At 32.2% G+C, this 58,978-nt stretch overlaps 3 protein-coding genes and 1 non-coding gene across 5 annotated transcripts; 2 read left to right on the forward strand and 2 right to left on the reverse strand.

Annotated features, from left to right (window-relative positions):
• Window positions 1-6,665: 6,665 nt before the first annotated feature.
• LOC100264354 (uncharacterized) lies at window positions 6,666-13,091 on the reverse strand. The gene is made up of 6 exons (XM_002271130.4): window positions 13,000-13,091; window positions 11,350-11,621; window positions 10,614-11,265; window positions 10,304-10,503; window positions 9,057-9,301; window positions 6,666-8,599 (listed from the first exon to the last, which is right to left on the reverse strand). Exons 2-6 carry the CDS (start codon window positions 11,619-11,621, stop codon window positions 7,071-7,073), a joined length of 2,898 nt encoding a protein of 965 aa, XP_002271166.1. The 5' UTR covers window positions 13,000-13,091; the 3' UTR covers window positions 6,666-7,070.
• Window positions 13,092-15,385: 2,294 nt separating this feature from the next.
• LOC100259177 (NADH--cytochrome b5 reductase 1) lies at window positions 15,386-30,440 on the reverse strand. The gene is made up of 9 exons (XM_002271166.4): window positions 29,944-30,440; window positions 28,709-28,850; window positions 28,429-28,519; window positions 28,233-28,310; window positions 26,998-27,078; window positions 26,787-26,876; window positions 16,184-16,249; window positions 15,771-15,857; window positions 15,386-15,667 (listed from the first exon to the last, which is right to left on the reverse strand). The coding sequence occupies exons 1-9, from the start codon at window positions 30,092-30,094 to the stop codon at window positions 15,575-15,577; spliced, it is 879 nt and encodes a 292-aa protein (XP_002271202.1). The 5' UTR covers window positions 30,095-30,440; the 3' UTR covers window positions 15,386-15,574.
• Window positions 30,441-32,321: 1,881 nt separating this feature from the next.
• On the forward strand, window positions 32,322-43,481 carry LOC100252340 (sterol 14-demethylase). Of its 2 annotated transcripts, none has more exons than XM_002274092.5 (3): window positions 32,322-32,428; window positions 34,750-35,246; window positions 42,246-43,481. In XM_002274092.5, exons 2-3 carry the CDS (start codon window positions 34,785-34,787, stop codon window positions 43,242-43,244), a joined length of 1,461 nt encoding a protein of 486 aa, XP_002274128.1. In that variant the 5' UTR covers window positions 32,322-32,428; window positions 34,750-34,784; the 3' UTR covers window positions 43,245-43,481. The 2 variants fall into 2 exon arrangements, with proteins under 2 accessions (XP_002274128.1, XP_059597618.1); XM_059741635.1 differs by having other exon boundaries at window positions 32,420-32,971.
• Window positions 32,656-32,837, forward strand: MIR3629A (microRNA MIR3629a). The gene has a single exon (NR_127875.1). It is a non-coding gene; the product is annotated as a microRNA MIR3629a (primary transcript).
• Window positions 43,482-58,978: the final 15,497 nt, after the last annotated feature.

Consider the following 58,978-nt stretch of genomic DNA (forward strand, 5'->3'; position numbering starts at 1 on the left):
TGTTTCTGCTGTTATAGTTGAGTTATGTAGCTTTTTCCAACAATTATGCCCCAAAGTGTTAAAAACTAATCAATTAAAGCACCTCAAGAATGACATAATAATCACACTTTGCAAATTAGAAAAAATATTTCTTCCATCATTTTTTGATGTTATGGTGCATTTACTTGTCTATATTGCAAGTGAGGCAAGGGTCGCTAAACCAGTGCAATATCAATGGATGTATCCTATCAAGAGGTATGTTATCATTTAATTAATCTTATATCTATTTGGTTTTAAATAGTTTATGACACATATCTATCATGGTGGGAAAAAACAAGTGTTTACGCACATTGAAGCCTTATGTGTGTAATAAGAATCGTCCATAAGGTTCTATTGCTAAAAGGTGCATAGTAGAATAATGTGCAACATTTTGTTTAAGATATTTGCATGATGTTGAAACAAAGCATAATTGTGAAGAAATGAATTACATCATTGCAAATAACATAACAAATGGAGGGTTAACCTTTTTCAAATGCATGAGACATACAATAGAAAATCCAACATCTCATGTTCTTAGCACTTAATGGGTTTAGATTCTACACAAAAGAACAAGAGAAAAAAAAATTCAAAATATTGGAGTTATTGTAACCATAGAGGTATTAAGATTTGCAAGTGCAAGAGATATGAACACAATCTCTAGTCGTGTTTCCTACTAGGGTGTGCTAACTGACATGGTCGAGCTATATTATCTCAATGGAAATAAAGTTATTTTATTCAAGTGTGATTGATATGATGTAATCAATATTGGAAAGGGGATAAAAATTATTAATATGGATTCATGTGTTTGATTTTTGAACGAACCATATACACAAATGAACAATTTGTGCTTGTATCTCAAGCAAAACAAGTCTTCTATGTTCAAAATTCAAATGACACAAAATAGCACACCGTTGTAGAGATACAAACTTGAGGGGTTTATGATATAAATTGGGAAGCATCTACTGATGATCATATTAAGGGTCTCCAACGGGTGGGCCGGGCCGTAAATAGGAGGCCCGCGGCCCGGCCTATGAGCCCGCGGGCTAGCGAGCTGGCGGGCTGGGGGGCGGGCCCGCGGGCCCGCGGGCCGGGCCGACGGGCTGGGCCGCGGGCTTTTTTAAATAAGCCAAAATGGCTTTTAAATAAAGGAAGGAAGAGGGGGGGATTCGAACCCCTCCCCTCAAGCTTAAATTTCAAGGCTCTAACCAACTGAGCTACATTTCTTTTGTGCTTATTAAATGAATTAGTTATATATATATAAAAATATAGTATATTATTTTTTAAAAAAAAATTAAAGGCGGGCCTACGGGCCGGGCCGGGCCTAAAGCGGGCCGCGGGCCGCGGGCTTTTTGGAGACCCCTAGATCATATCAACAACCTATAACACTTCATAGCCAACATTATGTACATGACTTGGTCGAGAATGATTTAATCAATTGAGATAGAAATGATATTGTAGGAGAAACTATCTACACAAATGTTCTACTATCACCATAAGGAAACATTGTTGAAAGAGAATGAATTTATTAATGATGATGATATACATGATGTATAGCTAATAATATTATTGGTAAGCACATGATATATATTTATTTGGTCTATAAGTTGTAATTTATTCCACACTATTTGTATGATTTATTTTATTTTATAATTTATTTTATTATGTAGGAAATGTCACATCGAAGGGGAAGAGTACAGATAGTGGCTCCAAAAGATGAGTTGAAGAATTTACAACAACTCTCATACATGCAACCACCTATGACTACTACTCCTAGTAGTTCTAGTCCTTCTGATTCTTCATATCCTTCTACTATTGGTATGATTAAGAGAATTTTGTTTCGCTTTATATATGATAAATATGTTTACATATATTTAATTTTTTAAATAAAAAAAATTAATGTTTATAACTTTATATAAGATAAATAAATTTTGTTTCTTATAATCTCATTATTACTTTTAACAAGTTCCTCCTCTAGCAAAAAAAAGACATGTGGGCTAACATGCAACTTAGATTTACTGAGTATAAAACCAAAGGAAAAGAAATTTGTAAGATTTAATAACAAAGGGCAAATTGTTTATGATAGAAAAAGGGAAAAACTTTCAAGTTATATGGGGACATTGGTTCGATCTCAACATAATGTACCCATCCAAGTTCAAGATTGGAATCATGTTAGTGACAACGCAAATGAAAAGATTTGGGTTTTAGTATTGGTATATATCAAGTATTATTCATCTAAATTTTAATGTTATTGTTTAAAATTGATAAGTTTTATTTATACATGATATTTTAATAAAACATAGGAGAAATATGAAGTAGATGAAGCATGTAAGAACTATATTATTAGTTGCTAAGGAAATTTATTCAGAAGTCATAGGAACAAAATGAAGGCCAAATATTATGCCTCTTATGATATAGATGAGGAAAGATTGTGCCATCGACTTCCACACTTATCAGACGATGAGTAGAGGTGGCTCATTCATTTTTGGGGTACCCCTGAGGCAAAGGTAAACATAATGATGTTTTCTTGATAATGTATGTTGTGATACACACCTTGACATAAGATAATGTTTATTAGTTATATTAACCTACTACTTCATATATAGTAACTTTTATTAAGTTTCTAGTATCTATATAAGTGACATGTTATTTTTTATTTGATGTAAGATATATCAGAAAAAAAAAAAACAAAAAAACAAAGCAAACAGAGCAAAGTAAGTGATAAAACATACATCAAGATAAAAAAGTTATGCTCAAATTCAATATGAATAGGTTGAAAATTTATTATTGTAAGATCTGTTTGTATATAGATAGTTCATAAAAAAAAAAAAAAACTAAATTGTTTCACTTATAAGAATAGACATAAAAAAGGAAGGATTAGATCGAGCCTAATAGAATTGAGTTGTTTGTATTGACACATACAAAAAAATGATGTGATGCTTGTTGATGATTGTTCTAAGGAAATTATGCTAATGAAGTAAATAAATTTTATATAGTTGTATTTCAATCATAGCCACATACAAAATTATTTTATAAGTTTAACAATTATTTTTGTTTTTTATAATTTCATGATCAATTTCAGCAGCTACTATCCCAACCTGAGAGGATATTTTCTTTTACTTCTACATCATCTATTACATCTACATTTGTAACCAAGATATATACCCAAGTGATAGGTCCAAAGAGGCATGGATGTGTTCGAGGGTATGGATTTGGTCCTACTACAATCTTTGGTTCTACTAGTAGAAGACGATTAGTAAGCACTCTTGCAACACAACTTGAAAATGCTCAAGAGTTGCTGGTAGTTGCGGAACAAAAGTTTACAAATGCAATTGAAGAACTCTCACATGTAAAAGAAACATTTAAAGAGCGGTTGATAAAAGTTCAAAGAAAGACACAAGAAAAAGTGAAAGAAAAGTTTGAAGGAAAAATGATAGAAATGTAGAGACAAATGCAAACACAACTCCAAGAACAAATGATGCAAATGATACAAAAATTTCAACCAAGGCAATAGAATTTTGGAGATTATGAAGGTTTGGAAAATGTGAATCTATAAAAGACTAACTGTTTAAATATAACAAATTTTAGTCATAGTCATAGTCATTAAATACATGACCATAAGTCTATATTTCATCACGATAAACTATATGATCATGACCATAAGTTTATATGTAGTCAAGTTTACGTTGACAATAAGTCTACATTTAGCTACGGTCATTTAGTTGATCATGACCAAAAGTCTACATTTGGTGACGGTCACTTAATAATTCTACATTTAGTCATGGTCACTTACTTGACCATGACCAAATCATCTGGAAAACAATAAAGTGTCCCTCTCTTTTTGTTATGGTTTTTACGATCGTCACAAAAAACAAACCATAAGGTTACGACCACGTAAAAAAACCATGACCAATACATTTACCTGCATCTACTATTGTGATGCTTGATCACGATTTCCTAAGACTGTGACACTTGGTTTGACTTAAGGATAAAAATATTAGCAATTACGGATATATCGGTACTTCGATTTTACAAATATATCGGAGATATATTGACGGATATTTTGACAAAAAATATCGATTAATCTAAAATTGATCAAAAAATATAATATATATATATATATATATATATATATATATATATATATATATATATATAACTCTTAAATTAAAAGTATAATAGACTTTTTAAAGTTGTTTTGTTGAAGAAATTGATATATATAAGTGTATATTGATTATTAAATTAAATAAAATATTATTCAATAATAATATTATGATATTTGATTATAATATGTCTAATTTTAAAATATATTTAATATTAAAATTATGATAAATTTAATTCAATTGTATTAAATGATAAAAAATAAATGATGATAAATGTATAATTTTTTAATATTAAAAACACTATGAAGAAAATTATCATGATAATTTTTATATTTTTGCTAATCTACTAAATGAAAAAAATTTCATTTAATTATAAAATAATTATAATTTATTTTTTGTTTAAAGTATTTTTTAATATTTTATTGATACGATACTTTTAATATATATATTAAAGGGCAAACTCGCCTTGGTGGTATGCTACTTTTTGGTGAGGGTTCAAGTCCCTTGTCGATATATCCGCCCTAAATATCATTTCCAACTCCATCGATACATGATATTTCGGCGATATTTCGTCGAAATATCGTGATATTTTAATCACTAGTTTTATTCATGGGGTTGTAACATATGGTGACAATTATTGACTGTGATTGAAATGCAATTTCTTATGGTGATTGGAAAATTCAACAACTTGATATCAACAATGCTTTTCTAAATGGAAATCTACAGGAAGAAATTTATATAGAACAACCTAAAGGTTTTATTGAAAAGTCCACCTCTTATTTGGTATGCAAACTCCACAAGTCTCGCTATGATCTCAAAAAGACACCACGTGCTTGGTTTGAGAAACTCTATGCAACACTTCTAGGTTTTGGTTTTACATCTACTAAATCTTATCAGTCTTTGTTCGCAAGGTTCACTACACATCACACTACTTTTTTCTTAGTACATATTGATGATATGGTGGTTACTAGCAACTATCCTTATGTACTTCAACAGTTATTTTCATAGTTAAACAAGAGTTTTCCTCTTAAGGATCTTGGTAAGATAGACTATTTTTTAGGCATATAGGTGAAATACACTACTAAAGGTCTACACTTGTCTCAGACTAAATATGTGTATGATCTCTTATTCAAAGGCAAAATGCACAATGCAAATGGCTATAATACTCCTATGATTAGTGGTCAACAACTTGCAACCTCTATAAGTGGTATAGTGAAGGATGTTCAACTCTATAGGAATGTTGTAGGTGTACTTCAATATGTCACTATCACTAGCTAGACATTTCCTTTTATGTCAATTGAGTTTGTCAATGTCTGAAGGATCCACAAAAAGAACATTTCCTTTTATGTCAATTGAGTTTGTCAATATCTGAAGGATCCACAAGAAGAACATTGGGAAGCAATAAAGAGGATTCTTGGATACTTGAAAGGCACTATTCAGTATGGACTTCATTTGATTGGTTCAACCACTTTAGATTTGATGGGATTTTGTGACGTTGATCGAAAATCAAGTCTAGATGATACGAGATCTACCACTAAGTATTGTGTTTATCTTAGGAACAATCTAGTTTCTTAGTACTCAATGAAACAACATATTATTTCTAGGTCATCTATAGAAGCAGAATATAGAAGCTTAGTTAGACTAATGATTAAGATCACATGGCTAGCTGCCTTATTAAGCGGGTTGAGGATCAAATTACTAAGAGCTCCAGTAGTGTGGTGTGATAATCTGAGTATAGTATTGTTATCTGCAAATCCAGTTTTACATGCTAGATCTAAGTATATTGAGCTTGATTTGTATTTTGTGCATGAGAAAGTTATTCAAAAGGTTATTGATGTAAGGCATGTTCCTTCGAGTGATCAAACAACATATATTTTTACCAAAGTTGTACCCAATACCAAGTTTCCTTTGTTTACTCTGAATTTAAGGGGGGATGTTAGGATTATAAAATAAGAAGTTAGTTTGTCATATGGTGTTTTACACATGTAAGAAAGTTAGTGGCACGCTCAATCCTTCAAAAGATCCATATGTCTCCACTAAACCTTTGAGTTTCCATTTGCGTCAAACTAGAGAACCCAATCCTTCAAGACCCCTCATCAGCCCTATCACCACATGTTCTAGTCTCAACAAACACTAAGATCACCCAGTCATGCATAGAGATGAGGTCTCTAATCACCCTAAGAAAATCCTCATTTCCCTCTATATATATATTAATCTTGTAATACTAAACAGTGGAATCAATAAAATCATGGAAATTTCCTTAAGATTCTTCCTTTTCATTCTCTTAGTTCTAATAAATAACAATAATCATAAATAAATAAATAAAATAAAATAAAGTCGACCGCCACTCAAATCCAAAAAGTCGAATATTAATAATAATATATATAATGTAGTTGAGAAAACTAGAAACATTTTACCCAACTGGATCATGTATTAAACCCCGCTACAGCAAAAATGACATAATATAAATGGTAACATACAATAACCAACATAATCAAAATCAAATAATCTTCGCTCCCTCACCTCCACAGATTCAACACACACACAAACTGAACTCATTTTAACTCATCCTTTTGGTGGGGTAGGACCATAACAAGCTGTATAAGAAATCAAACTAACAAGGCACTGTGTTTTCCAATATTCAAATTAATAGGCACCTGAAAATTTCCACACTAAATATAATTTATCCATTCCCTAACACCTTAACCTCTTTTGGGGTTAAGGCTTTTCAGATGCTTCAAAATGAGAAAAAAAAAAAAGGTGTATATACATCAAAGAAACAATTCTAAGCCTTCAGACAGTCACCATGGTAGCATCTAGTTGGTGCAGACGACTCTCCTGTGATGCTTCTTTCCACCCCCTGATTTCCTTACCTTGTCAATCACCATCTTCAGTGCTCTTTAGAGATTCACTCCTAACCATAAAAGATTCAGCAGTAGATGATGGGTTCTCTCAAGAAACTGTTTCACTAGCTACAGGCAGTGTCTCTTGTTTTTGTTCCCCATCACCTGACTTTGACAAGTAGTTTTGTGATGATTCTGGGCATTCAGATATTTTGCTGCCAACTTTATCTGCATCATTTGCTAAGATATCTTGAACCCCATTTAATGGAACAGCATTATCAGTCAAGGGTAGGTTCTTACTCAGGCTTCTCTCGATTTCCAGATCTGTCCTTTCTTTGTCCTCTGTGACACCTGAAGTTTCAACCATATCAACTGGATGTACCTCAACAGGTGAAGGCTTGGATATTGAGGGTGGGAAGGTCTCACTGAATTGAGGATTGCCATCCACTGTGTTAGAAACAATCAATGGCCCTGCATTCTCGCTGCAATCACCATTTTGATGGATCATGTTGCATTCCTCTGGAGACTCCACCATTTGCGAATGGATATGTGGCTCCATATCCATCATGTTTAGCAGAGGGGTGTCCGAATCATCATCTTCAAACCCATTTCGAATTGTAAAAGCATCACCTTCAGAAGGATGGTTCTCAGGCATATCTAGCTCTGCATCAACCAAACATCTCTCTCCATTCTCTGAGAAAATATCACTAGACACCAGTCCATCAAGAGAAAATAATCCAGACGGCGGGTTACAGATGGATGACGGATCAACATCCATATCCGAACAAGGAATTTCATCTCCAGCAGTCTCACCACAATAGCCTTCTCCACTAGCTACCTTATCAATCAAATCACCACCCAAAACACCTCCAATACCACCAGGACCCTCATGTCCAACACTATCACCACTCTCCCTAGAAGATGATACATTCTCCTTAGGACAATTGCTTTCTTGTACTATATCCCTCTGTTGATCAGCAGATGCTACCCCATTGTGTTGTTGCTTATTGACATCTACAATAGTCTGGCTACTTTCTGGATCAACTAACGTATTTAACTGTATCTGCACATGAACTGCTAAAGAAACAGCATGATCACGAATCAAAGAATCATTGGGTGGGCAGTTTAGCATATTGATTAAAGCTTGCTTGTACTGAAATAGGCTGATAGATGACATAGAAGACCCATTATTGCGACATACGCTAATAACTTTGAACACATGTTCACACAGGTTTCCCATTTCTGCCCAACCGCAGTCACAAATTGCATACTCAGAACCAGGGTTCCATACAATATGCGCTCTATCCTGATCCTGCTGATCAATAACCTTTGCAAATCTCCTTTCCAAGACAACATCAGAATCTGGAATCTTCAATGCTTTGCGCCAAGATGTTAAACCACTCACCCACTCATCTCTCCAATATCGTGAGAAATCATCCTTTCCTGAATATTCATCAAGCCAGAAGTAGGAATGCACTTTCGTACCCAACTTATCAATCAACCAATCAGCTCGCTGATAAACACTAGGTTCCTTCTCATTTAACAACCTGAGCTTCAGTTGGTTGTGGTAGAACTCCATTGCTGCACACGTCTCCTGGCTGGCAAGTGGAAGAGTTTGCAGTGCAGAGATCCACACCCCTGAATCAAAGCAAACATTTTTTTGTTCAATTTTATTTTAAAAGAGAACAGGATTTCACATAGAAAAAAGAAATAACTCGATGCTATAACTGCTAGCTTCTGTATCTTTCATCCACACAACCAAGTTTAACTTCTCTGTAATTAATCTCATCCACCACACAATTGGAAGACCAACTCCAGGGACAGATCTATATTCCTATTTATGTATGTATGCATGCATGTACGAATACAAACCAAGATCAACATTATTCACATGATCAGAATACTCTATCTTGTATGTTGGAGGTTATGATCCATCCAAAGAATAATTCGCAGATTCAATGGTCTCAAATGATTGATTTCTGGTAAACTTGATGAGTTGGGATGAAAAATACAAGTGCTATGGAATTAGTTAAAGGGTAAGAAAGAATTTGTCTGTCCAAAAATATTCATCTATCCAAAAAGAGAAGCATCTAACCCATTCTAGGATACCAGATCGCCTTGAAATAATCCATGAAATCAGAGCTATCAACAAGATCTTCCATGATATCCTCAAACACACCCACTGTCGCATGTCCTCTGCAGACTTTGGAAACTGCCTGCCCAAGCTGTCTCGATATCTCAGCACGCATCTCAATTCCTGAACACTTCTTTACCAAGTTTTTATGCCATGCATGACGAACCCTCCAAAAGCATATCAATACAGAGCACTGAAACACTTCTCTGAGTAAAAAATGCAGAAAAAGAACCATCATTTCAATTCAAGCGAGTATGATATGTTAAAAAAATATAAATATAAATGATATGACATCCCTGCATCATCCTACCATTCTTCCATTTGAATAATTTTTTTGCAGGTTCATTGATTTTTTTTTATTTTTTTTTATGAGAACAGGTTCATTGATTCAAACTACCAACTTCACCTTTTAAGTTGGATTTAGACCAAATAGATCAACTGCCTACTTTTTAACCAAAATCTATTCCTATTCGAATTAAAATGCAATACTTCAGATGGTAAGAATTATATTACTGAGGTGAGTCATAGTCCGTATTATATAAAAGACATGATGCATTAATTGGATATCCAAACATCTAAACATATGCTCCATGCTTAGCAAATAATAAAGGACCATTGTGGGCAGTAGGGGAGTCAAGGGCTAAGGTTAAGAATAAGCCTCAATGTAATAAAAACCCAAACAACAATTTTTTTATTTTTTTTATTTTTGTATTTATTTATTTATTTCTTTTTTTTAACCGAGGTACCTTCCATGGCCAAGCCCTTAGGACTCTTCATGAGGACTCAAACCTTAGGGTGCTGACTGCCCCGCAACAACCAGCACCGGGTAAATTCAGAGTATCATCAGTGGTAGGATTCAAACCCAGGACCATGTGTCATTTATTGAGACCACACTTCCTAGTGTTCGCCCTGACCAACTGGGCTGCCCTGGTGTTAGACAACAATTGTCATTTGTTAATGTATACATATTCAAATCAATGCCTAACAGTTAAAAGTTCAGTCAGCAGTACCCAACCTGCTGATTTAAACCAGTTGAAGATGTCGAACACAAGCCCAACCGATCATATCCGGGTTAATTAAATAATACAATAGCTAGATGCCCATTGCTCACCCTAGGAATAATCCTTGAGTATCTTTTCTAGAAAAATTGATCCTAGTATTATCTGACTGATATTTAATTGGTGCAGATGAAAGATTTAGCAGCCAACCTGATTGTGAGGACATCAGCTAAAGGATCATCCACTATGAATCCAGCCAGCTTCCATGTTGGATCTTTTGTATGAACTCTATTGTAAAGAGCCCTCATCCATTTGTGTGCATCCCCACTGGAAAATATTGGTGATATTATCCAAGCAACTGGGATGGCCTTCTTGTCTGAGTTGAACACGATAAGACTGTGAATTGGATACTACATGAACTTGCAGAACAGAACAAGTTAGCTTCTGGAGTATGCACTACACATCATTAAATTGACAATGACAGGTAATAGGAGCAGATGATATAACTAAACAAGAATACCTTCAATTTGTTTGATCCAAATCTAGAATCAGAAGCAACTAGGCTGCGATTACCAAAACGAATCATCTGTTGCAACTGCCACTCTGTTTGAATACCCAAAGTAAAAGGTTCAGAATCAGAGAAATCCTGATAGAAGAAAACATGACTCTGGTGGCTTTCAACCCACATTCTGATGCTGATTGCATCATCTGTGTCCAATTCGTAAGTAGAACGTCTGATGCTCCTCTCCTGTCTTCTAACATATCTGTGGGTTAGAAGGTCATCACGGTTGCACGGCCCTCCCTGTCTCTTCACTGATTCACTGTGTCTTTGCATTATGGTTTCCACAGAAACCCCGACATGTAGCAGAGACAAGACACGGAGACGGAGATCCTCAGAGATGTATGGGGCAAACATAGCACGTGTTCCAGCAGCCTTCTTGTCCTGTGGGCCATGGCATGGCAACCCTTTCTTATCCACATGCTTATCTTGATTATATATTATAAGTGCCACTGATGGCTCAGCAATTAATCGTTTCACAATAAAGTGGCAGGTGCACCCTCTCTTTGTATTTGGTCGACCAGCAGATTTCTTCTTTGGGACATAAGTACTCCTACTGGGTCGTACAATACCACCTTTCCGGTGGTCATCTGGGCCAAAGGAACACCAATACCTACAGATTCAATAGATTCACTTAAACTAAGAAGATGGAGAACTAATTACCAGGAAACTGTAGAAGAACAAATATATGACTTACAGAATGTATTCCAAAATGCCATCAACTTTTGGCTTGTAAGGCATCTCTGGAGGCCGCCTCCTCCTTGCTTCAACATGAAATCTTGTTGGACAGTCTTTATTTGCAGATTCACCCCTCACAAAATCATCCACTCTGGCAAAGGGTATTAGAGCCACTCTATCTATATTGTCCCGCCAACCTTCCACCTTAGACCACACAATTTCAGCAGAAGAGAACTCCAAGGTTGGAGGATTCTGCACAGGGAGGGATAAAATCTCATCCCATCTGGCCATCTGCAATGGATGAATAGAAATTAATAGAGGATCACAAAATGATCCTAAATGTTGATTTAACCTCTGAATTTTTAAGGGAAAAGAAAGTCATAATTTCCCCATATTTTTTAATCCTTCTTAACCATGGCAAGGGCAACAAGAAATAGACAAAAAACAGGGCCACAACTAAAATATAAAAACAATTAATTGTTATATACGCCTAACTCATCATCGTAAATTGTCATTAACTGTGCAGGATTATATCAATCATATTAGATAAATAGAACAATTAGTAAGATCAAATATGCAGCTAGAATAACAAAATATTATATGAAAGCATCTAAATATATAATACATCCAACCTATAAAAAAACACAACATAATATATTTTGAATAACGTTCCCATTGGAAGAAGCAGCATCACAATTTATTTAACAAAAAAAATAAATAAATAAATAAACCTGTGAAATTAAAAATATTGTAGAAAAAGGAACCCACAAAAATAAAGTACAAAGGCAGAACAGATCACAATAAAAGGCATGAGACGTTTTTCAGTGTAGAAAGCAAACACTGTTGTTCTTCCAAATGAAGGAATATGACTTCGTTTTATAAGGGAAGACTTCCAGACATATATGAGAAATAATGCCTCATTCAACTCATTTTATGCATTGCACAGGAAGATAATAAAAAGGTAAACATTTTTTTTCCTGATAGGGAAATTTTTGTTCCCATTACCTCCCACAAACCCTCCCCAACCCCTGACCACTTGAGCCAAGCCTCAGGGGCTATTCCAAGAGTATCATAATAACACTCCTTTTCCTGACTTTGTCTTAATTTTTGCACTGGAACGCGTTTCAACTGTATGGATAGGAAAATTTATGAATTACTTGCAATACCCTTCTACAAAAAAATAGCATTAAAAAACTCCTATACTTCAAAATCATGGTAATTTCCTAATCTTCCAAGAACAGGGTTCCATGTACAAATTAGTGAATTACAGACTTGGATTTCCTGCAGGGAAACAAACTGTATAAAAGTGAAACCCATATGGGCAAGTCTAGTTCTGGAATATTATCAACAATTTATGCATTTCATAACTACATATCGAGATGCTTGTGGTTCCTTGAAGTAGTGGTGTTGTTGGACCCAAAACCCCATTGTGTTGCATGATTGAAAGCCAATTATCTTAACCACAACTGGGGTTTGATGATTTTTTCTGAATGGGGCACCAAATCAGACTTGCTTCATCTGATTTTTGCCAAATTTTTAGCGTAATTTCCATTAATGGAGGCTGGAATGGATTGAAAAATGACGGAAAAGACAAGCTTTGAATGGATTTGAGGAATAAAAAATGGTCGGTAACAGCAGGAAAAGTGGGGAAATGAGAGAGAAAGCGTACCTGAGCAGATTGAAGAAGCGACGAGAGAGAGCAGCTTCGGCTGAGGTTTGTGGTTCTGCTAATCTTTTTCTTCTCAGTTTTGAGTAGAGGCGGTTTCACAATTTTCCCTATTTATCAAGGGCTTTTTAGGTATAACATCTTTTATTTTTATTTTTATTTTTTTAACCCTAAAAAGAAAAAAAAAATCATTAAAAAATAAAAACAATTTAAAATTTATTATTTAATTCTTAAGGCCTATATTGAAAACTACAAAGTGACAAATAAAATAAAATTTTCTTAAAAAAATAATTTTCTTTTGTTGGATAATCTTAAAAGGACAATTTATTGGAAAGCTTGATAGAAAAATAAAAAATAAAAATAAAAGGAATTAAAAATATAAGAAAAAAATATATATAAAGGGCTTGTTTAGTAACAATTTTTGAAGAAAAATCTCAAAATTAATTTTTAAGAACAGTTATTGAAAACTATTATTTAATATTTTATAAAATAAAAGTTTGTTTTTAAACTTAAAATGGTTTTAACCTATTTTTAATATTTTAAAAACAATTTTTATATCTATTATTTTAGTTTTAATCATTCTATATATCTTTGTATAATTATTTTGTAAAACAAAAACAAGTAAAAACAATTAAAAGATACTCTCTCAAAGAACATCTTATTTCTGTTCTTTAAGAACAGAAAACGAAAAAAAAAATGATTGTCAAAACATATTTTCTTATTTTTTTTAATTTTCAAAAAGTTGTTCTAAAAAAAAGTTACCAAACAGACTTAAAAGTTTTTCTTTTATTTCATTGCTCTTAACAAAATGTAAACTTATTAAGAAATGCACCTTTCAAAATTTCATTAACAATTTTTTGGAGGAATATGTGGAGCAAGAATTTTAGACATTTTCCCCTTTTTATTCCATGGGTTGTCTTTAGGTCTGAAAAGTTTTAGGGAAAGAATATAGAAAATAAAAATTGTAAACTTTTTTTCTTATTTGATTGTCCATACAAAAATTTAAGGAAAATAAAATTAAATATTAAAAAAAAAATTCTATTTTTCTTGTTGAAGAAAATTGGGAAAATCTTTTAATATTTTCCCTCTTTCTTTTCTAATTTTTTTTCTTACTTTTTTCATCACATCCAAATAAAAAATAATCATTTATCTTAAACTATGTTTGGTTTCCAAAGCAAGTATTGAGAAAAGAAAATTAATAATAAGTAAATTGATTTTCTTATGTTAGATTTTCACTATTAAAAATTAAAAAATATATATATAATTAAAATTAGTTAAAAATTTATAAGTCTTAAAACTATTTATAAAAATAATTTATTAACTTAATCTATTTCTTTTCCTTTACTTTTTCTTTTTTTCTCATTTTCTTTAATTATTAACTTTACTTATTACCTAAAGTTAAGCAACAATGAAGGTTGTAGAGTAACAAAAGAGATCGTTGAGGTAATTATGATAAATAAGGATAAAAATGTAAAATGATGATGTAGATTTAAGAATAAGTTAATTGTTTTTACTTATTACCTAAAGTTGTTTTTTATTTTACGTCATATCATTAAGTTATTTTACCAAACATACTTAATTTACTTAATAACTTAAGTTAAGTTATTAATTTAATTTAAATTATTAAATTGGTTTACCAGAGACCCATTAAGTGATGAACTTTTGAGAAAGAGACCAAAATATTTTATGTGAGTTATTTTATATTGTAATTATTGTTGTAATTTTAGTTAATTAGGAGAAAAAATGGCTTTGACAGATGGTATTGATTGGTTGGATATTAGGTGTAAAGCCATTATAAAATACTTGGATAGTGGAGAATTGTTTTCATTTATATAAATTTTGAACATATTTGCCAACTTTTTTTAAATAATTAAAAAAAATTAATTTTCAAAATAATTCTTAAAAACAGTTCTCAATAGATTCTAGTAGTATAATTCTAATTAGAAACTCAAACAAGGAAGACATTTTATCGACTTAACAAAAATTCTTAAAATATTTTCAATATATTCAATTATTGTTTAAAGCACTATAAAAAATAAGAGAAAACATTTTTAAAATATCAACTTAATTTTTTTTTAGAAAATAAATTTCAATTAAAAATTTGTCTAATGTGTATTTTAAGTTAGAAATTATATTATAAAAAATAGAAAACTATTTTCAAAATAATTTTGAAAACTCTAAGGGCAATTTTTTCATTATAACGCTGCTAACAATCACACCTAAAGTAAAATAGAAGTATCTGACAAGAATCTCATAGTGACATTTATGTCATGTCGTATCGACATGGATACATTGGGATTGAAGGATCCGGTATTATAGCTTAAAATATTATCATTAATCAACTTAAACAAGCATCCTTACACTAATCATAACACAAATCCAAAACAGGTTGAAAGCCAAACCCAAATCCCATCTGCTTTTGAATCATTGCAATAAAAGGGAAATGAACTAGTTAATCCCACAATGCCAATTTTCAGAGTTTCTCAAACCAGCAAATACTGCTGCCTACCAGGGACATTATGCAAATAATGAAGTATTCTATACCATAATCAAGAAGGAGAAAAAATTACACAATTGATCAGAACTCAAACTGCATTTGGGGAGTGTATCCAAGGGCCACAAGATGACCAGCCATTGCCTTGTTCATGCCCGGTGGACCGCACCTCAATATCTGAAACAAGACCGCTTATTAACTCAGTACAGTACAAGTAGAAGAGACAGAAGTATGGTGTTGTGTTGTGCTCAAGGGAGATATGAAGAGTTTGGAGATGGACCTGAATATCAGGTGCTGGGGCTGGGCAGTGCTTTTCAATCATTTCTTTGGATATATGTCCAATGCCACCATTCCATGCTTCAGGAGGCTGCAGATTTATTCAAGTAGACTATTTCAAGAGAGAACGGGAGATTAAGGCAATTAATTCTGTTTAAATGGCAGATCTTTGGTTAGCCTATAGGAGTGCACATCTCAAATGTATGGTTAGCATCAAGGTGTGCTCCATCTACTCATCTATGGCTCCCAGTCCAGGAAGGCTTAAATTTAAGCCTCATGGTTGTGGCTTGAGGCTTTTACCTTGAGCTTCCTTTGGGGGAAAGCCACAAAGAGAGGGCTTATAAGGCTTAAAGAACTGTGGTGTAATTCAGCCACAAAAAGTAGGATGAAGGATGTTGATGAGGACAGAGAGCTCACCTGACTAAGAACATAAAAAACCTTGAAACGATTAGGGAATTTGCGAGCAAAGCCATCTAATTCATCCTGCACATAACAAGAGTAAATTCCATCAGTTCCCATCGAAGAGACATCCAGATTCTAGCATAATTCTTTTCTTCCCCTTCTATTTTGTATTTTCTATTTCATAGTAATGCTGCAGTCCAAGACAAGTTTTCTCCGTGTAAATCATTGTAACTTCCAATTTCCACAAGCCGAGTTCATATAGTTTCTTTGATGATGAAATGTTTAAAAGTCCAAATTCTAAGAATGAAAGAAATAAGAAACAATAAAGAAACTTTAAAGGGGTGAGAGAAAGTTCTTTAGTGTGGGAATCTATCATACACTCATATCTAGCCGAAATTCATTCTATTGATCATATTAAGTATTTAAAGAAGAAATTTCTGCTTATTATTAGGAAAAAAAAGTTTAAATTTTTTAAACTCTTCTAGAAGGTTCTTGTATAAAAGCACCTCACCTTTTAATTTAGTTCTTAATTAGAAATATCCTTTAATTCAAAGTGCTTTAGTTATAACTCTTTCAGCAACCAAAAAGACTAATAACCTTGGGAAAAAGGGCATCTCTTCACCGAGGGGGTTGCAGTGACTAGGCATACTGATTTTTTACCGAAAACAAAGGTCTCCACAAAGTCAAAATATGATATATGAGGGTTGATGTCTGCCTAGTGGAAAGTTTAAGCAAGTTGGTGACTTGATGAGTGGCCAGGTGAAATAAACACAACACTGAAGATGCTGATTGTAACCTTGGAGAGTGGCTAGGTGAAATAGACACATCAATGAAGATTCAAGCTATGCCAGGACAGAAAAACCACACGAGGCTTCAATTTTCTCTGGAATTGTCTATGGGCCTTCCCTGCACAACTTAGGTAGAAGTTGAAGAAGGCCTCCTTCCCAGGGGAGGGATGGTGGTTGGGGGGTGTGAGCCATCAGTGAGATATCACTCTAGAAGAGATATAATTCTAACCTTGTTTTAGGAGCTGTGGACCAAGGAATAACCGTTTCTATAGGGCGTACACCTCCCACAAGATAAGGAAGATGTGCAACTTAACTTAAGTCTATATAGCACTTATTATTGTTAAGTATTAAAATTGTTTTTTTTTTTTGCTTATCACTTTTTCTAAGATAATTTTGTTTTTATGGAAAAAGTAATTTTTTTTTTTACTTTTATCTTAAATCTTAAAGCAACTTGCTTTAAGACTTAGGTTTAAAAAAAAAAAAAACAATCTCTTGATAAAATTTTGAATTAGCAGGTTATGATATCTTTAAAGTTTAAAAATGTAAAACTTAATCATTAATAACTTAAGAACTAACTTTTGTCTTTAAGGGAATGACACGACAATTTAGTACAAATTCTTGCTTCTATAGTGTTGTGTTGAGGTATACTGAAATTTCAAGGAATTATTGAAAACAAACAAATCAGCATTGCTACTACAGGCTAAGTCACTAGTTAAATGAAATTATGCTTGTCTGAATAAGAGACATGTTTAACTATGTGTCTTACATGCTTGTTCCAAATTGGAAATGGCCCTAGGAGAACCCTAGAAAGAAGGGCATTGACTGTTAAAGGGGAAAGACTTGGGCTTGTCCTCAAAATGATCCCATTGGATATAAATTTGTGCGTAGACATACATTCTAGGGTGAAACCTCTACAATACTTATCAATTATTGCATGTGTGCAATGATACAGTGTACATGATTGTTAAACACATTTGGTTTACCCATGTTGGTGAAATTCCAAGGAATATCAATATACATTGAGCAAGAATTTATGGCATTTTTTTTGGGGTACTAAGCTTGATATATCAACCCTATTAATCCAAACTGAAAGGAATTGCATAGATAAGATCAAGATGTTTTATATGTGCTTTGGAACCTTTCTGTTCTTTCCAATTTGTAATTATAAATGGTTTGGTAGTCTAAATTGTACTTGAAAGTTACATTATATGTGACAATAGCTCATAAACATGTGTTCATAGATACTTCATGAGGGACTTGTTAAGAATGATGTTCCTAAACATTTTGATTTATGGAAACTATGCTAAAAGATGATAAATGAGGATGTGTTGGCCTCGGTGAGAACAAACATGAATTAGTTTCTTCCATATTGTAATTTTAAACAAGGGCATTGTTGGCCTATATTAAACCTAACGACTCTAATATCTATACATCTTATCCCTATTTCCTAATGCTAGTCTTGGATGATTCTATTTTAATTTTGAATTCCTTGGCTTGTGTGGAATTCAAGGTATGGAAGATCCTAAAATAGAAAAAGCGATTTCTCTCCATGAAATAGTTAGATTTGTCATGAATATTTGAAACAATTTGATAGCAGAAATGACAGTGAGTCACTATTGCCTTGATACCGATGCTATAAAATAGGTTTCAAGGATGCATCTTATTGGATATTCTAATAACAAATGGAAGCTTTGAGCATCTTAGGATTCATTCTACAATTTTGACAATCGTAGTGCTAGATCAAACCTTACTATTATTAGCAGTGTCTTAAAATTGTGTTAGTAAGTTAGGCATGAGATAAAAGCCTAGTAAATGGTCCATTTAAGGAAGTCTAATAAAGATTCTTCTAAATTTGGTTTTCTAGAAAATTGTTTTTTATTCATGGGTAGAAAAAACATTATCAAAGGTGAATGCATAGATTACCTAGGCCACCAGGTGCCTAGGTGAGGCAAGGCAAATGAAAGTAACCTTTTGAAGATTGATGTCAGGCGACTTGGAAGAGGTGAGACATAGAGCCCTTGAGTTAAGGCATAGAAGTGGTTGCCTTTAACCATGGGTTAAGATTAAACATGCTTAGATAGTAATTTAATTCAATCTAAGATTAGATTAAAACAAAATATAAGATGAAATATCATATTGTCAATTATAGTGATAATGAGATGGAGAACTATCAATCTAGTCTTGATGAAAGTGATGACAAATTTAATTTCCACAATGACTATGATTATGATACCTAAAGCCTTTTTAGGATGTTTATTTTCTTAATTTGTTATTTTTTATTTTGATTTTTGATGTTTGGAAAATTAGAATATGCATTTATAGATAAGATGAATTTCTTTAAACAATATAATGTTTCTTATGATATGGGGTGTAATATTTAGTACTTCAAATAATTATTATTATTTTGTTAAATTTATAAGACATTATTCTTTTTTTTATTGGTAAATTTTTGTCCCCATTAGGACTTGAACTTGGAACCTCCAACAAACCCTCTTGACCTTTTACACTTCAGCCAAGTGTCAAGGGTGTTAATTTTATAAGACAACATGAGAGATGAAAATTTAATAATGTCGATTATTAAAGACAATGTTTATATTGGTTAGGTATTGAATAGGTAAGTATATGTGTACTATTTATCGTCTTACTATAGTTAGGCTACAACCTTGTTTTTTGTCTTTCACCTCAAGCTAAAAGGAGTTCTAGTGCCATGACATTGCCTTTTTCATTTGATGACACTAAGTAGAAAATAGTCGGTCTTGCTTCAATGATCCTCTCACTCATGTCAATTCATTTACTTTATTTTGGAGTGTCCTTGGAGGATGTGATGAATAGTGTTTATATGAAAAATGTAGGCTTAGAGGAATAACTATTGGCTCACAACTGGCAAGCAACTAATTGAAACTTGGCCATGTGTTACAAATAATTAGGATCAGTACAACATACCAACTTTTGAGAATTGGACAACTCTATAGTCTAAAGTTTGTGTTGGAATTAGCCTTTAAAAGTAAGTTTTTTTGGAACTAATGAATGTTACTCATTATTTCAATATAATTTATTTTACACATTTTATGAATGTTTAATTTATTTGAGCATTGTTTCTGTAAGTATTTTGTTTGATCAAGTATGTTGAACATAGTTTGGGCATATGAGGATATATAGAAGACACAAAACATGAGATCCTAATAACTATGTAGTTGAAGGCTATTCATGAATTTGGGTAACTCGGTAGAGGTTGTAGTGCATTATTTTCTATATAGTGGAATGACTTGTCTTAGCCACTATAATTAGATTCTGAGGTGGATCTATTAGTATATGTATGTTATATATTGAACTAGGCCTATGGAGATACATATAAGAAATGTTATCACTTGGACATGCATTTTCTCTAACCTACTATATTGCATATGTTCTCAATCTTTAGAGATCATTAAGCTAATGTTGAATTTATAATTGCTTTAAGTTTATATATGTGTGAGATCCTAAAGTGAACATATATCCTTATTGAGTTAAGTGATTATTTAATTCAACAAGTAGTAAAATGGACCTTCAATATAGATACCATGATATTTAAATATATAAAATAATTATATCCTCTTGATTAATCTTAAAGTTAATGATTAAGTCTAATCTATGGTCATAGTAATTTTTTTAAGTTGAAATTTAATATTTATCCTAATGGATATGGTATATTAATTGATAATAGAAATAAAGTGGATTTGTAACTCAAGGAATAAGTATGTAATTCAAATAGTGTATAACAAATTCTAGTTTGAATTATGAATATCAGTTCATAGGGAACATCATGCAATGGTATGGTAAGTCTTGCAAAACATTTATTAGTTAATTACTTCATTATAATTTTCATAGAATGCTAGAGTGTGACTATTCTTTTTTAGCGGAGTGAAGATTAATTATATCATTTTTGTAAAATTATTCTATAAGGCCCAAGTTATCTAATGGGTCATAATAGTTTTCACTCGAACTATTTAATGGTATGCAATTGATAAACTTAGCATTTAGGAAATTGGAATACACCATATAGTTGTAGGTACATCACAAGAGTCATGACTAAGGCTAGGTCATTAAGGGTAGTTTGGCTTTACGCCTTACCTTAAGGTCTATCAATGACGAAGCCAAGAAATGTAAAGCAGGGGAATAGAAAAAAGTTATTTTGAAGGAAGCAATGTTTATCAAGATGCAAATTTGGTTTAGTGGTTTAGCTTTTTTTGCCTTTTAATATAGTAGTTTAGTTCAAGCCTAAGTCAAAGTAATGCATTATTTTATTTTTTTTGGAAGGTGTACTTGCCCCTTGTGGGCCTATGTTGGCTCCACCAGTAAGGTCAATACAAAGAGTGCTTTTATGGAAGACACACTTGAAAAAAAAAAAAAAAAAAGACCTAAGAGCCACCACTTTCTCTCTTCATTGACCTTTGCTTAAGAAGGTTGCCCGCATACCTTGCATACAAGCACGATCCTTGGTGATTCAAGAGCCAAACCAAAACAACTCATTTTCCTTCATATATCAAGACATTTTTTTTAAATTCTATAGAAATATTAGGATTGTTTGTTAAAGTTTCTGTTTTATTTTCAAATAAATCTAAACCAATTATATTAATTTAGATTTGGAATTTTAGACAAGGTCAAAGTTGTTAGGTCCTAAATCTGTAGTTTTTTTGTTATATAGTTAGGATTCAAACCTTGGCTTATTTATTCCCATGTACTTTCAAAATTGTTTAAGAAGCATAATATCCTTTTTTCTTTTCTATTGTGAGTACATGGTATCAGAGCCATGATTGTAGCAAATAGAAGCTTTATGTCAGGTGTTGTAGAAGGAGGCACACTACTAGTATCCACTGTAAGTTTTAATGGATTTGAAAATCCATCTATTCAATTAGTTGTTCACAAAATTGAATGGTAAAAACTATCTGGAGTGGGCACAATCAATCAATGGCAAAGGGAAGCCTGGGCACTTAAATGGTGAGACAACAAAACTAGCCGATAATGATGACATAGAGGTCCAAAAACTCAGTAGTTACTGCTAAGCTCATCAATTCCATGGATCCAAGTGGAAAGATGTATCTCTTCCTACCAACAACTAAAGATGTGTGGGAAGCAATTCGAGAAACCTGCTTAGATTTGGAAAATTCTACCCAAAATTTTGAATTGAAAACAAAGTTGTGGTGGTTAAAACAAGGCGAGCGAGAGGTAACAAAGTATTATAACGCCATGAAAGGGTTGTGACAAGAATTAGATTTATGTTTTGAAGAGGAATGGGATTGTCCAACTAATAGTGTGAGACATATGAAGAGAGTGGAGAATGATGGAGTATTTGTATTCTCGGAGAGTCTTAATAAAAACTTAGATAAAGTTAAGAGGCAAAATTTTAGGTGGGAAACCCTTCCCATCTCTTCGTGAAGTAACTACTAAAGTTAGAAGAGATGAAGGTTGAAGGAAGGTTATGATGGGAGAGAGTAGTCAGCCCGTACCCAAGGTTTTAGCTCTGATATCAAAGGCAAATTCATTTACTCATTCTGGACAACCATGACAAAATCGAAGGAATGAGAAGGTCTAGTGTGACTACTGCAATAAACCTTGGCATATAAAAGAGACATGTTGGGATCTACATGGGAAGCCACAAAACTGGAAGCCTAGGTTCTCCAGCCAAACCAACTAACCCAACCATAATTTAAAAGCCTTCCAAGTTGAAACTGAGGAGCATCATGATGTAAGAGGAGCTACTAAGACACCATTTTTTAGTATGGAACAATTAGATCAACTGTATAAGCTTTTCAAATCCACAAACTTCTCAAGCAATGTGTCTTCCTGTTATGCTTTAGCCCCAAAAGGTAATTACCTTCAAGCTATTTCATTTAACGTGTCCTTAGTTTCAAAGTGTCCATGGATCATTGACTCCGATGAAACGAATCACATGAAAGGGAATTCTAAATTATTTTCTTCCTATAGTTAGTGTGCAAGGAATTAGAAAATCAAGATAGTTCATGGTTCTCTTTCAACCATTGCCAAAATAGGCTCAATAGTTATTTCAAAATTCCTTGTTCTTTACAATGTCCATGTTCCAAATCTTTCTTGCAATCCATTATCCATTAGCAAACTAACTTGAGATTTAAAGGTGTTGTGCTATTTTTTTTTCAACTCACTCTGAATTTCAGGATGTGGGCTCGAAGAGGACGATTGGCAATGCTAAGGAAAATAATGAACTCTATTACTTTGAAGATGGAGGTGACCTATGTAGACGAGCTCAAATGCCTAGTCTCAAATCATTCTTTGTTTCTAGTGATAATGAAATAATGTTATGACATTATAGGTTAGGCCATCCTAATTTTCAATATTTGAAGTACTTGTCTCCCAATTTGTTCAAGAATAAAAATCCATTTGTTTTTCAATGTGATGTTTGTCAAATTGCAAAAACATTATCGTGTATTGTTTCCTATGCAACCTTACAAGTCATCCAAACCCTTTACTCTTATTCATAGTGATGTTTAGGGCCCATATAAAACTCATACAATTTCTAGAAAAATATGGTTTTTGACACTAATTGATGACCATACACGAATTTGTTGGGTTTGTTTACTTAAAGAAAAGTTAAGAGGCTATTTTCAAGAATTTTTATAATAAGGTTGAAACATAGTTTCAAGAAAAAAAATATAAGTGTTTAAGAGTGACAATGGAAAAAAAAATTTCAATAAGATATTGAGAACATATTTTTTTGGAAAATGGAATCATTCATCAAAGCTCTTGGAATGACACTCCACAACATAATGGAGTAGCAAAAAGGAAAAATAAACACCTCCTTAAAGTAGATAGGTCTTTAATGTTTACAACTAAAGTACCTAAATACTTATGGGACAAAGCTATTTTTATTGCCACTTATCTAATAAATAGAATGCCTTCAAGAATTTTGAATTTTCAAACACTATTAAAAATCTTTAAAGAATGTTTTCCAAAGTCAAGATTAATCTCTGATTTACCTCTTAAAGTCTTTGGTTGTGTTGTTTTTGTGCATGTGCATAATCATAGTTGTAGCAAATTGGATCCACGAGCATTAAAATGTGTTTTTCTTGGCTATTCACCAACACAGAAAGGGTACAAATGTTTTGATCCAAAAACAATTTTTTTTTTTTTTTTATGACTATGAATGTAAAAATTTTTTTAGTCTTAAGGCTTTTTTAACACTCCTCTTCAAGGGGAGAATGTTTGTGAAGACTAGTTTGAAATTGAGAATAATGGCACAAGTTCCATTAAAAAACCAAGTTTAATAAATTTCGATGATCTACCTTTGTTGGATTCGAGAATTTTGAATCTAGAAGTGGGACTGCCTATACCAATGCCTACTTATAGAATTGAAAGTGGAATAGATAATGATACAAGAACTAGAGAAGATAAATTATTTAGGCTTGTCTACTCAAGAAACAAGCGGACTCAAAGTAAGAATGACATGACAACCTTACAAGGCCAATAGTCTAATCAGAGACTAGATTAGAATGCAACAAATTTTTCCATTCTAGGTTTTCCTTCTAAAATGTCATGTTCTTTAAATTTTAATGGTCTTAAACCTGTAGATGTTCCTATTGCTCATAGGAAAGGCATTAGAAATTGTACTAAGCATTCAATCTCTAATCATATGTCTTGCAAAAATCTATCACCTTCATTTTCTATTTTTATCTCACAATTACCTGGTGTGGATGTACCTAAGAATATACAAGAGGCTCTAAGTGTTCTAAAGTGGAAAGGAGGTTGACTTTGAGGAGATGAAGGCTCTAGAGAAGAACAACACATGGGAAAAAGTGAATTTGCCTAAAGGAAAGACTTCAGTGGGGTGTAAATGGGTATTCATGATAAAGTTTAATTTAAATGGATCTCTGGAACGAGATAAAGCCAAGTTGGCGGCTAAAGGTTTTACATAAGACTTATAAGATAGACTATCAGGAAGCCTTCACTCTAATTTCCAAGTTGAATACAATCTGAGTACTACTTTCTGTAGCAGTAAACTTGAATGGTCCCTACACTAGTTAGATGTTAAGAATGTGTTTCCTAATGGTGATTTAGAAGAAGAAGTCTTCATGAACGCTCCACCAGGTTTGAAAGAAAGCTTTGGAACCAAAGTATGCAAGCTGAGGAAGTCTTTATATGGTCTAAAGCACTTTGCACAAGCATGGTTCAAAAGATTTATAAGGTCGATCAAAAATCAAGGCTACAGTCATGGACAAACGGATCATACAATATTCATGAAGCATACTGGAGAAGGTAAGATAGTCATTTTGATCATATATGTAGATGGCATCATCTTTATTGGGAGTGATTAAGCCGAGATAGTGAGATTGAAGAAATGCCTTGTAGTTGAATTTGAGATTAAAGACTTGGGGTCCCTACGGTATTTTTTGGTAATGGAAATGGCCAAATCAAAAAAGGGAATCGTTGTCACATAAAGAAAGTATGTTGTAGACTTGTTGAGGAAACAAAAATGAGTGGTTGCAAACCAAGCGACACCACAATGGATCCAAACCTCAAGCTTGGATAAACAATCGAGGGAGTGCCAATTGAAATCGGAAGGTACCAAAGACTTGTAGGGAAGTTAATTTACCTTTTCCACACAAGGCATGACATAGCATTCGCAGTTAGTGTTGTGAGCCAATTTATGCACTCATCATATGAGGAATATCTTGAAGCAGTATACAGGATCCTAAGATATTTAAAGAGTACACTTGAAAAGGTATATTGTTCAAGAAAAGTGATCAAAGAAGTGTAAAAGTATTTACAAATGCAGATTGGGCAGGTTTAGTCACAGATTGAAGATCAACTTTTGGTCATTATGCCTTTCTTTGGGGCAATCTCGTTACATGGAGAAACAAAAAGCAAAAAGTGCTAGCATGAAGTAGTGCAGAGGCAAAGTTTAATGTGATGGCAAATGGATCATGTGAGATATTATGGCTGAAAAGAATTCTTGAAGAGCTTAAGTAAAATTCAAAACCTCCTATGAAACTGTTCTATGATAACAAGTCAGTAATTAGCACAACAAACAATCCTGTTCAACATGACCGCACGAAGCATGTCAAGATTGATAGACATTTTATCAAAGAGAAACTTGAAAGTGGTGTTATCCATATGCCATTCATCACCATAGGACAACAAATAACAGATGTTCTAACTAAGAGCCTTTCTAGACCTTGAAACTCTAGTTAGCACGTTGGGCATGATTAATATCTATGCGCTAACTTGAGGGGGAGTGAAGAAATATTAGGATTGTTTGTTAAAGTTTCTGTTTTATTTTCAAATAAATCCGAATTGATTGTACTGATTAGATTTGGAATTTCAGATAAGGTTAAAGTTGTTATGTCCTAGATTTGTAGTTTTTTTGTTACACAATTAAGATTCAAACCTTAGCCTATTTATTTCCATGTAACTTCAGAATTGTTTAATAAGAAGAACATCCATTTGTCTTCTCTATTCTGCATACAAATACTATGATCTATAGGATGCATGCATGAACTAATTTGTCAGCTGTGTTTGTGTACTCTAAATCCAACAGTTTGCTGAATTCAAATTTACAATATCATATCTATTCCAGGGTTAGGTGAACATATTAGTGAATGGGGCCATGGAAACAGGGAGTGTTGGTTTTTGGATGCACACTAGAAGAGGTATGTTGGACAATGGGAGATAGTGGACTCTAGACAAAAAACAGTCTGTTCTCAATCTAATCCTGAGGTTGATTTTCCTCTATCCATTTAGGACTCCTGAATTGTACTCACATATTGATGCACGATATGAAGACATGATAAAAAGAAAGATAAATATAGTAACATACATACCTTCAAAAGAATGTCATCATATGAGATGTTGGCATATATAAGATGCACATTAGTTTTGTCTTTTGGATTCTCTAATATGGCTCTTGTTAGCTGCAATGGAATCAAGACAGGGAAAAAAAGTCATACACTAACCTTAAATTCAGAGAGAGGAATATTTTCCAATTGAAAAAATAAAAGGTACCTTCGGATTTTCAAATGCTCAGACCCATACCTGGAACATTGGGGTAATGCCAGTCCCTCCAGCAAGCATCCCAAATGCTTTAGCTTGGCCAGGTTTATATATCAAACGCCCCTTAAACCATGAAAACAACGACATACAAATCACTCCATCTAAAATAATAACTCACTCATAACAATTATTAATCAATTATGTGAAATCAATATTCATGAACTCCAATAAAAATAATCCATTTTGAGATCAACAAAGTAAACAAAAAGCCAATGTTGTTGTGTAGCTAAATGATGATGTATGGAAGCTACACTCAAATGATTCTATCATTGCATCTAGAGACCAAACTTGTAGCACAACATTTCTTGCATTAACAATGTCCAATTATTTTATTACAACATCATGATCAAGGAATGTGGATTTTCATTTCATTGCAACATACTTTAACAATAAGTAAAAAATAAGATTGAAAATAAAAATATTTGAGAATATTAAAATGTAGAATGGGCTTAAGTAAGAAATTGCTAAACTAATAATGAAAGTGCTTCTTCTGAGTTATTTTCTTTGAAGGAACAAATTTTCTTTAATTAAAACAGTACATATGAGTTAAAGGGCATTGAGCTTATGATAGATCTGATGCACTCTAAGGCCATGTTTGGAATACTAGAATAGAGAATGAGAATGAGAAATCAGTTCTATTCCTATTCATTGATGTGTTTGGATTATTTTTTAAAATGGGATCAATAATAAAAAATTCATTGTTATGGAAATCAAATCCCATTGTTACTAGGATTTTGATTGCTCTCTTCTACATTGTATTATGATTCACCTTCATTCCCTCCCTATTTTCATTCCTATCCCCACATACCAAATGCACAAAGTGCAACTTCAGGGCAGACCATAATGTAGGATGACCCTTAAAGTAGCTCCCCACAATCAATAATGGTGAGCTTGGCTGATGGTTGTGAGTCAGGTTACTCCTATAAGAGCAACCGGAAAAGCTTGGATAAGCTTTCAAGTTTCAGGCAGAGGATCTACGAAAAATGAAGTTCAACACAGCCACAATCATCTAAGAGGGAGTTCACTGCCTCAAGATCCCTTCCCTAGCACCTGAGACAAACTTGAAACTTTGCTCTGTCTTGGGCCACCATTTCGGATGTCAAAACTGATATCACATTTCATTTTGTTTTAAGGTTGGTCTGTGAGACAATAGCATGTGCAAGTGTCATTGTTCCATAGTTTAACATATTATCCTTTCCAACAGGAATAGCATGTACCCGGGGTCCCTTTACAGCCAGGGTATCGCCTTCACGCATCTTTCTGAAATGGTGGGACATCTGTCCCTTCGGATACATCTATTCAGAAGCCAAACAAAAAACATAAAACAGAGTTCAAAATGGGTAAAAGCTAAATATAAACATCACCAAGCAACAAGATGAGATCCCATAAATGGTAGATTTCAGATGGATGCACCTTTACAACTAGTTCATAGAAACCAACATCTGAATCCAAAGTAATTGGGGTATATGGCCTGATAACTTCTGCACCTTGGTCATCTTTTCCCCTGATCAACAGATTGGAGCGTATGGTCAATAGTTATAAATCCCAGTAACTAAAGTCACATAAGCTAAGGCCAGTCTAAGAATCGATGAATTGTTTGGCAATGGAGCATTTGAATTTTCAGAATTAATCAAGAAGTAAAATATAAAACTCGGGACAGATATGGAAGACAAAAAAGGTTAGCCGTTTGAACCTGCAAATTATATGTTGTCCAACAGGAAGACCAAACACTGAGGTAGGCGTGGGAAGGGCGAACCTAAACCTCCCAACATTGTGGCTGATTCGAGTTTTCTGGACTAGTTTGAAGTCCTGGAATCTTTCTGGGTCTAAGCAGCCTAGAAAAACATATAATTGCAGAGAAAAACACGAACTTAATCTTCTGATTTAATTCCATGATAAATTATAAATCAAATGCATTTGATGTATTGAGACCATTAAAATAAAAACCAAGAAGGGGAAAAAGAAGTGGATGCCAAAATGTCTACTTCTTTGTTACAGTACACCTCTTTGTGAGAAGAATGGATGCGTAATTTTCTCAAACATTGAATCTACAAAGAAGCCATTATTGCAAATAAAGAAGAAACACAAGCCGAAAATTCAGTGTCTTGAAAATTTTATCTTACCACATAAAGCATAGACACAATATAAATCATGCAACCGTTAATGAACCCAGAGACCTATATGAACATAGATTACAGTACATTTTGCTATCATACTTAGTCAAATTCCCCATTAAAAAAACAGAGAGATCTACATGTAAAGTCAATTCTGATTGCGGTTGGCAAGTTGGAAAATAACCAGCCTATGAAAGATTTTTGAACTAGAAGTTGATGAAATTCAAGTTAATGGAAGCAAGAAAATTATCAAAAAAGTCCATTGACAACTGAATTCATTTCAGAATATCATCAGAGGAAAAGAAAAAGAAAAAGGGTATACTCATTTACAGTCTTTGCAAAGTAAATTGACAAATCATAACTTCAAGAAATGAATCATTGTATGTGCAAAATTTCCCACATTTTCCTTTCCTTTTGATACATTCTTTCTGTGACCCACTAAAAGGGCCTAAATGAATTCAAAACTAAAGGACTATTAGAGTAAAATCAATTTAGAATCCAACCAAACCTACACTCAAAGCAAAATGATAAAAAATATTCAAAATGCTTCATCAAATGGCTTTTCCAATGAACCCAATGGCATGTTATTTAATTTCTTTTTGCAAAATATCAGACATTTATACTATCACATCTACCTTGAAATATACAGAAAATTAAGAGTATTTATGTACAAAAAGGGAAGCTGCAATTTTTTCTAGCATAAACAAACAAAAACACACCCAACAAGAAAAGAAAAGAAGTTGTAATGCATGGAATCGAGTATGATGGAAAATGAAAAAAATTTCTTAGCAATAAGAAGGAAAAAAAGGGAGACCTTTGGGCTTCCTTCTTCCATAGAAAAAGTAGACAGCAGCGAGGCCAACAGCAGCAAGACCAACAGCAAACCCAGACAACTCAATCCCAGGAGTTTTCAGCGGCCATGTAACTCTGAATGTCGGCAGTAGTGTTGATGTCATCTTCCACATTTTTCTGCCCTCTGCCCACCACTTCTTCCTACTTCATGCAATTATATATATAGAATGTGCATGATATGCTTTGCTTCTTCTCTCATTCTCCTTTCTCATAGTTCTCTGGGCTGGCCTAGAGTATAGTAAGGAAAAAAACACTGGTAGCCAAGTGATGAAGGAAGGGATCTCCAAAAGAGAAAAGCGCCACCTGGGTCGTCTCCCTCTATTCATCCCAAGTCAGATTCATATTTCGTCTGCCGGTCTCCGCATGTATATTCTACTGAAGAGCGTAGACTTTACCTTTGAACGAACGAGGAGTGGGTTTCTAAGCTTTCTTTTATTCTCGTGTTGTCAGGGGATTAAGGCCGGTGACTTTGCCGGGGTTAAAAACTGCTTTTAAAGAAGAATAACTTCCCTTACAGATATACCCTTCAATAATTTATTAATCCCATCAAAGTACTTTTTGGATGAAAAGTTTGAAGGGTAAAAATGTCAAAGTGAGGTTATATATATATATATATATATATATATATATATATATATATATGTAATTTTGAAAATATTGAAGTTATTTGGTGAAGCATTATCTTGTCCTTCCTAATCAAATATTTCTTTGAAAAACTAAGGTCGTATTTGAAAAGTATTTTTAAAAACGGTTCTGAAAAATCATTCTAATAGAATAAAGGTTTATTTGAAAACCAAAAATAGTTTTTAACATGTTTTGCATGTTTTAAAAATAATTTTTACATAGACGATTTTATTTTAAATCATTTTTCATGATTATATAATTGTTTTTTAAAATGATTTTCAGAAAACAAGTAAAAATAATTAAAACATGTTCTATAAAAATACTATATATATTTTTAAGAAACTAGTTAATATGTTAAGTTTGGCCTAATTAGAAGTTTATTTGTCTAGTAAAAAAATTTGTAAAAATTTATCCAAGTTTTTTAAAATGAAATTTGGCCTATGCATTTCTAATATCGTTGAGTTCTATGACTTTTAGTACTAATTAAATCATGTTTTGAGTATCAAATTATTTTTAAAAATTAATAAATTTTATATTAAATATAGTTTGATTTAAAATTTATTTGTCAAATGAAAAATTTAGAGAAATATATGTAATTCAAAGGAAGATCGTATTTGAAAATTTTCAGTATCAATATTAGGTCTTAGACAAGAAGAAAGATACTATATTTAATTGTATTTGTTTTTTATGGTTTTTTTTTAAATTTATTTATTCTTTCCTTTTATTTTTTTAAAAAAACAAACAATCACTTATTTTCTAAAAATTATTATCTATTTCACTTTATTTTAAAAAAATGAAAATTAAGAACAACAAGCAAACAATGCTATAAATTAATAATTGATGAAGTATATAAAAAATCGTAAATAAAATTTCATAATATTAACTTTTTACAACTTCTATTTTTCTCAATTTGACTATTTCTCAAACCTATTGCATTCTCGAAACTTTTTTTATCACCACGATTTCTTTCCTTTCCTTACAACGTCTTTGGCTTCTATAAATTAACTTTTGATTATATCCCTTGTTTTTGGATTTGTAAGTTATACATGTACAAGTAGTATACAACATAAATATGATAATCCCTCTAAATTAATAAATATTTATTTATCGATAAATCAGTAACCTCCTTAAGATAATAATTTCTTTTGGTTATGTTTGGTTCCGGAAAGTACTAAAAAAAGAAATTTTTTTTTTAAGAAAAATGAATTTTTTCATGTTTGATTGTGCTATAGATTTTTTAAAAATAAATATAATTAAAATTAATTTGAAACTTATACATTTTTAAATTATTTAATCTTTATATTGACAAGTTAAAATAAATAAAATGAGTTTGAATAAACAAATAAAAATAATTTATTAACTTTAATTCTATTTTTTATTTCCCTTCATTTTTTTCTTCTTCTACTTTTCTTTCCCTCTCATGAGATATGTTGAAATAACACAGGATTGTTTAACAATTTTCAAATATTTTTTAAAATATTAAAATGTAATATATTTTTATTTTAAATAAATATCGAATATTTAAACAAAAAATAAAACATCCCATTAGATTTAAGATATCTTTTCAGTAGATAAAATATTTAAGATTATCATTTATACCTATACATAAGTTATGTTATATGCTGCAGCCAAACAAACGCAGCCTAAGGTTTCTGTAATGGGCTTTCTGTTGGTTGAAAGTTGTGGTAAACCCGGCCCAACCCACCAAGAGAAAAATTAAGATAACTAGCCAAACACGCCCCAAGAAAAGAATATGAATTGTGGATGGTGTCCAGTCTGTGCCCTGTGCCACTTCTTTCTCCATTTCTTCTGCTGCCTTTTTGGTTAGATCTCTGCCCTTGCATCCACTACTGTTGCTCCTTTCCTATCTCTTTTACTCTGTTTGGATTCCTAGAAAAATGCAAACGAAAATAAAACAAGCTTTTAGTCTTTTAGTCTTTTTTTTTCTTTGTATCTGATAATCGTGAGAGAGCTTAATTCGACTCAAATGAATGGTTTTGTTGTTTTAAAAATCAGTTGAGTGGGTCGGGTATTTTTATTTCTTTTTGTTTTTTTTTTTCCCGCATTTTCTCAGCAGCCAAGCAGAGTGTGGGGTTTAAGAGATTATCGACTTGGATTGTGCTGCTAGTTGCTGCACATTTTCTGGGTTTCAAGTGGTTCCAACTGGGTTTGGATTTGTATCTCTCCGTTTATCACTTAGTTTGGCTGCTGAGAAAATGTAGGAAAAAGAAAGGAGAATTCCAACAGTGAAAAAGACAATTCACTCAACTATGTAGAGTGGCTGTATTTGGCTCAGTTCAGTTCAGTTTTTGTTATTTTGGAGTTCTTCATTTTCTCTCCAACCATGCTGGGAAGAGGCTACTGATGTATAGAATTTCTTTTAATTTTCTTAGATTCGTTATTTAATCTTCACTTTGGATCTTAGCACCAAAAAATGCTTGTCTGTACTGATCATATTTTATGGATTTTTGCCTTATAATATAATGCTTTGTTAGAAAAATTGTATGATTTCATCTTTATTGCTTTCCATATACTCTTTGATTTTAATAAATTGTAAGGCTGCTTCTTGGTGAATTGGTTCGGGTTAGAGACCTAGACAGTCAACCCAAGCGCTATCCACCCTCTAAAAAGGCCTAAAGCCTGAACCAACTCAACCTATAACCTGAGGTATCTAGCTCAAGCTCAATATCTAAGCTTGAGTTAGGCTCGGGTTAAATAGAGTTCTGATTCGTTTTGGCAACTTTGTGTATAGTCATACTAATGAGAGAATAGAGGGTAATTCCAATGGCAGGGCAGGGAATCAGTTGTACAATGTGCCTATTTCCTCTTCTCTAAGTTCTCCCCCAAAATAGAATATGGTATGCCCTATGTGAGGGATCATCTTTATGTTGTTGATAGGATTAGTGTAAACAAACCTTACTTCTATGTATTAGTAAGTTATCATATAAAACAATATTAATAAAAGGCTTGGGCTATATTTGGTTCCCAAAAATTTTAGGGAAAATGCAAGGGAAAGAAAATAGAGAGGAAAAGTAGAAGGAAAGAAAAAGTGAAGGAAAATAAAAAATAGATTTAAAGTGAATAAAGTTTTTTTTTTTTGTATGTTACTTCGAACTCATTTCACTTATTTTAACACTTCTATATAAAGATCAAATAATTTGAAAATGTATAATTTTTTAACTAATTTGGATTATATTTTATTTTCTTTCATGTTTTCCATAGTAAAATCAAACCTAAGAATATCATTTTCCTTTAAATTTTTTTTCCTTAGTACTTTCCTAAAACCAAATATGGCATTTAAGTTTCAGTTGGGCTCTAGATGCATAGGTCATCCTGCCAGGCCCAACTAGACTGATGTTTGATAGATGCCCTAGAGCACAAGAATTATGGAAAACTATGCTCCTATCCAAAGGTTGGCTTGGTGGAGTTGAAATTGACCGTATTGTAGCTCTACCTCTTTACTAGAAATTTTGTAAGATAGTCATACTCTTGAACATACAATTTGATACAAGTCAAAACTTAAGAAGTCCTCATTGCCTTTGTTTGTTTGGAGACACCATTGGATGAGCAGCTTGTATAATTGATATAAACATGTTAAAGATGCAGTGAAGAACAAGATAAAGATATGTCTTAGAAACTAGGAATTATCCTAGGGTGGTTATACGTTTTTTATTTTTAAAAGAAAAATTATGTTATAACAAATCATAAAGTTGCAATTTCATGAAATCAATGAGTTATTTCTTCAAAAATTGATAATCTGGTATTGATGCAAAAAGGATTAGAAATGAATGAAAATGACTGTAGTATTTTGATTGGTAATTGGCCTCTTGGTTGTTACAAGTTGCTTTTATTTTATTTAAGATATTCTTTTTATAAGAAAATGAAAGTCTATAAGTATTTATATGAGTTGTATTAACAAAGTGAACCAAAATGAAGAAGAAATGAAAATAACCAAGATAGGATGTTGATTGATAAACTTGTAGCCATTACATTTCAATCTTATTTTTTAATTGTGGATAATTCATGGATTAGTTTTATTGCCTGGAATATGGTTGTGGAATACAATTGTTCGGTGCCGGAGCATTTTCTTTTGTAGTAGTGATGATTAATGTTCTGATTATCTTCTTTTGGGTTGATTTTTCAGTTTAGTGGCTCTAAATCTATAAAAGCATTCTATCAATGGATGTGGATAACAAGTTCTTCAATGCAGCCTTCCTCCTTGTGGCAACTTTGGTGGTTGCCAAGCTTATATCTGCACTTATAATTCCTAGATCTAAAAAACGGCTTCCTCCGACTATAAAGGCATTTCCATTAATTGGTGGGCTCATACGGTTCTTGAAAGGCCCAGTTGTCATGCTTAGGGAAGAGTATCCAAAGCTTGGGAGTGTATTTACCTTGAAGCTATTGAACAAGAACATTTCTTTCTTCATTGGACCTGACGTCTCAGCACATTTCTTCAAGGCTCCAGAGTCTGATCTTAGCCAGCAAGAAGTATACCGGTTCAATGTGCCCATTTTTGGCCCTGGTGTTGTTTTTGATGTTGACTACTCTGTGCGGCAAGAGCAGTTCCGGTTTTTTACAGAAGCTTTGAGAGTTACTAAATTGAAAGGGTATGTGGATCAGATGGTTATGGAGGCCGAGGTAAGCGTCTTTTGGTTGAATATGTCCATATCTTGATTTAGGATCACCTTTTGCTCGGAGAGTACGCTGTGTATTTTTGCTTGCCCCATTAGGAGTTCATTTATATATTGAAGGCTCCTTTTTGTTAGAAAGAGTGAAAGAAGTAACTTTTTTCGCAATGTGACATTTTCTAGTTTCTTTTTTCCTTGGAAAATGACATTTTTCACAAAATCATCTCTAGTCCCATCTCAAATGATTTTATTTTATTTTTATTTTAAAATCATAAACAAACCATTCATTACATATGATTTTTAAGTCCAAGTAAAGGATAAGATATCCTTCGAAAAATTCCCATCTCAAATTTTTAGCAATGGTTCTTTTGAACTTAATTTTTGATCGGAAACAATCAATTCCATCCATTGAACTGATCATAAAATTATGCTAACTTTGTTTTGGAATGAAAGAAAAAGTGATCTGCCCCTTCATTCAAGATGGATAGAGATGAAAGATGGGTGATATACAGCATTGCTGTTTTCCTGTATACCAAAGACATGCTACAATTTTTTTTGCAGGAAATGCATTATAACTTTCATGCTAACCAAACAAAGCCAAAAGGAAGAAAAGTGGATCTTGTTTTGAATGTCATATGTTTTAAGGTGATATAATTTTTCTAGTTAATCTATTAGCCCTTGAGGCCGGGCTAAACTGGCAAGGGGCTGATGTGGCTATGTAGGAGCTTGCTCAAGTCCAAGCAGGGACCCAAAAAACAGTTACCTATCAAAAAATAATTTTCTAGGTAACCTATGGTTTAATTGAAATAAAAGGATAATTCAGTTTGATTTAGAGTTGTTTGAGACTGTAGAGTTTTCCAATTGAAGCAGAAGAACAATTTCTCTTCAAATACGTCACCATAAGAAGTGAGAGTGAGTTTCTAGTCAGACTATAGGTGAAATAATCTTGATTTGATTGAGAAACACCTATCCACTATCAATTCATTTTTGTTCCTTTGAAATCCATTTTTGGACCATAAGAATTGTCTACTCCTTTTCTGCTTTTCGAGTTCCCTTACATAACTTTTCTGGTTGTTCATTTTTTAATTTCTTTTAAATTTTTGTATTCCTGGTGTATTTAAAGTATACCATTGGGCGGTTGATAAATGTCTGCAAGCTTAATGATACTTATATCAGTATACTTGTTTTATGGCTTCAGTGTTATGCCTTCATTTTTTATTTGGTATATTGTATCTTATGAGTCTCAGATTGTTATACCTTTTCAAGTTTCCTGTCTATTGATCTTGTGCATTATGATGCTTGATTTCCTCAACTAAATATTTTATGAGGTTTCTCGTTACATTCTATCATACAAAGTTATTAAACATTGTTAGAGTTTATTGTTACAATGTTTGAAGTTTACTAATGTTGTGTTATATTATGGAGTATTATTTTAATCCTCTCCGTTTTAGACTCAAAATTATATAAGTAGGTGGAAAGGCATAAAAAAGTCAACAAGACCAAAATTTATTTCTTCTCTTTTCCCTTCACCTAGAATCACAATTTTATAGTTTCAACGTCTTGACAAGAACAAGCAACCTTAATCCCGAGGAAATATTTACTTAAAATCTTTTTTCTGAGATTAGTTGCTTAGGGCCTATTTGGTTGGTGTTTTCAAAAATTGTTTTCTGTTCTTGAGAACACAAAACACTAAAAACCCATTTGGCAAAGGAGTGTAAAATTGTTTTCGGTTTTCTTCATGTTTTCAAATGCCCTTTTTAAGAGAACAACTTAAAGATGTTTTTGTTGTTTTTTATCAGAAAACAAAAAAATGGGATGCTCTCTGTGTTTTCACCCTAGTGTTCTCTATGTTCTCCTCTCTTGCTTTGCAGTGTTCTCATGGCTGGTTTTTATCTCCACGAGTTCTTCATTCTTTAGTTGAAACTGATATGCTACCTTGTTGCATTTTTCTGGTGTGGGGCAATTGTTATCCACTGGAGCTTGAGTGAGCTTTTCCTCTTTTTATTTATTTTTTATTTTTTTCATTTTGCTCTCTTTCTCTCCTCTCCCACTGCAACACCGTTTTGCATCTGCTAGAATTTTTTTTTTTTTTCTTTTGTGGGATTTTTAAGTCCAAGTAAAGGATGAGAAATCCTTCCAAAAATATCCATCTCAAATTTTTAGCAATTGTTCTTTTGAACTTAATTTTTTATTGGAAACAATCAATTCCATCCATTGAACTGATCAGATTATTCTAACTTTGTTTTGGAATGAAAGAAAAAGTGATCTGCCCCTTCATTTAAGATGGATAGAGATGAAAGACTTGTGATATACAGCATTGCTCTTTTCCCATATAGGCCCCAAAGACATGCTACAATTTTTCTTGCAGGAAATGCATTATAACTTTCATGCTAACCAAACAAAGCCAAAAGGAAGAAAAGATGATCTTGTTTCTTGAATGTCATACGTTTTAAGGTGATATAATTTTTCTAGTTAATCTCTTAGCCATTGAGGCCGGGCTAAACTGGCAAGGGGTTGGGGTGGCCATGTAGGAGCTTGCTCAAGTCCAAGCAGGGACCCAAAAAAAAGTTACCTATCAAAAAATAATTTTCTAGGTAACCTATGGTTTAATTGAAATAAAAGGATAATATCAGTTTGATTTAGAGTTATTTGAGACTGCAACCCATAAAAAAATAAAAATAAAAAATAAAAAAAAGAAGAAGAAGAAGAGAGAGTTGTTTGAGACTGTAGAATTTTCCAATTGAAGCAGAAGAACAATTTCTCTTCAAATACGTCACCATAAGAAGTGAGAGTGAGTTTCTAGTCAGACTATAGGTGAAATAATCTTGATTTGATTGAGAAACACCTATCCACTATCAATTCATTTTTGTTCCATTGAAATCCATTTTTTTACCATAAGAATTGTCTACTCCTTTGCTGCTTTTAGAGTTTCCTTATGCACCTCTTCTGGTTGTTCATTGTTTATTTTCTTTTAATTTTTTTTATCCCTAGCTTATTTAAAGCATACCATTGGGCAGTTGATGAATGTCTGCAAGCTTAATGATACTTATATCAGTATACTTGTGTTATGACTTCTGTGTTATGCCTTCATTTTTTATTTGGTATATTGTATCTTATGAGTCTGACATTGTTATACCTTTTCAAGTTTCCTGTCTATTGATCTTAGGCATTTTGATGCTTGATTTCCTCAACTAAAGATTTTATGAGGTTTCTCATTACATTCTATCATCCAAAGTTATTAAACATTGTTAGAGTTTATTGTTACAATGTTTGAGGTTTATTAATGTTATGTTATATTATGGGGTATTAGTTTAATCTTCTCCTTTTTAGACTCAAAATTATATAAGTAGGTGGAAAGGTATAAAAATGTCAACAAGACAAAAAAAAAAAACAAAACCTCCTCCATCTTTTCTTTCTTCTCTTTTCCCTTCTCCAAAACCTAGAATCCCAATTTTATAGTTTCAACGTCTTGGCAAGAAGAAGCAACCTTAATCCCAAGGAAATATTTACTTAAAATCTTTTTCCTGAGTTCAGTTGCTTATGGCCTGCTCAGTTGGTGTTTTCAAAAATTGTTTTTTTGTTCTTGAGAACACAAAACACTAAAAACCTGTTTGGCGAAGGAGAGTAAAGCTGTTTTCTGTGTTCTTTGTGTTTTCAAATGTCCTTTTTTTAGAGAACAAGTTAAAGATGTCTTTGTTGTTTTTTACACTATTCAGAGAACAAAAAAATGGGATGCTCTCTGTGTTTTTGCCCTAATGTTCTCTATGTTCTCTTCTCTCTTACTTTGCAGTATTCTCATGGTTGGTTTTCACCTCCACGAATTCTTCATTCTTTAGTTGAAACTGATGTGCTGCCTTGTTGCATTTTTCTGGTGTGGGGCAATTGTTATTTATTGGAGCTTGAGTGAACTTTTCCCCTTTGTTTGCATTTTGCTCTCTTTCTCTCCTCTCCCACTCCAACACCATTTTTGCATCCGTTGGAATTTTTTGTTTTTCCTTTTTGTGGAATCGAATGGGGAAGAATTAAAGCACACAAAGAAAACCAAGGATTATCCTTGTTAGGATCTGAGAAAATGTAGGAATTAAAACAAATCAAGAAAATCTGAAACTCCTCATCATTTCTTGTTCCACACAACTGATAACGAAAACCTCAAAATTCTCCCTCCCTCCATTTTCTCAGCAACCAAACAAGACCATACCTAGGAAAAAAATATTGAAAAAAAGAACAGGAACAAAAATATATAAGAATAATAACAAAAAAAAAAAAAAAAAAAAACAGAGTAAATCAAACAACTGATTTTTTTTGTGAGAATTCAGAAATTTTGGAAACTCCAACCTGTCGATTCCTTTATTTTTTTTGTGTTTTTCTCTTTACAGTTGAATGCTAATTTGCAAGCTTTATTGGCTCCTTGTTTCTTTAGATTTTAAGAGGTTGTAGTTGTGTGAGTATGTGGAGTGCAGGGAGAAAAAGTAGAGAGAGAAGGTCTTTAGCCGGTTTCCTAGCTAAAGCATGAGTGGCTGGGTATGGGCATGGGCATGATGGTGTTGATGGCATATCATCATCCTCATCCTCATCATCTCATGATGGTGAAAACAAATGTTTTAAAACTATCAAACAAATGAATTTTCGTATGGCCTTGCTTGCATTTAAGATTTGGGTTGTCTTGTTGGAAGGTGTGTTTCTGGCATATGGTATTACAAGTATTCCTCTTTCATACAATTGAAAAGAAAACAACTTTCAAACAAGTTTTTTGTTTTACTTATTCTAAAAAATTGTTTTTATCAACTCAACCAAACATGTTTTTTTTTTTTTTGTTTTTGAGAACAAAAAATGTTTTTTAGAATTTAGTTCCCAAACACATTTTTATTTCTGAAAACACCAAAACCTGTTTTTCGGAACTACTTTAAAAAACATTTCCCAAACAGCCCTTAGGTTCTCAACTAGTTGATATTTTGTTGGATCTACAGTTAGACCTGATACAAAGCAAAAGATGTTATTTGGTGATGTTGGATGTTATTAACATCTTGTTGGGACACTAATTTCTCTTACTGTTAATCATCCAGATAGTACTTATGTTGTTAGTATCGTCGGTACCTTGTCAACCTCATTTTGAGGTTATTGGTTGTAGTTTATGTTATTTAAAGGGCACACCTAAAAATGGATTGTTGTATAAGCCCTCTTTTTCTGTACTTGTTATGGGTTTTAGTGATGTTGATTGTGGTGCTATCCATTTTGATAGACAATCCACATCTAACTATTTTGGCTGTTGTACCTTTGTTGAAGGTAGTCTTGTTATTTAGTGCAGCAATAAATAAATGGCTGCTGCCTGTTCTAGTGGTAGGGCTGAGTACCGTACTATGGCTTATACTGCTTCTGAAATGTTATGATTTACTCCCTTCTTCGAGGGTTGGGTAATGATTTCCCATGCAGGCAATTACACGACCATCTCTATTGCTAACATTCTTATCTTTCGTGAACATACCAAGCATGTGTAGGTTGATTGTCATTTTATTTGAGATTTGTATATGAGGAAGTGAATCGTTACACCTTATATTTGACCTGATGACCAGCTGGGTGACATTTTTATAAAACCATTGCCTTGTAATACCTTCACAGCCTATGTTCCACATTGAGCGTGTTTAATTTTTATGCTCCAGCCTATGATGACCAGCTGGAAGTGTTAGAGTTTATTATTGGTATTTTAGAGTTTATGATTTCCATATTTTATTAGGGGTACCATTGTTATCTGTTGTTTTTAAGACTCAATACTATGAATAGGTGGAAAGGCATAGGAAAGTCAACAAGACAAAGAACTTAAACCTCTTTTATCTTTTTTTCCTCCTTCGAAACTCTAGAATCATGAGTTTATAGTTTCAACGAACATAATATACTTATACGACAATAATAGTGATTTACACTTTATCCTGCAGCATCAAGACTTTCCTTGCCCTATATTTGAATGTTCATGGAAATGTAGTTTCTTCTGTAACTTTATCTTTAATCCGGTCTCTGCAATTTCAAGTGTTGATTTCTGGATTCTCTTAATAAGAAGAGTGGCAACTAGTAGCTTTGCTGTTTCTTGATGATTACTATCATATCATCCAGCCAATTGAGATGCCTTTTTCTAGAAGTATCATCTGAAAAGTGAAAAGGAAAACAAAAGAAAATAGAAACAACCATCAAAAGGTCAAACAACCCCCACCACTCAGTTTTCACTCATGCTTCCTGTAAAATTTAAGAAGTAACTGATCCATGCTAACTGTCTACACATATAAAAACCATAGCAGTCTACTTAAGCCTCCATCTCAAAGTTTCAATTCCCTCAAATATTCTTCTATTACATTCTTTTCATAAACAGAACAGGTGTTATGAAGCCTCTCTCCACACTTACTTCCATTCCTTGCTTAGAAACTTCATCGGCAAGCCGAGAAGCATGGTTCTTGTTTTTTGGAATTGCCCAACATTCACCTATTGTAAATGCCATTGACCAAAACCTCTTAGCCGCCTGAAATGCAGAGTTAATCGATTAACACTCCCTTCAATAGAGAAGCATTTTTTTGATGGACTGGCTATTTATTGTACATCATGACACACTGGCTCATGGAATGTTGGAAATAGCGGTTATTGTCTAGAATATTTGAATAAGCTTTGTTAAAAAACAAAAACAAAGAAAAAAAAAAAAGGAATAAAAAGGAACCAAAATAAAAGGATCCTATGTATTCACATTTTTCAAGTTTTCTTTTGTTGTGTACGTCTTTCATATGAAACTTGAATTAGAATGGTCTGCGCCATGTTAATATGTTTATGTTTTCCAGAAGATATGAACTCTTTGCTTTTAGATAGTGCACTGGGTGAAATTTGTTTGGTATAGCAAGCTTTTATTATCTAAGTCAAGTTCCCCAGCCCTCACCCCAACCAACTACAAAATTTCTAAATTATTTATTATTCAAATGCAGTTTTGGAACTATCAATGGTCCTGATTTCTTTGTCTTTCTCTGGAACTGTGCAGGATTACTTCTCCAAGTGGGGAGATTGTGGAGAGGTAGACCTAAAATATGAGCTAGAGCATCTAATCATTTTGACAGCCAGTAGATGCCTTTTGGGTCAAGAAATTCGTAATAAGTTGTTTGCTGATGTGTCTGCCCTCTTCCATGATCTTGACAATGGGATGCTTCCTATCAGTGTTATCTTCCCATACCTGCCCATCCCAGCCCACCGCAGGCGTGACCAGGCTCGCAAGAAGCTTGCTGAAATTTTTGCAAATATCATTGCTTCCAGAAAAGAAACTGGTAAGTCAGAAAACGACATGTTGCAATGCTTCATTGCCTCAAAGTACAAAGATGGTCGCCCAACAACTGAATCTGAGGTCACTGGCCTGCTCATTGCTGCACTCTTTGCTGGACAGCATACTAGTTCCATTACCTCCACCTGGACTGGGGCTTACCTCCTTCGTCACAAGGAGTACCTTTCTGCTGTGCAGGATGAGCAGAGGAGCCTGATGAAGAAGTATGGGAGCAAGGTTGATCATGATATCTTGTCTGAGATGGATGTTCTATATAGGTGCATCAAGGAAGCTCTGAGACTCCACCCTCCTCTGATCATGCTGCTACGTAGCTCACACACTGATTTCAGTGTGACAACCAGAGATGGGAAAGAATATGACATTCCCAAGGGTCACATTGTTGCCACATCGCCAGCTTTTGCTAATCGGCTCCCACATATATACAAGGACCCAGACAGATATGATCCAGACAGATTTGCAGTTGGGAGAGAAGAGGACAAGGCTGCAGGGGCATTCTCATATATATCTTTTGGAGGCGGACGACATGGGTGTCTCGGTGAACCCTTTGCATACCTGCAAATAAAGGCCATATGGAGCCATTTACTTAGAAACTTTGAGTTGGAACTGATCTCACCATTTCCAGAGGTCGACTGGAATGCCATGGTTGTCGGCGTAAAAGGAAAGGTTATGGTGAGGTACAAGCGCAGAGAGCTTCCTGTTAACTAACTGGGAAAACTTCCCTATGCGATCTTCTTCGCGGATGGTTGGCAGGTTCAGAACCCATCCGTAAGTGTGGATTTCAATTCTGCTGTCATTCCTTTGCTGTAGTTTGTGTGTAGAGCTCTTTGTCCTATTTTTGTTGGATTGCCAAATTTACTGTTTGTTGCTGACTCAGGCTTTTGTCTCTCTATGACAATTGTCCTTTTTATTGTCAAATTTACTGTTTGATAGTGTTTCTAAAAAGCACTTTTGACCTAAACAATGCTTATAAAGAAAAATTAGGCGTTTCATAAAACTTAGAAAACATATCTAAAAACACTTCAAAGAAAAACATTGTCTAACATATTCTTAGTTCCATTCTAATGCAATAAAAAGTATCAGGTTACCCATATGATGAAAGCCTTCCTACTTAATCTGAATGCAGTCTGTTTCTGCCTGAAGCCAATATGCAAACTGAGCTTCTGGGTCCTCAGTCTTTTATGGGGAAAAAGACAACAAAATTAGGTCATAATGTTTGGCTCACTGGATCAAACAGATGGATCAAAATAAAATTTTCAAATCCTTTCCCAATTCATAAAAGATCAAACATGCTCAAGACAGATTCCTCCAAAGCTAGATGTCACCCCAACATTCAAGCTGGTAGCTGCAGAAACAAGAGTAGTAGCCTCAACCAAAAGGAATTCAATCCAAAACATCAAACCAATTGTTTCACATTATGCCAAGTGATTCAATCTAAAATATCATCTGCAGACATGTCCAGAAGCCATTACTGTTGTGTTCTGTCTAGAAATTGAGAAGAGGAGCCCAAATTTCCAAAACAAGAATAAGGCATAATTTCTTTCAACCCATATTGATTGTGGATTCAACTGAGTTAGCTAAGTACAAAATCCAAATTTGGCCAACTCTCTCACACAAATTTACACTAAATAGTAGAGCCCATGAAGATTATTTCAGCCTCACCCTCTCCTGTATTTGTATTTGTTAACAAGTCTATTAATTTTTAAAAATAATTTAAAACTTAAATAATAACCATTAATACTAGAAATTTATTAATATAATAATTTTTTTTCTAATATATAATAAAATAGTATATTTTCTACTAAAAATATAATTTATGATTTTATTATAACATTACTATTTATATTTTACTAAAAACTATATATTTGTAATATCTTTTTAATTAAAAAATTATTTTCATTTTCAATAAAGACTTCAATTAAATTTAATTAATTACTATTATATAAATTGAATTTAAATGTTTTCACAAAATCAAAATAATTTTTTTTAAAAAAAAAAACAATTTATCTAAACAAGTCTTTTTTCTTTTTCTTTTTAAAATCCTTTATAATAATAACTTACCAAATATCCTTAATTTTATAAAAAATTAAAGATTTTTTTTTTTGATTCTTTAACTTTAAAAAAGTTTCTAAAAAAAGCATAAGAAATCATGATCAAAATAAAAATTAATTAAATTACTTAATTTACTTGTATTAAAAATGAATATTAAAATTATTTTTATCTTATAGAATTTTTTTGTTTCACTACAATAAAAAAATTATTTCATAATTTTAAAAAAATTATTTCATAATTTTAAAAAAATTATTTCATAATTTTAAAAAAATTATTTATCTTTAACTCATATATAATTATGGATTTAATTTTTACTTTTTAATAAGACTTAACTTGAATTTGATTTCATATTATTATAAATTAATTTTATAAAATAAAAGTAATACATTGTTTTTAAAAACAATACAAATTCTTTCATCCAAACAAACTTCTTGCTTTTTGTTTAAAAAAAAAACATCTTGCAAAAACACTCTAGTTTTTTAAAAATTCAAAAAAACTGTTTTTTATTCTCTATTTTGAAAGCAATTTTTAAAAAACACCACCAAATGGCCCTGAGAATTGTTTTTAAGAACCATTCTAAAAAACGGTTTTTAAAAAGGTTCCAAATAAGCCTTGGTTATTATTATTATTATTATTGATAAAATTAGTAGTTGTACGAGTAAAAGTCATCTTCTTCATGCAATTGAATCTAAAAGTTCATATTCTAATATATTTTATGGTTCTTATTGTAATATATTTTATGTTCTGAAAGCTAAATCCAAAAATGTGGAAAATAATTGATAATTACATAACACATAAACCTTACATGTTGCACCAACTAGGTGACCATAGCTAGGAATGGCAATGGGCTCATGGGTGGGTTTTTCGGGTGTATAATGATACGAGTTTGAAATTTAAATAAATAAGTTTGGGACGAGTTTGAGATTTTTTAAAAGAACTCTCGTGGTGGATTTGGCATGCCTCATTCCGGATTGTACATATTAATAAAATATTTTTCAATAAAATAAATTATAAAAAATTATAATATTTTAATAATATATAAAATGTATTTATTTTAATATAATTAATTTTTTTTTAAAATTAAAATAAATAGGACGAAACAAGATAGGTATGAGAAATTTGCATATGCATGTTTAATTTTTTAAATGAAATAAGGATGAAAATTATTTTGAATAAATTAGGATTAGGATGAAGGCGATCCATCCTAAACCCACCCTGCACCCATCCTAAACTCACCTAATTGCTATCCCTAACCATAATACGAGTGTGTGAATCTATGATGGACCAAATTGAGTTTTGGTTTTTGTTTTTTTCATGCAACAATTGAAAAATAGAGGTATATCTCCATATAACAACATAATGCAAAATGTTAATGAAACAATCTCCTTAAAACAAGTAAAAATAATTTTGAAAATTTATGGTTTGTTTGATAATTGTCTTTGAAAACAATTTAAAAAAAATAGTTTTTAGGAACAATTTTTGAAAATTATTCTCTGATTTTTATGGAACAAAAGTATGTTTGAAAACCTAAAATATTTTTAAATATGTTTTAAAAATAATTTTTATATGTAATATTTTATTTTTAATCGTTTTACATGTTTGTATAATTATTTTTTAAAACATTATTTAAAAACAACTAAAATATATTTTTTGAAAACATCATGGGAGGCGATAAATTTACAAATATGAGAATTATTTCATTCATTTTAATTGGTTAATTAAAATTTTTCTTTTGAAAATAATTAAGTTACATTATTAAAAAATATCTTTTTTTTTTTTTTTTTTTTTTTTAGAAGACTGTTTTCTATATATATATATATATATAAATATTACCAAATGTAGAAAAACATTTCCTTCTAATCTCTTTGATTTTTTTTTTAATTATTAAAAAAGATTTTGTCCAAAAAAATGAATCTGAAAAGTAGGAAAAATATATTTTTTTTTAGTCAAACTCTAATTTTCGTGTAAAACATTATTTTATATTTAACAAAACGTCACGGTATCAATTAACTAACGTAGAATCAAAGCTGACAAGGATGCATCCGGACCATTAAATTTTTAACGAAAATTAGTGGGCCACAGCCCATTTCATTTCATTATCATGGGCTGGAATGAGGTGGGAATGGCCCAATAATAAAGAACACCTGACAGTCCTAACTCCTAAGGCCCACTGTTTGGTTGCCCAGAAAGAGTGGGAAAAGGACGTGAATTAAATGGAATCTCTTAGGAGAAAAATTCATCTGGGTTGAGGTGGAAAGTGGATTATTAATTCAAAAATGGTAATTAAATTTTGTGAATTATTGATACAACATTTTGACATCCCAAAGAAGTCCAGATCCTTCTAGACTAATCATAAGAATTTTTAAATTAGCTCAAAATATTTGTTCAAAAAGCCATGTTCAATTAATTCTAAAATAAAGGAGGCCATGTTTACTTATTTCTCCGCCAAAATTTCAAATTTCTTGTATTCCATGATGTTTGTGTTTTTTTTTTGTTTGTCTGAATAGAAAAAATCAATTAAAAGTAACGTATTAATACGAATTAATGTAATCAAAATGAACTTTTTTATTGAGAGGTTCGGTTTGATTATATTGATTGATATTAACGAGTTATTTTTGGTTGTTTGGTTGATTAAAAAAAGTAAAAAAAAAAAAAAAAAGCCGAAGTTGTCGAATGCAACTTGACTAACCTTTTATTTGGTGTTGGATATAATTCTAACCTAAACGGGGGGCTGATAGAAATCAGTTTTTGACCAATTGATCTAGAAGGCTTTGTTTTCCTTTTTGGGGTTTTGGGTGGGGTGGAGAAATGAGGTTATGATGATAGTTGCATGATCCTTGCGTGTGTCCAACTGCTTAATCAGTTTGTTACGTTCTTAGGGCAATGGGACTGGTCAAGACAGCATCTTCACCATTAAATCTACTCCTAGATGTTCGGTATTTTCCTGTACACGTCAATCTCAATCTGTTGAAGTTCAACATCCGGATTGATTATCCTGCTGAAAATCTTCTGTCTGAGCCCTTTGACCCACATGAGGTAAGCCTACTTTTCTTACCGAAAAGTCTTGATTTTTTTTGCAAGGTATTAGAAGATGGAGGTTTTGGTTTGATGAAAAATACGGTTTCTCGATTACCTTCTGAAATGCCCCAAGATCCAGATTGGTTGTTTCACTAGTCAAATTTGTTGCCTCAAGTCATTAATGGAACTATGAATATAAGAACCATTCGTTTTTCATAGCACAAAAGCCTTGACCTTTGTTTCATGAAGAAAATAGAATAACTTTAAGAGGAAAAACTTTTTGTTTCTTCAAAAGAAATATATTCTTTCTTGCTTATTTTAAGGGAGAAAAGAAAATGCATTCTTCATTTTCGTTTTTCGAGAGAGAAGTGAAAACATATTCTTTCTGTTTTTCAAGGAAAGAGAAGAGAGACTTCTCACAAAGAGAGAACAAAAAAAAAAAACTTTTTATTTTCGTTTCCCGAAACTGCTCCCCCATTTTCTCATTTATTTGGGTCGGGTCGGGTCAGGTCACTTAGGCACCCAAACCTAACTCCAACATCTCCCACTTGCACAAGATGGGCTGAACTAGTCCAATCACTCATCCAAGTCCATTCTATTCCACTTTTGAAGGTCATTCATATAGACAAATGGGTTGTGTGACTATGCGAGCACACCTGCAATTTAGGGGCTATAAACTTATCCACCTGTTAAGGATACATAGTAGCTCAACCCTAAAAAATTATGAGTGAACAATAATAATCATGTCTCGTTGTATCCCAGACTTATTTAGTTACATTTTAATGTATACACTTAATCCCTCAAAGTTGTATACCATCCAACATTATAAATGCATTCATAATTATATCAGCTACAAAAGCAATATAATTGGTTGACCATGAACACATCTTTATCAATGTAACTCAAAAAAAGTATTCCTTATGACCTCATGCCTTTTAGATCCAAATTAACTACTTGGCCAATATGTCCTATAAGGACAAATTATTTAATTTCCATCGGAAACATACCAAAGTAGCAACATTAATTTGTCACCTCAAAACATAGTCAAAAGTACAAAGAGTATAATATGGGCTATTATAATTGTAATAAGCCCTAAGGATCTCACATAGTGAGGATGTAAGGATTAATCACTCACTTTCCTTATTAGTCACATTCAAACACATGTAGTATGAAATACATGCTATGGTGGTTTCTTTTCACTTAGAAAGTGTATGTTAAACTACCACCATATGGACCTCAACTAAGGGCTTCACACTAGCAGCTTGTTTGAGTTTTGCATCTATGGTTCTTCTTAAACCTTTTATGTTAAAACTCAAGTCTGGTTCAAATAGGCAAATGTAATTGTGGACGATTAGATTCGGTCAAGATCTCATTTACTATAGACCTCATCATAACACTTGATCAAGGCGACACTCATCATCTTTTGTATACTTTTCACTCATTTATCAACATTAGTATACTGTGTCTCATCCCAACTCATAAACATATTAATTGGGGCGGTTGCTCGTGTGAGAGAGCCAACCTCTGCCTGTTGACATACTTGTATATGTAAGTACCAATTACATATTCAATTATATGAATAACAAATATTCATATCATTTTATCATGTATAAAGTATCTTATATCCAATCAGTAATGATCCATGACATATGATCCACACAGATCATAACCTACGCAATTCCAATGACTTTACATGTACAAAAAACATGTTTTTTAGAATGGATTTTGTGAATGGATCAACAACCATTTCACAGATAGGTAAATATTTAGGATCATTTTCTCTTCATGAAATAATATCTCTTTTAAAATTATTCTTGGTATCTAGATGTTTAATTCTTCCATGATATTTCAGATCATTTACCTAAATGGTCTCAAATTGACTGTCACTTTAGACTGTCATTAGCTCAAAAACATACTTGACTATTCCCAAGCTTTGCAATAATCTTTTCAACCATACAATTTCTTATATTACAACTGAACGAACAGTAAATTTAGTTTCGATGGTTGACAAAGCTATACAAGTTTGTTTCTTGCTTTTCCATAATCTGACACCATTATTAAGCAAGAATTTATCTAGATGTTGATTTGTGCTCATTTAGATCACCTACCCAAATGGCATGTGAGTAACCCACAAGCGCAATTCTTTGCCTTGATAACAAAGGAATAGTCCACAATGCCTATTAGATATCGAATAATTCTCTTTACTGTTTTCCAATACATCATTTTAGGATTTTCTTAGTAACGACTCACCATTCCAACAACATAGTAGATATATATAGTTTTGTACACATTGTAGCATACATTAGACACCCAACAACACTAAAATAGGGAACATTAGTTATTTTTTTCTTTTCTTTTGGAGTATTTGGACCCATTTCTTTACTTAGGTTTTTACCTCTTGCAAATGGAGTGTCAATGGGATTGCAATATTTCATATTGAATCATTCAAGGATATTCTTAATATAGTGCTCTTGTAAAAGAGTCAATTGTTTGTGAGAACGATCACAATGGATCTTTACTCCAAGAATGTAAAATACTTCTCCCATATCTTTCATCTCAAAAGTAGATGACAACCATTTTTAAATGGTTTATACAAACTCCAAATCATTTATAGCTATAAGTATATCATCGATGTAAAAGATAATAATAGATATTTATCTTTATTTCGCCCAATATAAACACAATGGTCCTCATTAATCATTGTGAAAACATACGAAGTTATTGCACAATTAAATCTTAAGTGTCATTGTTTGGATGATTGTTTAAGGCCATAAATCAATCAATTTAACTTGCACACTTTGTGTTATTAGCTTTGGATAATAAAATCCACTAGTTGTTCCATATAGATTTCTTCATTCAACTCTTCATTAAGGAAAGTTATCTTAACATCCAGTTAGTGTAGTTCTAAAGCTATATGAGCTACTATAGCTAGAATGAGGCGAATTGAGGCAAACCTAACTACTGGATAGATGGTTTACTCATTGTCTATACCCTCTTGTTGGGTATACCCTTTAGCCACTAATTGAGCTTTATAATTTTCAATGGATCCATTTGTCTTTCATTTTATTTTAAGAACCTATTTGTTCCCAATAGCTTTTCAATCTGAAGGCAAATCAACCAAGTCCTAAACTTGATTCTTTTGCATGCACTCTAATTCCTCTTCCATTGTTTTTCTCCATTCATCCTTAGTTAGACAAGTAAGAGTCTTTTGAACTGGATTAGGCTCAACATCATCATATTGTGTGACAATATGAACTTCCCCTTCAATCTTAAATCGTCGTTGAGGAATAATTTATCAAGAACTTTTTCTCAACATCGACTCTTTTACTGTACTTGCTACAAGTACTAGTTCACTTCCACTCGATTCAAGCTTCAATTGCTATTTGGGTATGGATCTTATATCGGGATCCATAATTTCATAAAGATGTAAATCCCTATCAATCTCACCCATATGTGGGAAATCGTCCTTTGAGAAAGTGACATCTCGTGATTCTAATTCAGTTACTGTTCCATCTTCATGCTCACCTATAAACACATACCCTTTGGAATGTTCATTATATCTTATAAAGATACATTTACTTCCTCTATGACCTAATTTTCCATATTTATGAGAAGGATTGTGAACATAAGCCAGTGATCTCTAAGTTCGCAAATTGCTAGGATCAGGCTTTCAGTTATTCCATAACTCATATGGAGTAGATGAAACAAACTTTGAGGGTACTTGGTTAAGTACATGAGAAGTAGTCAAAAATGTGTCTCCCTAATATGAAATAGGAGGATTAGATTGAGCCACCATTGATTTAACCATGTGTAACAACGTTCTATTCCTCCTCTTAGCAACAACATTTTGTCGTGGAGTCCTTGGAATAGTCTATTGTGTACCAATACCCTTTTCATGACATAAACCTTTAAATTGTTCTAATAGATATTCTCTACCCTGGTATGTTCTTTATGTTTTAATCTTTTTATCTAATTGATTATCAACTAAATTAATGTAGCGTCTGAAGCAATCTAATATTTCTAACTTATGAGAAATCAGGTAAACATGATTGTAACGAGTTAAGTCATCTATAAATGTGATGAAATACAAGGCGTCATGCCTTGCTCTAACACTCATAGGACCACAAATGTTAGAATGGATAAATTGCAATGGTATTTCAGCTCTAGTTCCTTTATTGAATGGTTTTCTTGTTGTCTTATCAGCTAGGCAATATTCACAAGTTGACATATCAATTTTAGTGGATTGACCTAGTAGATTTTCTCTAACTAGTCTATTCATTCTTTCTTATCCAATATGCCCAAGTCTAGTATGCCATATGATCACATTATCACATGTATTTTTAGAAGTAGTCATCAATGAATAATAACTATCATTAGTATTAAACAATACACAATTATCAATGTTAAGAACCATAAAACCATTCAAAACAAATCCAGAACCATAGTATGTTGTTCCCAAATCGAACTCCATTACTAAATCATGAAAATTCAAATTGAAACCTAAACTAAGAAGGACTAACACAAAGACCAAATTTCATTGAATATCCGGAGCATAAAGAACATCATGTAGGAATAGGGTACATCCTCTACGCAACTCCAATTTACACGTTCCAATACCCTTGACCTCAACTTTAAAGTTGTTTCCTACATAGATTCATCTTGTATCGAAACTAATTCATTGAAACTTTACATATGCTCCTTGGTCTCTAGCTATATGGTTAGTAGAAACTCAGTCTAGTTTGACTCAGTGCACTCACGAGTAAAGTGACTTTAGTTGCCACAATTATAGAATTTGAACTTGCTCTTATCCTTCTTACCATGCTTAAACTTCTTGAGTGTCTTAATTTTTTTTTCTTTGAAGCATCATCAGATCTCTTACTCTTCTTAAAGAATTTTCTATTATGCTTAAAGACGGAAGTTTTTGTGAGAACTTGATTCAACTACATGAGCTTATTCATTAGGCCTAGCAACCATAATTCGCTTGACTTCCAATTCAAGATGGCAAACTATATCATCAAAGGTCTTGACACTCTTATCATGTGTCAGATTCACCACCATATATGTTCACAACTCTTTAGTAGAGATTTGATGATTGCCTCAACTTGTTGCTCATCAGTGAAGACATGTCCAGATGTCTTAAGCTCTCTTATCATTCTTTTCATCTCCCTGAGATGTTGTTTCATTGTATGGTTTGGTCGTATCTTGTAATTTTTAAATTTCATTACAAGTTCTCTCAGCTTTGTAGCTAAAAGTCCACCATACTTTTTCCTTTAGAGCTTGCCACAATTCATGAGTAATTTGGTAAACCTCATACTTAATTAAGAGATCATCTTGCATACAATTTAACAATGTAATGCGAGTTAAATAACTCTTTTTCTTCTAGGCCATATAAGTCTCCTGATCTCTTCTATGTTAAGCAGAGTCTCCTTGTTTAGGTTCTTACATGACATGATTTAGTGTATTAAGAGTCTCTTGCTCTTCAAGGAAATACTGAACTTTGCAATACCAAATCTTGTAATTATCGCCATTCAGTTTCTCACCTTTGTTTAATTATACTATAGTGTTCCTAGTTGTAGTCAATATATTCAACTACTTAGAGATATTGCATAATCTTATTAATCGATACTTTTATGGATATTGATGCTTTTACTTGCTCTAATCATCTTCTAATGTGTAATAACCTTAAATTGGAATAGAAACGAAAGTTCACTATGTTCCCAATCAGTTCCTATATACAATTTTAATTATTACAAATTAGAAATAATCTATGCAAGTATTTCTAATTTTAGGCAAGAAATTACTTAAATTTCTTTTTAGCCTAAAACCTCCCACTCCATAAAATATATATATATATATATATTCATGTCATATCTTGCATATAGGATATTTACATTACATGTATAAAGCATAAATAAGTAACATGTAGAAAAAGAACTAATCTTCTCTTTTAAAGCTAAAAGGGACAACAATATTAGGATTATACACAATGTCTTCCATAACTCTAGATGTTGTTTTCAATGACCATAGTCTTTTATGAAAGAAAATTCTAGCCTAGTGGGTACAGTACAAGACTCTTATACCTATGGTAAGGGATCAAGCCTCTTTATGGGCAACCCCTTCTTCTTTTTATTTTAAATACTCATATTTAAGACTTCTTTTTTTAAAGTCTAATTATATTTGAACAAATCAATATAATTTGACTTCAACTCAAAAAAAAAATTGAAAGAAGAATGAGGACATCAAAGCTCGAACTTAGGTATCTAGGGAGCATGAGAAAGGTTCTAACCAACAACATTAATTCAACTTTGATGTTAATAAGTAGATTAAAACATATTTAACTTTTTGTATTATTATTAATTTTTCAAAAAAAAAAATCTCAAAAAATATTCCACTTTATTTGTCTTGGAGAAGGGCTTTTTTGGAACCATACCCAAAAATTGTAGCTTTTATCTTTTCCCATTTTTTTTATTGTCCATTTGAATTTCATCCAAAGACTCTTAGAGTGGGTGCATTTTGCACCTATTTTTTTTTTTTTCTCAAAGTGGCTCTTATCTTTTTATTTTTATTTTTATTTTTTATTTTTATTTTATCCAAAATCATATTATCCCAAATTTTTTGTTTATTTATTTATTTATTTTGTAGAATAGAGTCAATATTTTTAAATTCAGGAATTGTGTTTTTTTGAAATCATAACCAAAAAACATTTCTTTCTTTGCTTATTTCTTTTTCAAAGAAAAAGAAAACATTTTTCTTCTTTTGAAATAGAGAAAAAACAAAACAACTAAAGCCAAAAAACAACCTAATAGGGCTCTGATTTTAATGATGAAAAATAAGACTTCTCGGTTATTTTTTGAAATGCCCCAAGATCCAAATTGGTTGTTTCACTAGCCAAATTTGTTGCCTCAAGTCATTAATGGAACTATGAATACGAGAACCATTCGTTTCTCACAACACAAGAGTTTTGACCTTCGTTTCACGAAAAAAATAGAAAAACTTTAAGAGGAAGGACTTATTGTTTCTTCAGAAGAATTGTATTCTTTCACTGGTTTTTCAGGGAAAGAGAAGAGAGACTTCTCACAAAGAATAATAATAAAAAAAACTTATTTATTTATTTTAATAGTGACAATTTCTAGGTAGTTTTAAAACTCACAGGAACTACTCCCCCATTTTCTCATTATTTGAGTCAGGTCGGGTCAGCCCACTTGGGCACCCAAACCCAACTCCAACATGGTTGATTACTTATCATAAAAGATATTTTATAGAAAATAATTTGGAAGAAGTTCTGATGCTTGGGGTGCCCCTACCCCAACACACACACACACAAAAAGAAAATAATAAGCATAAGCTTCTTACTTAGATTTCAACTTAGTATTTTTGTTGTGTGTGTTGTATATGTAGGCAGTGTTTGTCCATTTTTTTTTTTTGGTAGAAAATCTGAATAAAGTCGAATGTCATTAAGTGTTAGGTGAGCGTTTAGGTTTGTTTTCTATTAGAATCTAAATGTTGTTAAGTGTTAAATTGTTTGTTTTTACTCTTTATTAACCTTTGAATATTTTTAAGTGTTAATATCTATTTATTTTTACAAATTAAAAACATCTATAAAATTAATTGTTGTATTTTTTATTTTAACTTGAAAACAATAATTTTTAAAAAATAATAATTTAATATAGTTCTAAATATCTCAAAATATATAAGAATTTATTACCATAATAAAAAATTTATAATAATTAATTATGTAATTAGGTGGAATTGATATTTGAATAATAATTAGGATTTCTAATTATACTTGGTTGTTAAGCCTATAAAAAAAAATTATGCTTGGTTGTTAAGAAAATGTTTGAAATTTTCTAAGTAATGCTTGTTTTTATGTGATGTTTTTTTAGAGTTATGGTGTGGACCTCGTATTTTGCTTGATGCATTCCCACTTGATGGCGTGACTCTTTTTTTTTTTGGTGAAAATTTGATTTTTTGAAAAAGACTTGGAGTTGCCATTTATTTTTAAAGGGAAAACAAAATAAGAAAGAAAAACCCTAAGTGTGACTCTTTATTTAGAAAAACAGGTCTGTGAAAAACCGACTCTGGGTCTAGAGGTCAGGTTACCTATTGGGAAGGTAAGGTAAAAAGACCGTATCACCCCTCTAAGTCCCTAAAAACAGGTCTCTACTAAATAAGATGAAACAAGTGTGACAATTGTTAAGGAAATTAATGGATACCAGTGCAATGATCAAATAATAAAACAAATCATGTATAAGAATAAGCAAAGTGGGAGTGAGGGCGTACCTTGGCAGTAGGTAATAAAACACAATCATGAAATAGAGTTAGTGCATAATAATGAATACAAAATATATCATATACTTATCAAATTGTAAGACAAAAATTAGACAATATTCATTAAGCATAATAGTTAGCAACCAGAAGAGAAAACTCATATGTAGGGTCCCCAGCAAAGCCCAATTTATCTTGCATGAATTAGTCCTACAAATTCCATTATTTTGGAATTATGAAAATTGCATGTTCATGCTTATTTAAGAAGTCAAGGAAAACAAAAGATTATTTGAAAATCAAAGAAAATTTGTGAATTAAAAATATTTGAAAAATGGAGTGGAATTAAAACTATTTGAAAGAAAACCGGAATTTTGAAAATTGAAGTCTAAAAAATTATTGGAAAATTGGAGTTCTAAAAATTAAATTTAGGAATTGGAGTTTTAGAAATTAAATTTGAAGATGACATCTTTTAAAAAAATAAATAAATTTGGAAATTGGAAATTTTATTTTGAGAATGGAATTTTAAAAATTAAAATTGGAAATTAAAATTTCGGAAAATTAAATTTAAGAATTGGAACTTTGGAAAATTATTTCGAGAATGAAATTTTGGAAAATCTAAAAAATTGGAGTTTTGGAAATTTATTTGAAAACGGAAGTTTGAAATTTTTTTTTTTGAAAATTAAAGTTTTGAAAATTAAATTCAAAAATTGGGATTTTGAAAATTAATTGTGAAAGAAATTAGAGTTTTGAAAATTATTTAAAAAAAAAATTGGAATTTTAAAAAATTATTTGGGAATTGGGACTTTGGAAATTAGATTTAAAAATCTAAGTTTTGAAAATTAATATTTGAAAACGTGAATTGGGAATTAAGAAAGAGATGAGGGCATTTAAAAAAAAAAAAAAAAACAGCCCACCAAATGTTAATGGTATATGCAAGGCTTCATATATTTTATCAAATTGTACTTTGTTGACTTTTGCTTGCTTTAGCACTTTGTTTGAGACCTCACTCATTGGAATATGCAGCACTAGTAGCTATTAACATTATTTCCAGCCATGCATAATGTTGTCATCAGAAAAACACTCATCAGAAATGGTAGCAGCAAGGCGTCCAGTAGTATTTGATCCTGTGGAGACTTAGCAACAAGCTGGAAGTCTGGAAGGCAATTGGTCACATACGCTGCTCCTCCAGCTGCTTCGAAACTTATAGAACTCCATGGAAGTCACCAAAGGATGGCGATTTCCCACTACAAACTTGCTTCTCTAGCTACACTGAAACCTGTAGAACTGGAAATGGAGCTTTCAAGGCTCGAAAATGGACCTTTCAAAACTCGAAATGCAAGTTTTGAACCAAACTTCTCTCAAACGCAGCCCAAGCCCTTTCGAAGAGAGATCAGCTTGGAGTTCTCAAAACTAATTTTCAAAATCTCAATTTTTGAATTTAATTTTCAAAACTTCAATTTTCAAATAATTTTTTTCAAACTTTCGTTTTCAAATAAAATTTCAAAATTCCAATTTTTTTATTTAATTTTCTAAAACTCCAATTTTTTAGATTTTCCAAAATTTCATTCTTGAAATAATTTTCCAAAGTTCCCATTTTAAAACTTTCTGAAATTTCATTCTCGAAATAATTTTCCAAAATTCTAATTCTTAAATTTAATTTTCCGAAATTTCAATTTCCAAATTTAATTTTTAAAATTCCATTATCAAAATAAAATTTCCAAAATTCCAATTTCCAAATTTATTTATTTTTTTAAAAGATGCCATCTTCAAATTTAATTTCTAAAACTCCAATCCCTAAATTTAATTTTTAAAACTCCAATTTTCCAATAATTTTTTAGACTTCAATTTTCAAAATTTCGATTTTCTTTCAAATAGTTTTAATTCCTCCATTTTTCAAATATTTTTAATTCACAATTTTTTTTTTTATTTTCAAATAATCTTTTGTTTTCCTTAACTTCTTAAATAAACATGAACATGCAATTTTCATAATTCCAAAATAATGGAATTTGTGGGACTAATTCATGCAAGATAAATTGGGCTTTGGTGGGGGCCCTACATATAAGTTTTCTCTCTCTGATTGCCAACTATTATGCTTAATGAATATTGTCTGATCTTTGTCTTACTATTTGATATGTATATGATATATTTTGTATTCATTATTGTGCAATTAACTCTGTTTCATGATAGCGCTTTATTACCTACCGCCAAGATACGTCCTCACTCCCACTTTGCTTATTATTATACATGATTTGTTTTATTATTTGATCATTGCATTGATATCCATTGATATCCATTGATTTCCTTATCAATTGTCACACTTGTTTTATCTTATTTAGTAGAGACCCGTTTTTAAGGACTTAGAGAGGTGGTACGGTTTTTTTACCGTACCTTTCCAATAGGTAACCTAACCCCTAGACCCAGAGTCGGTTTTTCACAGACCTATTTTTCTAAATAAAGAGTCACACTTAGAGTTTTTTTTTTCTTATTTTGTTTTTCCTTTAAAAATAAAATAAAAATAAGTGGTAACTCCAAGTTTTTTTTCAAAAAATCAAATTTTCACAAAAAAAAAAGTCACGCCATCGAGTAAGAATGCATTGAGCAAAATATGGGGTCCACATATGGATTTATGATTAAAATATGTGTTCTATTGTTGAATTAATTCATTTGTTATCAAATTTTAACTTTTTATTTTTTAAAATGAATTAAAATTACTTATTCTAGTGGATGTTTAGAAGAGTGTAAATTATTTTTTTCTAATTAAAAAACATTCCATTGGAATCGATACCAAAAGCAAAAGCTCTTATCAACGCTTCTTGTTTTTTCCTCCCTCCCCATTTTAATTTTATTCGCATTCAACCTCGTACCATCCATCCCCTGTTTGGTTGCCTAGAAAAAACGGAAATATGAGTGAAAATCTAGAATCTTCTAGTCGGTGGAGTTTTTGAAAAATTCTCCTTTATTTTCCCGCAGGTTCTCAGCAACCAACCAACCAACCAAAAATAAATAAAAATGCTTTAATTGACTTTGAAAGTCAAATGCTGATTTGATTGAATAACAATTTCAATTTGAACTGAAACTTGAGGGCTGCTAAGGAATTTCAACCAATT

This window comes from Vitis vinifera, chromosome 13 (assembly GCF_030704535.1).
Source record: "Vitis vinifera cultivar Pinot Noir 40024 chromosome 13, ASM3070453v1".
Lineage (NCBI taxonomy): Eukaryota > Viridiplantae > Streptophyta > Magnoliopsida > Vitales > Vitaceae > Vitis > Vitis vinifera.

Bases quoted from the DNA above. Each gene is read 5' to 3' on its own strand.
- LOC100264354 (XM_002271130.4), bottom strand. From the start codon at position 11,621: ATGGCCAGATGGGATGAGATTTTATCCCTCCCTGTGCAGAATCCTCCA. The intron at 11,266-11,349 runs GTAAGTCATATA...TTGAATCTGTAG, and splicing joins GGCATTTTGGAATACATTCT to GTATTGGTGTTCCTTTGGCC. The intron at 10,504-10,613 runs GTATTCTTGTTT...AAGTTCATGTAG, and splicing joins TTGGATCAAACAAATTGAAG to TATCCAATTCACAGTCTTAT.
- LOC100259177 (XM_002271166.4), bottom strand. From the start codon at position 30,094: ATGTGGAAGATGACATCAACACTACTGCCGACATTCAGAGTTACATGG. The intron at 28,851-29,943 runs GTCTCCCTTTTT...ATGTTTTTCTAG, and splicing joins TGGAAGAAGGAAGCCCAAAG to GCTGCTTAGACCCAGAAAGA. The intron at 16,250-26,786 runs GTATGTATGTTA...TGTTATGTGCAG, and splicing joins ATGATGACATTCTTTTGAAG to GATGAATTAGATGGCTTTGC.
- LOC100252340 (XM_002274092.5), top strand. From the start codon at position 34,785: ATGGATGTGGATAACAAGTTCTTCAATGCAGCCTTCCTCCTTGTGGCA. The intron at 35,247-42,245 runs GTAAGCGTCTTT...GGAACTGTGCAG, and splicing joins AGATGGTTATGGAGGCCGAG to GATTACTTCTCCAAGTGGGG.